The following is a 72,089-nucleotide window of genomic DNA, read 5'->3' on the forward strand; positions in this document are numbered from 1 at the left end:
TTTTAACGTGTGCTGACTACTGGGTGGCCACCCTGCTGGATCCCCGTTACAAAGACAATGTGCCGTCCTTAATTCCCTTACTAGAGCGAGAACGGAAGATGCGCGACTACAGGCGCACGCTGGTAGACGTGCTCCTGAGAGCAGTACCGACTGACGCCGGGAGACAAGTGGAAGCACAAGGCGAAAGCAGGGGGGAGGAAGAAGTCGCCAACGCAGCTGTGTCAGCGCCAGCACCTCAGAAGGCAGGGTTAGCATGGCCGAAATATTGAAAAGCTTTGTCACCTCACCACAACAACCGGCCCCAACTGTTGATATGGAGCGTGTTAGCAGGAGGCAGCATGGTGGAACAGTACCTATGCACACGCCTACATGTACTGACTGATGGCTCTGCCCCATTCAACTTCTGGGTCTCCAAATTGTCCACATGGCCAGAGCTTGCCCTGTATGCCTTGGAGGTGCTGGCCTGCCCTGAAGCCAGTGTACTCTTTGAAGGTGTATTTAGCACGGCAGGAGGCGTCATTGCAGACAAACGCAACCTCCTGTACACAGCCAACGTGGACAAGCTCACGTTCATTAAAATGAACCAGGCCTGGATCCCACAAGACTTTTCTAACAGCCTCAACCATCCATCCTTGTACTCAAGTGCACTTATTCCTTTTTTTTATATATATATATGTCCCAATATTTTGGGGGATGCCCCTATGTAAAAATGCTAAATAACACACATCTGTGCTACCTATTCCTCCTTCGCCGCCGCTTCCACCTAGACTGCCACGTGAGCCTACACGGCCACAGCCACCCATTCACTGCCTCCTCAATTTCTTCCTCCTACATCATTCCTAATTTTTTAATTATGTCTTTTATGTTTTTTTTTTATTCATTTCCCTTTGTTTGCAGAGCATTTGCCATGCTCTTAAGCACATTTTGCTGCCTTTAGCAGCCCTCTAGCTCTTTCCAGGGCTATTTTAGAGCCATTTTAGTGGCCAAAAGTTTGGGTCCCCATTGCCTTCAATGGGGTTCGTTTTTTTTTTCAAGTTTGGCCGAACCCGAACATCCAGGTGTCCGCTCAACTCTAGTCAGGAATGTAGATGCAGCAGGAACTTCTAACGATCTTGTTCGCCCCTCCTTTTTCTGCTGTCAAGGACCAGTTGGTTCTGTAGAGTCATCACTGGAAAAGAGCTCAGTTGTTCCGCCATTCCTTTCACAGCATCACAGGTGTAATTCGCAAATCTCTGTTGATTATAATGGAGATGTTAATACTACTAATCGTGGCAATTAATGACTCAAATCCTGCAGCTATCTGACTTTTAGCTTTAAATTCGTCAGAAACTCTTCTACAGACCCCTATGGTATCCATGTATACATGTGAGTCAAAGGATGTAGGGAGTGACCTCCTTAGTCGTGACCGGACATTGTTTTGCTTACTGATTTGATCCCACTCAGAAGGGGAGAATAGAACAAATGGCATCAATACTTGATATACATTGGCCACTTGATTCTACTTCAAATCTCCACACAATTACCAGATATCTGCAGTTTGATCATTTTGGTTGATAAACCAACTGTCACTACTTGTCTTATTCAGCTGAATTAAGCAAGAACAATATCCTGGAGGGAAAACACCAAAGGGCTTTCCTGTATAAAATCCTGTCTCTTAAGCCAGTTTGTCTTCATATTTTTTAATTGGCCAAATATATTTAATGTAAGGAGGTAGGAGACACGGATGCAACTGAACTTTGAGGTTTTTTTTTTTCCTTCTCAACATTCGCCTAGGGGATCTTTGTCACTTACACATGCTCCTAAAACATATATCCCCGAATCCTGTTGGATATGATTTCTAATGGACAGGAACAGAGGATTATACTCATTATGTTTACAACTGTTTGGTGGTGTTCCCTTCAGGACAGTCATTCTTTGCGACAAACTTTCACCTTTACTGACTCTAGGGGTAGTTTCCACTGGTTCATATTCCAAACACTTCAGACTAGTGTTCCATTCTGTTAATCACCAATATCCACAGTTGGTATGGTCATATCTAAACACAATTACCATAGATTGGGTCAGTTCAAGTCACACAGATGTACTTATCAGACCAAAACCAACTGTCCTATCTGTCATCTGTCTTACGCCTATTTCACACGACCGTATGGCTTTTTCAGTGTTTTGCGGTCCGTTTTTTTGTTTCTGTTCCGTTTTTCCGTATGACATATACAGTATACAGTAATTACATAGAAAACATTGGGCTGGGCATAACATTTTCAATAGATGGTTCATCAAAAACGGAACGGATACGGAAGATATACGGATGCATTTCCGTATGTGTTCAGTTTTTTTTGCTGACCCATTGACTTGAATAGAGCCACAGAACGTGATTTGCGGGCAATAATAGGACATCTTCTATCTTTCAATGGAATCGAAAAACTGAAATACGGAAACGGAATGCATATGGAGTATATTTTTCTGTGGAACCATTGTAATTAATGGTTCCGTATATGGACCGTATACGGAATGCAAAAAACAGCCCGCAAATGAAAAAAAAAACGCTCGTCCACTATACTGCAAACGCCAACTTAGTTGTTCCTGACTCATCTTGATAATAGATAATATGACACCGTTGGAATTTGATTTGACAAACAATATGACATGGAAAAACATTATGGCTCTTATAGTACTGGCACTTGATTGCAATATGATACGTAGATCCAATCAGTCCCTCCGTCCAATTTGACAACAGTGGCGGCGTTTATCAGAACTTGATGTAGATCTTCAAACTGTAGCTCTAGGACTTTCCGCACGTCTTTCGTTTCACCACTACCCAACCTTCTGATTAATAAATAATTAATTGCCTCTATACAGTCTGGATTCTAGAAAATAACTAAAACTTGGAAATACACATTAGACAATCAATTTGTGAAACAGACAACATAATTTTGAAAACTACTATGCTGCATCTGTAGCTGTTGAGGAAATAGAGACCTAATCTAGGGGCATTCCCAAAGAGTACTTCATAAGGACTAGGTGTGTACTGAATGGAGAAAAACACCAGGGGTAGGTACTCTCACCTCACTAAGTATATTTTAGCTGTAGCCTTTGCTCCAGGCAAAATCTCTGAATATCCTGGAAAGAGATCAGTACAGACACAGACATATTCACACTGTTCCACCTTTGTTCTGAATGTAGTCAATCCACAGTCTCTGAAATGGGTAAGATGACCTTGGCATATGCCTTCCTGGAACTCCCATAGTTCTCCCATCATTATTACAGCATTCACCTTCAACTAACCTAGTGGCAGCATTGTTGAACCCAGGAGCCATCCACCACAGAACCCAACCACACCTTCTCTCTCTTGATTTGTCCATGTTCTAAATCCATCCTCTTTAGGTAGATTATAGTGATGAGCGAGTATGCTCGGCCGAATACGTGTTCATCGTGGTACTTGGCTGAGTACCACATGTGCTCGAGCTCCATGCTCGAGTCTCCTCCCCACACGTTTTGCGGCTGAAAAGCAGCCTATAAACGTGCAGGTAAGTACTGCCATCACTGTAATGCCGTAGCCATGTTGGCTACTGGCATTACAGTGATTGGCTGGCCGGAACGCATCATCGGGTGCTATATAGCACCCGATAACGTGGGTTCGGATCATTGTGAGTCAGGGAGAGCTGAGCATAGGAAGGGACAGATAGTGTAGGAAGATTGTGATTGCAATATATTTCAGTGAATAACGTTTCAAAGACCCAAAAGTCCTTTTAAGGACTATTGTGTGTGGTGGCAGTAATTTAATTGTGCAAAGTTATACGAATTTTTTTTTTAAATACTTTTCGAAATAGCGATTATTTTGCTATATAGAAGGTGTCTGCAGTGACTTGTGACATATGTGTAGGAATCAATAAACGAAGGGGGCAGTAACTATTAAAATATTACCGCCGGTCACTCCACCATTGAAGACACCACCACCCTGGGTCTCAGCCTGTTGGTGGTAATTGAGCCATACGCCTGACCGCTGCCACATAATAAACTCAGCCGCTAACTGACTCTAGCTACTGCCCCATGTCCCCTGATGAATCCTGGGGCAAATCTTTTTGAAGAAACGCGTCGGGACACTTAAGTATTCCTCTCACTTTAATCCTATCAGTGGTTAATTTCTGTGGTGGGGTTACGCTTTTTTGATATGTATGTGTGTTCTTGCTCCTCTGGATGATTATCCCTTTCCTGATGTATTAGGGCCTGATAGGGTTACCTACATAGGTTAAGAGTTCCTGTCTGGGCCACCCCTTGCGGGGTTTTTTGGACCCCGTCCTGAGGATTTGTGCTATAGGGTGGACCAGGCCAAGCAGGGAGTGATTAGGGCTAGTCATTGTCATCCGACACTGCCGTGCCTGACCTGCTACCATTGGTCCTGTCCCCCTTTTTTTCACACCATACCATATATTAATTACTGGTCTTCATCTATGTACCAGACTGTGTATGTATTAGTCTTACTTGTTGTCTGTCTGTAGGGGCCGTCTTTTTTACTCCTATGATTTAATAAAAGTAATATTTTAATAGTTACTGCCCCCTTAGTTTATTGATTTTGTTCACTGAGCAGTAATCAGGGAGACACCCTTGTCCTCTCCTGACTGACCTTCTTCTTTTTTCATATGTGTAGGGATACCTTCTGTGTGTCACGGGCAGAGATAGGAAGAATATTTGTGAAAATAATAATTTTTTTCCCATAATCCACATTTTTGCTGTCAACGGTGTAATCTGTGAATTGTGTGATCTGCCCTTCAATACCTTGTGTGGTTGTCAGGCCTAGATATAGGGAAACAATTTTAAATACAGAACTGACCCATAATGTTTATGAGGGTCAGTTCAGCAGCAGGCCCTCGCCCCTAATGTTTTAGAGGGTCAGCTCAGCAGCAGGCCCTTGCCCCTAATGTTTTAGAGGGTCAGCTCAGCTGCAGGCCCTCGCCCCTAATGTTTTAGAGAGTCAGTTCAGCAGCAGGCCCTCGCTCCTAATGTTCTAGAGGGTCAGCTCAGCAGCAGGCCCTCGCATATAATGTTTTAGAGCATCAGCTCACCAGCAGGCCCACACTTAAATTCTTTTACTTGGTCAACTCACTTGCAGGCCCGCAACTAAAATCTTTTGCAGGGTCAGCTCACCTGCAAGCCCAAACCTAAAATCTTTTAGATGTTCAGCTTACCTACAGGCCCGCAACTCAATGTGAATGAGACCCTCCTTTATGTGATATACAGGTTGTATCGGAGTGCCTCTTCCTTAGGCAGCTGAGGAAGGAGACACAAGGGGAACACACAGCAGTTCCAACAAAGGCAGGGCAACACTCTCCAAGGCATGGGACACTTTCATGACACTCCGTCAGCAACCTCACCCTGAAGCGTGGCCAAGGAGGGAAAAGTTTTGGAAGATGGTGAAGGAATACATAGCAGACCGTGTCAGCGTCCTAAATGATCCCTCAGTGCCTTACAACTACTGGGTAACAAAGCTGGACATGTGGCACACACTTGCGCTCTACGCCTTGGAGGTGCTGGCCTTCCCTGCCACCAGCATTTTGTCTGAGCGTGTATTAAGTGCTGCTGGTGGCATCATAACAGATAATCGTATCCGCTTGTCCACTGGCACTGCTGATAGTTTGACTGAGATAAAAATTAACAAGGCCTGGATTGCCCCTGACTTCTCAACTCCACCAGAGGACTGCTGAGCTGATGATAAACATAAAGGCAATTTCAATCTATCATTTATAATGTACTCAATCTACTGCAGTGTATTCCCATGCACCTTTTCCACCACAAAAAAGAGTATATGGTTGAATCTTGCTTCCTCCTCCTCCTCATCCAGATTGTATATATTCCCTCCCAATTTTTTTAATAGAGTCAGCTCAACTGCAGGCCCTCGCCCAAAATGTTTTAGAGGGTCATTTCAGCAGCAGGCCCTTGCCTCTAATGTTTCTAGAGGGTCAGTTCAGCAGTAGGCCCTCGCCCATGTTTTAGAGGGTCAGCTCAGCAGCAGGCCCTCGCCCCAAATGTTTTAGAGGGTCAGTTCAGCAGCAGACCCTCACCCCTAATGTTTTAGAGGGTCAGTTCAGCAGCAGGCCCTCGCATATAATTTTTTAGAGGGTCAGCTCAGCAGCTGGCCCTCACATATAATGTTTTAGAGCGTCAGCTCACCAGCAGGCCTTCGAATATAATGTTTTAGAGCGTCAGCTCACCAGTAGGCACTCGCATATAATGTTTTAGAGCATCAGCTCACCAGCAGGCACTCGCATATAATGTTTTAGAAGGTCAGTTCAGCAGCAGGCCCTAACCCCTAATGTTTTAGAGAGTCAATTCAGCAGCAGGCCCTCGCATATAATGTTTTACAGGGTCAGATCACCAGCAGGTCTTCGCCCTTAATGTTCCAGAGGGTCAGCTCAGCAGCAGGCCCTCGCATATAATGTTTTAGAGCGTTAGCTCACCAACAGGCCCGCATCTAAAATCTTTTACTCGTTCAGCCTCCCTGCAGGCCCGCAACTCAAATCTTTTACAGGGTCAGCTTACCTGCAGGCCCAAACCTAAAATCTTTTACAAGGGGGGCGTGGCCGGAAGCTGATATGTGAGGACGCATGTAGAGGAGCTCCGGACCCAGCTCGCCTAACTTCTACATTATCCTGTTAATTCATCACCGCAAACATTGCAACTAGAACCGGCAGGAGGTCGGGAACGGCCCGTGACCCGAGCATGGCTCGTAATAAAGCGCAGTCTGCTGTGGACAGGCTCCGGGAGTTTGCCCGCGTGGAGGATCAAGATGGCGCATGACCGTGTATGCCGTCAGTGGAGAGGACGACTGAGGCTGCTGTGTCTGAGGAGGTGGGAGCCCCGGCCAGTGAACCCTCTCTGAAGCAAGTGACTGAACAACTATTGCAAGCGATATCTGTCTGTCGCACGTCTATGGTGGGCAAACTGGAGGAGGTAAAGGTGGATATTGGCCTACTCCGCCATGATATGCAGGCCAGCCGAGACCGCGTCAAAGAGACCGAAAACAGGATCTCAGACTTGGAGGACCGCCTACAACCGCTCCCCGATAAGGTACAGGAATTGGAGCAAAAAATAAACTTTTGGCAACAGAAGTGTGACGATTATGAGAATCGTACAAGACGCAACAATTTGCGGATTATCGGCATGCCGGAGAGAGCTGAGGGCAATGATTCATGTATGTTTGTCACTAACTGGCTCCGAGATTCCTTTCCAGATGCGACATTTTCGGCGGCATTTATTATTGAACGAGCACATCGCGTTCCCGCCAAACCTCCTCCACCGGGGGCTCCCCCAAGACCTTTACTTGCAAGGCTACTGAACTCTATGGACAGAGATCATGTACTGCGGCTGGCGCGTACGAAACAGGAGCTTAAATATGAAAACAGCACCGTTATGATCTTCCCGGATTTTTCATCCGAGCTACAGAAGCGCAGAGCCACGTTTAGTGTCGTGAAGATAAGGCTCCGTGAGAAGAATCTGCCATATTCCATGGTATATCCAGCGCGCCTGAGAGTAGCAGATGGAGATGTGAGCCGGTTCTTCAATACTCCTGAGGAAGCCACTAATTGGTTGGATGGAAGAGGAAGAAACGCAAGAGCCCCAAGATAATAGTGGGAACATTCCTCACCATGTTTTTCTTTTCTATCTTTATTGTTTGCGTGCGAAAGAAGGGCCCAGGTGTATGGACACTGGACCAACGGTATCGTCTGGACTGCCTAAGTATAATTTGGACTCCTGGGATATTGTTTGTTATTCACTTGATCCACATACCTGAGGTACTGGGAGGACTATGGTCAGGAGGGGTGGAGTGAATGGCGCATATGTCCCCTAGTTTATTGAGAGCGTCCATACTGACCCGATGGTTAGATTTTTGTCCTGGGATCCCATTAGAGGTTAGGGACTGGGTCCCGGTCGGTATATTTAGATTTGCTTTTGTATTAGCTTCAAGATCTTTGGTGCTGCCGGTTAAATGCCATAAGCACACCCCGTTAACTTGAAGTGCCACACAACGAACGAGGTTAATTGTTTTTGTCTTCATATGTCAAGAGTGATGCGAATGGTTACGTGTTACACCATGCAGGCACTCACAGTATATGTCAGGACAAGCCTGACAGTTAACATGTTATGTTATATGTGCTGTATTAGTTATAATGCAAAGTGGTGGGGGGCGTGGAAAGTGTCAGCGGTCCATTGTAAAACATCATTATGGCAGAATTACGCATAATGTCATGGAATGTCAGGGGATTGGGGGCCGCTAGGAAAAGAGCTATGGTGTTCTCGGCAGTCAGGAGATTTAATCCACATGTTCTCTGTCTGCAGGAGACTCATTTAACGGTGGATAATACAAGGCGCATACAAAAGCCTTGGGTCCAATGGGCGCAACACTCATGTTACACGAATATGTCTAGGGGCGTGTCTCTCATGGTGCACAAGTCTCTTAGATGGGAGGTGGAAACGTGCCAGGTTGACACGGCAGGTAGATTTGTGTTTGTAGCTGCTTACATAAACTGTATACTATATGTTATCATAGGCGTATATGTTCCTCCGCCCTTCTCCATGCAGGTGGTTCAGCAGGCGGTGAGTTTTGCAGCCTCTTATCCATCGGCTCGTGTAGTCAGCATGGGTGATTTTAATATGACCTTAGATAGGGACCTGGATAGGCACCAACCGGCGGAGGCTGCTGATAGCCATTGTAACAACAAGACATCTCTAGCCGAGTTGATGGAGGAGGTAGGGTGGACGGATATGTGGAGGCTGAAACATCCAGATACTAGGAGGTACTCATGCTTCTCCGCTAGTCATGGTACGTTGTCACGCATTGATTATGTTCTGGGTAACTCGAGTACGAGCTCCTTGGTGTATAGCGTAGAATATGGATCTAGGGGCATATCTGATCACACTCCGGTGCAACTGACATTTGAGCTGGGTGGGGATGTGACCAGACGCTCGGCTCGGATTAATCCTTTTTGGTTGACCTTGTTCGGACCGTCTGATCGTATCCCTGACCAATTAAGGGTATTCTTGGAGGGACATGAGGAAGAGTCGAATAATGCACTATTGTGGGAAACCATGAAAGCATATCTTAGAGGTTGCCTCAGATCTACCATATCATATATCAAGAAGTCGGCGGCTAGGCAGGAGGAGGGCCTGGCAGCAGATTGTTCTAGATTAGAGGCAGACTATGTCGCTGACCCCAATGATGTGAACAAGGAGGCGTGGTTATCTAAAGGGAGACAATACTTGACTCTGCTTAAGGAAAAAGCTCAAAGGAAATTGTTTTTTCCAAACAGACATATTTTGAGTTGGGTAACCAGTCCAGCAAACTGTTAGCCCACATTGTTAGGCAGAGTCAGGCTTCCCCTGCTATATTACGCATCAAAGCAGCAGATGGGCAGATACTCTTGGATCCGGCCGCTATAGCAGCTAGATTCCAGGAATATTATAGGGACTTATACGATTCTAGGGTGAACTATGCGATGGAGGATGTTTTGCGCTATCTTGAGGACTTGGAATTTCCAACTTTGACGCAGGAAGCATTAGACAGTTTGGAAGCGCCCATAACTACCTTAGAGGTACAGGAGGCCATCTCACAACTGGCAAGAGGTAAGGCCTCCGGGCCTGATGGAATACCTTTAGAGGTGTATGTTAAATATTCCGCTCACATCATCCCCCTTTTGCTTAAAATGTATAATGACGCCTTTAGGGATGGTAGTTTCCCACCAACAATGTATGATGCAACCATTATAGTGCTTCTGAAGCCTGGCAAGGAACCGGATGAATGCGGGTCATACCGTCCGATATCCTTGCTAAATTTAGATTATAAGGTTATAGCAAAAATATTGGCTGGGCGGCTGGGTAAAGTGGCCACCGCACTGGTACATCCGGATCAATCTGGATTTATGCCGGGTAGGTCAACTACTGACAATATCAGGAGAGTGCAGGTAGTGACACAGATTGGTGTTCAGAGGCAGGAGAAATGGGCTCTAGCTTCATTGGACACAGCGAAGGCATTCGATTCGGTTGAATGGCCATACTTGTTCCAGGTCCTGAGAAAATTCGGATTTGGTCCTAAATTCAGAAGATGGGTGGAGTTGTTATATAAAAGCCCCAGAGCAGGGATATTAGTGAATGGGATACTGTCAGACAACTTTAATCTAAAGAGAGGGACCAGACAGGGTTGCCCTCTATCGCCATTACTGTTCGCTTTGGCCATAGAGCCGTTGGCCATGCGCATAAGATCTGACCCGCACTATCATGGCATTCAAATAGGCGAACATGAAGATAGAGTTGGGCTATACGCCGATGATATGGTGCTCTTCATGTCGCAAGCAGAGACCACACTCCCCAGGGTAATCACCACAATCGAATCGTTTAGCCAATTCTCGGGACTACGGATAAATTGGTCGAAATCGACTCTCTGTCCTTTATACCAACTGGAGGATTCCTTTGACTCAGGAGAACTGCCCATTGTGCATAGTTATAAATATCTGGGTGTGCATATCACCAAAGATGCCATGTCCTTCCATGTCCTAAATATTCAACCTTTGCTGACGTATTGTAAAGAGAAGTTTAGGGTATGGCAGAACTTGCCTTTATCTGCACCGGGGAGAATCAATCTGATAAAATTGATTGTCCTGCCGAAGTGCTTATATATTTTACAGCATGCACCTTATGCAGTTCCGAAGAAGTTCTTTCAAAATCTCACCTCGTTGATGTCGCCATTTATTTGGGGCGCTAATAGGCCCAAGCTGTCGATAGTTAACTTGTCTCGTTTTAAGAAGGAGGGAGGCATGTCTTTGCCTGATGTTTACTTATATTATTTAGCTGGACAATTAAGGAATATTAAGTCTTGGTTGTCGCCGGGAGATGAACTGTGCAGACAGGAGAGACACCTAGCTACATATTTGGATGTCTCTGGCTTGTGGTCGGTACTGGAGCAGCCTGGTATATTCTCACGTAGGTTACTGCCAATTCATAGGGTGGCCATTCAGGTTTGGAAGGCTAGCAAAGGTCTGCATAGAATAGGAAAGGATTTGCGGGAGACCCCGATTTGGGATAACCCCATGTTCCCTGATTTATTGGCAATGCAAGAGAAGGTATTCTGGAAGGAACATGGGGTTGTCACATTGGGCCATCTTTACAGCAATAATACTTTCAATGATCACGAGTCCATGAGCCAGAGACACGAACTTCCTAGGCAGGCCTTCTATAGATTTCTGCAGTTGAGACACGCCTTGCAAGCTCATTATAGGGATACCCCAATCTCGCTGTCCAATTTCCCAATGATTGGAGTTATCCGCTCACAGGGACCGCGGGGCTTCATTTCCACGTTATATACCAACTTGTTGGATGCTAAGCTGAAGGGCACCCCGATTCAGGCACTGAATAAATGGAAGGCTAGAATCCCAGATTTAACCAGCGAAGAGGAGGCAGACATTTTAGAATCCCCCACACTGGTGTCACCTGCCGTGAATAATAAGTTTATTCAAGTTTGCATAATTCACCAGAGCTACTTGTCCCCACTGAGGCTAAATAGAATGGGTAGGCTTACCCACTCTGAGTGTCATAGGTGTGCGGCTACAGATGCTGACTTTTGGCACCTTATTTGGGAATGCCCTTATGTACAAGCGTTCTGGGAAAGGGTAGTTCAATTACTCAAGGATTTATTGGGATGTGCAGTGCCATTGCAGCCGAAGTTTTGTCTCTTTGGGATAATGGAAGAGAATGTGTACTCACATCATATTAGGATATTCCTTAGGGAAGTATTGTTCTTGGCGCGGAAGGCGATAGCCATGAGATGGATGGGTGATAGACCGCCCTCCTTGACACAATGGAAACAACTTGTCAACGCCATAATACCTTATGAAAACATTGTATTCAAGAATAGGGGGTACATCGTAATTTCAAAAGGTATGGGGGACCTGGTGCTCTTCCCCGAGCACAGCTTACTCCGCACACAGAATAACTGAGGCCTTAAGGGCAGAACAGGGCGAACAGCAGTGATATTGTGGGGTAGAAGGGAATAGACGGTAATGGAATGAATGAGATGGGATGAATATGCCTTGGTCAGGTGTTTTCTGCTTGTCCTGGGGTGGTGGAACCTTCGGCTACGGGTACTGAGGCGAAGTAACAATACAGCACGGTAGTTTCTTGTTAAATGTTATTTTATTATTTTGTCCTTTCTTTAGCATTATAATGCACATGTCATATGTACACTCCTACAAGACACTGTTGTACAATTGATGCTAGACTTTGTACTGAGACTGTCATTATTGATTGCTGTGTGTGTTCAATAAAACGAATATAAAAAAAAAAAAAATATTTTACAAGTTCAGCTCACCTGCAGGCCCGCAACTCAATGTGAATGAGACCCTCCTTTATGTGATATACAGGTTATATCGGAGTGCCTCTTCCTTGTAATTTTTGACAGCACTTGCACTTTATATACAAGTAATTATAAATGAAAGAAGGTTTTTAATAAATTTTTCCTATAAAATCAATTTTTTACTTTGGTTTTGTGCGTAAAACCTTAATTAGATTGTGGGCCTGCTGATTACTTTAAGTTCTTTTAAGCTGCATAAGCAGAAGCATGGTGATAAAAATGAGTGGCAAGGTGACAAGTTGTGGCGATGGCAGCATGAGGAGGCCACTTAGTGGCACAATGACTGTGTCTGGATAAAAGACTAAGGCCACAGATTGCTTAGAAAGATGCAGATGGAAACAATCTGTGGAGCTGTATCACGGTCATCTGCAGATTAATGCAGACCAGGGCCGTAGCTATAGGGGAAGCAGGGGAAGCTGCAGCTTTGGGGCCCTGATCCAGATGGGGTCCTTCCAGTAGGAGGAGGACTAAAGGATTTGGTCATGGCCCCCTCAACAGTATTACACAATTAAATTATATACAGTGACAGTATAGACAGTATATAAAACTGATGGAACAGCTGCCGGCCCTGTTCTGAGAGAGCGATCTTTACTAGTCACAGGAATGGGGGCGGCATGAAAGGAAAGGGTCGCTAAAAAATTACTGTGGGATGGAGCCCCATTCAAAAAATTTCTGTGGCACCCAGTCAATTTTAGCTACGCCACTGATGCAGCCCACAATAGCAAGTTGGGTTTATCGATTACAAAACCTTAATTAAATTGTGGGCCTGGTGATCAGTTTAAGGCCTTTTAAGCAGCATCAGCAGCAGCATGGTGATAAAAATGAGTGGCAAGGTGACATGGTAGGGAGATGGCAGCATGAGGAGGCCACATAGTGGCACAATGACTGAGTCTGGATAAAAGACTAAAGCCACAGATTGCTTAGAAAGATGCAGATGGAAACAATCTGTGGAGCTGCATCAATGTCACCTGCAGATTAATGCAGCCATCAAATTCAAGTTGGGTTTGTCAGTTCCACCTCAGCTCACCAGCAGGTCAGCACCTAAAATATTTTACTGGTTCAGCTCACCTGCAGGCCCCCAACTCAAATCTTTTACTGGGTCAGCTCACATGCAGGCCCCCGACTTAAATCTTTTAGAGGGTAAGCTCACATGCAGACCATCGCATAAAATGTTTTACAGGGTGAGCTTACCCGCAGGCCCGAACCTAAAATCTTTTACAGGGTCAGCTCACCTTCAGGCCCAAAACTCAAATCTTTTACACGGTCAGCTCACCTGCAGGCTCGCAACTCATGCTTTGAAGTAGTAGCCGTAGCCATTTATCAGGCTCCCTTTCTGAAATCGAACAATGATTCCCCTTTACCGGTGGTCACCATGTTAGGCGCATAAAAGAACATCGAAAGTTGATAGGGAAGATATCCAAATGGATCGTGGACGTCACAGGGATGTGCAATCAGGCAGAAGTTATCTAGAGTCAACAAAGCGGCTGCAGGGCCTCTCCCCTAAGGTTTTAGATATCCAAATAGATTGTGGACATCACAGGGGCGTACTATCAGGCAGAAGTTATCTAGAGTCAACAAAGCGGCAGCAGGGCCTCTCCTGTATAACGTTTCCTCATCCAAAATACCGCAGTGACATTCCCTGTAATTTTTTTCTATTACTCATTCCAATAACAGCATCTTAAGAGTCCTATATTGTTTATATCGTCACTACCTCACCGAGCCGGGAGTGGGTATCTGCCGCGCGCCTGTGGCCTTCCTTGGATGGTTCTGCTTTAATAATTTGACCCACCCTCTCCACCCAATCAGACTTCAGCCATTGACCTCCCTTGGATGTGGTATCCCTTTCTCAAGCACCCTCTCTTGCATCGAACCCTGATTTCCCGTTACCCATGATGACCATGGTAGGTGCAGAAAAGTACATCGAAAGTTGATAGGGCACACATCCGAATGGATCGTCGCTGTCACGGGGACGTGCAATCGCCCAGAGGTTATTTAGAGTCACCAATGCGGCAGCAGGCCCTCGCCCCTAAGGTTTTAGATGTCAGATCAGCAGGCCCTTGTTCCAAATGTTTTTGAGGGTCACCAGCAGGCCATGAATCATAATTTTTCACGGGTGTGTATGATGCCCTGCTTTATGTGTAACAAAGGGTGTTTTGGAGTGCCGGATCCTTGTAATTTTTGGCAGCCCTTTCACTTAGTGCATAGGCTTTAGGAGTCCCACTACCTGAACAATTGTACTACAATGTGAATGAGGCCCCCTTTTATGTGATATACAGGCTGTTTCGGAGTGGCTCTTGCTGGTAATTCTATTGCAGCACTTGCACTTTATATACAATTGAATATACAGGAAAGAATGTTTCCTAACAATTTTTCCTTTAAGATTAATTTTTTGGGGGTTTTTGTGCGCATTTTTGTCAGTCTGTAAAAGTGTCGTACAACTCGGACAACATGGTTTCCAGCAGCGACCTGGGAATCCAAGATGCATCCAGACATCGTCCCCATGGTGATCCGATCCATTTTGGTGCTGTTTGTCTCCCTTTCTGACCTTTTCCAATGGACCAGGCACCCTCCCCTCTTCAGAGCAGGGGGTGCCTGGTTGTCTCCCATTGACTTCTATCATACTCGGGTGCTTGGCCGAGCACTCGAATATAGCAATATGTTCGGGCCGAACACCGAAATACTTTGGTTCTCGATCATCACTAGTAGAGTACCCTCTGAAGAAAGAGTTTCTTACCAACCCTCCAGAGTCCATTCTCAATCATCACTTCTACTTTTGTCCTTTGATGTTTCCTTCCAGCCTCTGTAGCCTGTATCTGAAAAAGACAAACTTTTTGGAAGTCCACTGGCCCTTAGCCATTCCATATCACACAGATTTCCACTTAAAGGGGTTGTCCGGTTTCAGAGCTGAACCCAGACATACCCTTGTTTTCACCTTTTCATGCTCCGATGTGCTCACTTGCCCTGCGCTTAATCGCGCAGGGCACAGGCTCTTTTGTTTATCATAACAAACTGTCGGGCGGTAACTTCCACCCAGCAGTGTGTTCGGTGACGTCACCGGCTCTGATGGGCGGGCTTTAGCGCTGCCCTAGCCGTTTTACTGGCTAGGGCAGAGCTAAATCCCGCCCATCAGTGCCGGTGACATCACCGGGCTTCCTGGCAGCCCCATGGAGAGCCCCGGTACGTCACCGGATCTCCAAAAAATGCCTTTGCCCTGCACGATTTAGCACAGGGTAAAGGAGAGCATCGGAGCATGAACTGCTCCGATGCTCAAGTCAGGGGTCTGCCGGGGAGAAAAAGGAGGTATGTCTGGGTTCAGCTCTGAACCCAGACAACCCCTTTAATGTAGACTTCAGGTAATAGCTTGGCCTTTACCTTCTCAGGCAGCATCAGGGCATCAAACATCTTCAATACACTCAGCATTCATTATTGATGGGCTTACCCATGGATCAAACAAAATCTCTGCCTCACCAGATTAGACCATAATAATTAGTGATACCGAAGGAATACCTGGAGCAGACTTACTCTCAGCCATCTTACAAACCTCAGCGAGTGTCTTCAGCTCTTTCTCCTGCCCTAACATTGCTGGAGGGAGTGGTTCTTTCTTGACAACATCAGATTAAGTAGAAACAGCATATCCTGTCTGAGATGATCCATCTTCCAAGAACCTGAAATTATCTACCAGAAACAAAAAAAATGGTTATTAATTGGAATTATATATATTTTTTAACTTTTTAGAGGTTGGAAGGAACTACTACTCCCTCTCCCCTCCAGAGGCAGCATAGTAGTTGGATCTAAATTTGTACACCCTTAAGGCGGTGATTAGTTGGTGGGAGGAGTTGGAATTGCATTACTATCTACTCCTACACATGTGATACTACCCTTAGCCATGAGAGATCATGGAACATATTTGCTATGAAGCAATGGATTCTGGAATGTTAATTCCCTATGAGAGTTGCAGTTGAAGAGCTGAACATTTGTAGCTCCTCCCATGGGCGAGGAAGTGGGCCAGTACATACAAAGTCTTCCTCCCCCCCTCTAGTGGGGAGGACTGATAGCCCGCCTTAGGCCTTTGTTCAATTCAATTTCAACAAAATGGAGGGAAAAAATGAAGGGCTATAGTGAACTTCACTCAAGCCTAGCTAATATTAGACCTTTTCAAATGAGCCTTAAGACCACCCGCAAAGGCAGCACTTAAGATGTTTTCATGCATATCTAAGGTAAGCTCAAAAACCCAAATCCACCCAACTTTCCTGGAGTCTAGTGAAACCTTTCTCCTGTCCTGATGCATATTCAATGTGACTGACTGATTATTTAAACGCTTTCTCCCCCACCCAAGCTATAATCTTGAGAGGAAGAATCCCCAGTGCTACATTGGACTAAGCCTTCTAAATCTTATCCATAGGCCTCATTTACACGACAGTATTTTTTTGCGGTCCGCAAAAAGGGGTTCCGTTGTTCCGTGATCCGTTTCCATGTGTCTTCCTTTATTTTTGGAGGATCTCCAGACATGAAGGAAAGTAAAAAAAAAATCTAAGTCAAGTTTGCCATGCAAATGATATGAAAAAAACAGATGCGGACACGGATGACAATCTTGTGTGCCTCTGTGTTTTTTCACGGACCCATTGATTTGAATGGGTCCGCAAACCGTTTTCCGTGAAAAAAATAGGACAGGTTATATTTTTTGGACAGACTGAAACAACGGATAACGGACGCAGATGACAAACGGTGCATTAGCTGAGTTTTCAATGGACCGATTGAAAGTCAATGGGTCCGCAGAAAATCACGAAAAACTGAACAACGGACACGGAATGAAACAATGGTCGTGTGTATGAGGCCATAACATGAGAAAGCTTTCCATATTTGTGTTAATTCTCTACAAAACAGCATAAGTCCTCTGGATTAGACATTCTACTCATCATGGCATCTCATTAGGGGACCAAGGACAATATATTGGTTCATCAGGGTCATTATTTGGACCTCTGGGAAGAGCAACTTCAGGGGTTAAATAACTAGGTGTACGATGGGGTAGAATTGGTTGAGGTAGGGAAGAGGGTATGGATGTTACTACTGAGGGTGGTAGATGTCATACATCATACAGTGATGCAGATATCCCTACACTTTTCTCTGACTGCAACCCAAATGAGTCTGAATAAGGACTAGATTTATAGGATTGGACATTTTCAATTGGCATCATGGGGCAATCACTGCGGGAACTTTCTTAAACTAATGAAACATACAATTGGGAAATGTTAATTGCAGACATTATTTGATTTAATCCAATACTGGAGCCCTGTTTGGAACACACGTTAGTATCTTTACAGTCTGTAGATGCATTACCAATTACCAGCCCCCACCATAAGGGGGGTTGGATTCCTGTAGGGCAGACTTTACTAGAGCACAATAAAGGGATGGAAAGGAAGGAATAAAAGGAGCAGAATGCACAGTGGGAGGTGTTCCTGTTGGGAAGGAGCACATTCCAAAGCAAAGTGCAGAGGAAGGGCTGACAGAAGGATTAGGATTTTAAATGTGGAACTACAAGACACAGATTAACCAACATGGGTTTCAGCAGATTTTGAGAAAGGGGGATGGGACGCCACATGGTTTTTTCTTTGTTCTCTCTAGGATTCAAATCCTCTATCTTGCAATAGAAATACTGACCATTTCATTTCTCCAACTTACTTCAACTTCTATCAATCACTTTCATAGACAATTTTCACCAAAACTCAGCTTGCACCAGCCTATTACCCTTTGTGGCAAAACCAACCTCGCCACTGGGTTTTTAGAGGCCTGTTTACCAGCCTCTTGCCTCAGGATTATGGCCCATACTAACTTTAAAAGATAAGACAGACCGGCCACACAGCTTAAATCTGTCTTTGGAATTGTATTTTATGTTATTATGCGTTCAGTTAAATTGTATGTTATGTGAGGGTACCCAGATAGCTAATATTATTGTATTCGTGTATTCTGAGTGCCATTCACCTAATGATATGCACTCAGACTTGAGCTATCTGGGGATATGTTAAATGTCTGTGTTTGCTGTGGGGGTGTGACATTGTGTGTTTGGGTGGTGATTCCTGTCCTGTTGTCTCCACATGTGTATTGGCGATTTCCCTTTGTCCTGAGAGATAATTGGATTGCTCCTCGGGTGTCGCCAGGGCAGAGAGGAGGAAACCATGATGCATTGTGGGGATGTGTTGTGTCTGTGTATCCTGAATTGCTGCATATCTGTCCTGTGTCACAGTCTCCCTTCTGGTCCCCTAGGGGCGTGGCCACCAGATGGGGACCTGCATAAATACGGGCGAGTAGCCCTCAATAAAGTGTTCCTGTTTTATCCTTCATCATGTTGAGACTGGTGTTTGGATAACTGATCAAAACTGGGGGATTGCTATACGCTGAAGATTTGCTATACTCCCCTGGCATAACTACTAGCTCTTGTAAGAGCTGTTCCTGCTCTCGGGTTTTAGGAGAGGTTCACCCACTGGAGCCTGGAGCCTTGCCGTAGGTCCAGGGTGGGTAGGAGACGGTGAGACCTCAACCAAGCTTCGGCGGTTCGTGGGGTCTGCAGTGCGTACGGTGTCAAGTGGAGTGCTTGGAGTCCTCGGAAAGCACTAGGAGCATCTATCGACGGAGGTACCCTAACTAAAACTTTCCCTTCTTATGCAGTTTCGATATGCACCCTCTAGGGGGAACTTTTACACAATACTGCATATATCCAGATAATACCGGATATTTCTGCTACACAGTATCACAAAATGCTTTTAACTTTTTATTTTTTTATTTTATTTTTTTCTTGCATTAGCTGAGCCGCTTGTAAACATCTCCTCATTATATCTTGTAACATTAGAATTGCCCCGTTTTGTGGTTACTCACAGATCAAACGGTATCTGATTACTATATCTAACCACTACCGAACCCACAATTCCTTTGGTGAAGACCCTTGGTCCTATTCACCTCTGTAGGGATACAAAATCTTAATAACTGCCCGAATCGGCATTAATCCTACACAATTCCCATCATGAGGACCCTTGGTCACTACTCATGAATCTCAAAAACTCTTGTCAGAGCTTGGCTTAGGTCCAATTCTATCTCACGGATATCCGACTCAGTTATCTATAAATTCTCACTTAGTTCCAGCATGTCCTACCACACAAAGAAGGAATATTCAGATGGGTTCTTTCATTCTAAAGGAAAGGTCAGCTATAATTTGAACCCTTCTATCTCGATAACACCAATTCAATTCTTGAGAATCTACTTGGGCAAAAGACTCAGATAAGGTATTGTAAGAATAAAACTTCTTACCTTTGCTGCAGCTTGTGACCTCGTCTGATGGTTTTGCGCAAGTACTCTCGTGACGTTTGAATTGGAAGTTATGCAAGCTGTCTGTCCACCCAGGGACGCCAAAATGTGTACTACAAAATGTTCACATTATATATAGAGAGAAATAAAACCTCTCTCTCACAATGGCACCATCACACGTCCATCCCCCAAAGATTCACACACCTTGAGCATCCCAGACATTTTTGGTAACTTATAAATCCCAGACAGAAAATATTTTTAGTCCCCATAAAGAGGACAGGTCCTGGAAAAAGAGGACTTAACAACATGCATTCAAACGGTTAAACACTGTGAAAAACTATGGGTTCTTTTAGAGCATACAAGAACTAAACGTGTTAAACTTATGCTTATTATGTATTAAGCTATAATATCAAAAGGTACAATGCTTAGATAAGTAAAAAAGAGACAAAATAAAATAGCATAAAAAAATAAGTGCTTATGAATTAAAGAGGATAAAATAACATAAGACCTAACACAACCTATTGTCTCTGCTGCTTTCTTGAAGGGGTGGGGCCATCTGGAACATTGATGGCATATCACTACGATAGGTGTCAGATAGGTGTGGTTCCTACCTCTGGGACCTGCTCCTATCTAGAGAACAGGACCCTCGAAGTGAAGGAGAGCAAGCAACACATTCATCAATATGGGTGTTCCAAAAATAGCTGAGCAAGGCGCTCGGCTATTTTTGGGAGTCTCTTAGGGATGAATAGAGAGTGCACTGCACAAGCTTGGCCACCTCTCCATTTACCACTATAGGACTGTCGGAAATAGCTAAGCTAGTGCTCGGCTATTTTTGTAACTCCCATAGAAGTGAACGGAGGGTGGCTTCTCTGTGTTCACTTCAGGGGCCCTACTCTGGAGATATGAGCTGGTCCCGCTTTACTGTTTTGAATATATCTTGTACATTACTTTCATCCCTTGGGTGATGTTTCAGAATCACCCAAAATTTTTGGCAAATGCATGGTTGATTACTGAACAGTAGGTAATACGGGGAAGGACCTGGCATATTAATGGGTAATCCCTCCTATTATCAAATGTTTAGTTTAGAAAAATTGATGTCCATTTGTCATTCTTTGAAGCATGTGCAAATCAGGCGTAGGTGTCAGGTCTCAGACTTTCTGTTCTCCAAGAGACATTTCTTCAATATTGAATGACTTTGTGGCCAGTAAGATTCCTCCTTTCATTTCTGCTGTTGAGGGACCTCCTGCCAGATGTTGGTTGAGGTGCCCTTGATGGTAACAGGGTTTTAGGTGCAGGGAAGTCAGGGTCCCTGAGTTTTATGACGCCAGCACTCATGGGTGCAAATGAGGTGTGGAAATAAAGAGGACTCCGTATGTATAAATAACTGGAACATTTACTGGTAATCAGTTGCTTTGAGGTAGATATACAGTTTCCATAGGCTGGGTAACACTCTCATCTCCACTAGTCTCTTTGTATACTCTCTCACACTGGGTCTCTGTTCAAGCTTACCCTTGGTCTGCACACAACTCAGAGGGGTATCTAAATGTCAGCTCACTTCAGGTTCAGCAGGTTCAGCCCTAGCTTTGGTCATCCACTTCCTTAATCTGTCCCTTCAGTCTGGCTTAGCTGTCTAACTTCTTGGGTCTGATACTGGAGGTAGCTTTCCTTGGCTAAGAACCAAACTCATGCTGCCCTTGCTGCACTGCTTTCACTTCATAACTTCATCTGGTTTCAATTGGCTTTTATCATCTGCCTCACACTTCCTATATCCTGTTCTATAGATATACCGTTAGCACCAGCACCACCTAGTGGTGACTGATGTGAAGTGGTGGTTTATCAGCCTGTTATAAGGAATTACAGCAATATACATACACAGCCTAGAATGAGATTCTGCAAATATCCTTAAATATACAGGGCCCCACTACTGATACGGAGTGGGAAACTGCAGATGGATAACCTCTTATCTTAAGAAAACTAACCTTGTCATTTACAAGTCTCCAATGGCAAAACAATATGGTTGTCCTAAGAAAATCAGGACATATGGGACCTTGAGATATGAATCAAATAATCTCCTAAATTACTACTGGTGAGAGATTCTCTTACTAAGATAAGGTTTCAAGAACACAATGATATTTATTTCCACGCCAGGTGATTTGAGGGCAAATTGTCATAGTAACCTAGAGACATCCAAGCTTTGTTTTACTCATTTCATGTATTTGATTAAATCATATTCGTATGTTTTTACTGCATCGCTATTATTCAAGTTACATGCTGTGTAATAATAGTTGTCTGCCGTGTATTTTAACCACTCTATTTCAAATGCTGTCCTTAGGCCATGGCTGGAAGATGATGGAAAATTGGGGTTATTGTTGTCTCACTTATTGTCATTCGCTCCTATTTCATCAGGAAATTTTAGGGCAACTCTAATGACACAAATAGTTGCATAGTAAATTTGGGACACAAACCCCAATATGATGGTGCATTTTGACAACAGATTATGGATTTTCCCACTGCTGAGTGCAGTCATCAGATACTGTATGTATCCTGTAACCATGGGAAATATGGGCTAAGTTTTGTTAGTGGTATAAAACCCCCTTAAGACCCTTTATCCTGGTCAGTTCTACTAAAATACAGCATTACTCAATACTAGAGATCAGCTAATTGCCCAAAATTCTGTCTGATTCCGCCAAATCGGTCAGCCGTTTCGATTCAGGTCCGAGTTCATTCTGCCCAAATGAAAGTGCTCCAAGTGACCTGAAAATTTGTGTAGAACACTCTAAGGTCTTCTAGGACTCCTATTTTTTTCTTGTCTCTCACTTTATAAAAATGTTTTAATTAATTTTCTCTCTCACCAAAATTTGCCCAAATGGAAACACCAAAAATTCAGATTCAGATCAACCAGAGATTTTTTCAAAATTTGTGTAAAATCCAATTCATTTAGAATACATTTTCTTATCTCTACTTAATAGGATGGAACGATTAACGTTATTGAAATGCTTGATAGCTAAGTCATAAGGCGGCCCACATTTGTTCAATATTACACAGTTACGAGAAGAGGTTAAATATTTTTTTTATGGATGCCATATCAAATTGCTCTGTTGCAGTCATTGATTTTAGGGTTCTTTGGTGACGTCAATGATTTTAGAACATTGAGCACAGGAAAGAGGAATTTCCGGCATCACTGCTGTGCCTGCTGTGTAATGCTAGGTTCAGTGAATTGCAATAGCAGACTAGGCAGATATAAATGATTGAGTTCTATGACTGGTGCATTAATGATGTACATTCCTCAAACTTTGGCAGTTTTATAATACTGCTATTGGATGCACTTTATCATCATGGCTGCGAGAATCAGTTAAAGCATGTACAAAGGACCAGACATTTTACATTACCATACACAGCAAGGTGCTCTTAAAACAAGAAATTGTAATGCTTTACTCCCATCACATAGGATACAAGAGAGTAGAGCTTCATCCAAGGAGAATGAACAGAGAGTGCAAATAGTTACTTTCAAGTGGTGGTAAAAGAGCATAACGGCTATCTGCAGGTTGTGTGTGGTATTGCAGCTTGGCTGTATTTATTTTAATGGTGCTTACCTGTAATAATAGACACCACCGTGGACAGGTATGGAGTTGCTTCTGGAAGGAAGCAGCTATGTTTTTCTAAATCTATTTAGAAACAGGCCAAGAAGTCGTAATTTGTTGATACCTTTTTATGGCTAATTAAAAAGAGTGCGCATGCGCCGGGAGCCTCGCCAGTGGTTAGGGTAGGGAAAAATGATGGGCCAGTGCGCAGGCGCGGTGATCGGATGGATGTTCTCAGCTGGACACCGGACGATACTGCACATGCGCTGGGAGCCTCACCAGTGGGTACGGTAGGGAGAAAGCACTGGCCCGTAACTAATTGGAGAGGCTCCCAGCGCCAGCGTTGGCCAGTGTATAGCTGAGAACATCTATCCAATCACTGCGTCTGCGCACTGGCCCATCAATTTTTCCTACCCTAACCGCCGCCGAGGCTCCCAGTGCATGCGCACTCTGCGGGGAAAATTTCCCTAACCCGTCGTTGTGCGCCTGCGTGGCGCTACACACCTCCTTACGTCATGTCCGGTGCGACCGGAAGTGACGCGGGTAGGGAAATCTCGCAAAGTAGGGAAGTATAACGTTACAGGGGAACAATGTGGGAATATTACTGGGGAACACAGCTGGGCATATTACTGGGGCACAGCTGGGCATATTACTGGGGGCAAAGCTGGGCATATTACTGGGGACACAATGTAGGTATATTACTGTGGGCACAGCTGGGTATATTACTGGGGGCACAATATTGGCATATTACTGGGGGCACAGCTGGGCATATTACTGGGGGCACATAACTGGGAATATTACTGGGAGCACATAACTAGGCATATTACTGGGGGCACAGCTGGGCATAATTCTGCAAAGGAGGCACAATGTGGGTATAAATACTGTGCGGTGGCATGAAAGGGGAATACTTACTATGTGGGGCATTAAGGGGACTGGGTGGGATTAGGGCTCTTTCACACTTGCGTTCTTTTGTTCCGGCATAGAGTTCCGTCGTCGGGGCTCTATGCCGGAAGAATCCTGATCAGGATTATCCCCATGCATTCTGAATGGAGAGAAATCCGTTCAGGATGCATCAGGATGTCTTCAGTTAAGGACCGGAACGTTTTTTGGCCGGAGAAAATACCGCAGCATGCTGCGCTTTTTGCTCCGGCCAAAAATCCTGAAGACTTGCCGCAAGGCCGGATCCGGAATTAATGCCCATTGAAAGGCATTAATCCGGATCTGGCCTTAAGCTAAACGTCGTTTCGGCGCATTACCGGATCCGACGTTTAGCTTTTTCTGAATGGTTACCATGGCTGCCGGGACGCTAAAGTCCTGGCACCCATGGTAAAGTGTAGTGGGGAGCAGTATACTTACCATCCGTGCGGCTCCCGAGGCGCTTCAGAGTGACGTCAGGGCGCCCCACGCGCATGGATGACGTGATCGCATGGACATGTCATCCATGCGCATGGGGCTCTCTGACGTCATTCTGGAGCGCCCCGGGAGCCGCACGGACGGTAAGTATACTGCTCCCCCGCTCCCCACTACTACTATGGCAACCAGGACTTTAATAGCGTCCTGGCTGCCATAGTAACACTGAAAGCATTTTAAAGACGGATCCGTCTTCAAATGCTTTCAGTTCACTTGCGTTTTTCCGGATCCAGCGTGTAATTTTCAGCAAATGGAGTACACGCCGGATCCTGACAACGCAAGTGTGAAAGAGGCCTTAGGTGTATAGTTATGTTTTGGGTGGAGTTAGAGGCGTGGCCTAGTGCAGAAAAAATTTGTCCCATGTTACAATGTGTCCCTCTTTGTTCGTTTACAAAGTTGGGAGGTATAGATCCAGCATCAGGGGCGTTGCTAGGGTCTCAAAAGATCCGGGGCCCAAGCCCCAATGCATATTCTCAAAGTATCTGCCCTGACCCACACACACACCCTAGGACTAAACATACATTATATTTTACTTGCTGCATGGACACTATCAAACATACATAATACGGCACCACATACCTATTACATCCAGTGCTTCACAGACGACGTCTCCTCTGATGTAGCATTTTTCTTTCCTCATCTTCTTCCCTTGGCCCATGATGACTTCTTTCAGCAGCATCTTGTCTCTTCAGAGTTTACCAAACAGACATCTTAGGTTCCTCATTTTTCTATTATCTTCATCCTTCCACCCTGCTGCCCCAACAATATTATCTTGCTGATGCCCCCAGTACTGTGCCTGCTGTGCTCCCCAAATACTATACCACAAAAAGTATATTGCCATACAGGTTAGTCCCTCCATAGTCATATAAAAGTCCTACCAATAGCAATGATTCTTTCTCATTGTGCCCTTATTAGCAATAGTGCCCCCTAAAATGCTCCCAATAATGATACCGCTCCCCAAGAGTGCCCCTGTTAGTGAGAGTGCCCTCCATATTGTGCCCCATAATAACAACCACCATAGTGCACCTATCAGTAATAAGGCTCTCGGGGGGCGGAGCTAGCTGCTGAGCTTACCAGTAGCAGCTTATAGGAGCTCTGAAGAAAGTGTGGATTTAAACTGCTATAACTTGTCTAATCCAGGCTCAATTCCGCCTAAAACATCAGATCCTATCTCAGGACATCGTCCGGAACAACTGGATATAATTATTCACTAGATCTGAGACGGCGTGGAGCAGCGACCTACAAATCACTGGTGAGCACCGGGCTTTATTTGAGCGTCCTTTCGGGCCGCAGAAGCCGTGCCCCTCCGCTCACGTACCACCTGCTACCGGATTTAATTGAGTCGCTCAGCGTACAAGTGTTCTGCTTTTTGCGGTGTAACCCAGCAGGCAAGATAACCTGTGGATCGTAATCGTTGCTGGAAGCGAATCTGTCCGAGCCTGGGACCGGCAAAAGTAGATCCGGCCGTACATCGCAACCGGTCTGATTACAAGAAGCCACCATAAGATCGTTCTGGACATCCCTGCTCAAGCGGGCATAGGAGCGGTAAGTGCCCTGCGCCTTCCCTATCGTAGCGGCAGTTAAATATAAGAACTCTGTAGATCTCTTACCTGCTCCATAATCGCCATTGACACTGAATAGTCAGGGCCTGGCAGCCGCATCACTGGACAGATCACTCCGCCGGCCCTGTGTAAAGCGCAGAATTCAAACTGCCTGCACTGTTTATGTTCATAACAGGGCTCAGCTGTGGCCAGAAGAAACTACCGGTACTATTATCTGGAGGCACATTTACTGTCACAGTTTTAAGCTGTGCTGCAAGGAGGACTGAAACACTGAATATTGCAGCTAATTAAAGAGAGACTGCAAAAAAAAAAAAGGCTAACTGTGCTTCAGAAACTCCTCTTGTTTATAACTCATATCTCCCGGGGAGCGGAGTCTGTACCGGTGCCGAATGGCTATGTGAAGTGCTAGCAGATCCCTCATAGCTCTTTATTATTAGCGAACTGGACTACAAGATGGTCAAGATCGGTGGCCAAAAATCCGCTGACCAAACAGGTCCCAACAGATCGCTGAGTCAAACTGGTGAAATGGAGAAACTCATTAAGAAAGCGGCGGCTGCAGCAGTGAGCAAAGAACCTAAAATGGCGCCAGGGACACCTCGCTCCAGCCACAAGCAAGCAGCAGCTGTAAACGCCGATAGATTAGAAGATGACTCCGGTGACATAGATTGTCTGCCCATCTCCAGGGCTTTCCTTAAAGAAGCCCTAGCTGACGCCTTAGGGCCCCTCAGCTTGGATCTCTCTTCTATTAAAGAAGATGTACGCCACATAGGCCGCAGAGTGGAAGTATTAGAAGACACCCAGGCCACAGTTTTGCAACATCAGAGCGAAATGACCTCCAACCTGTCCCTTGCCCAGAGCCACATTAACACCTTATATACCGCTATCGAAGATCAGGAGAACAGGGGCAGGCGGAACAATCTCCGCTTTAGAGGCATTCCGGAATCTATTTCTGCATTGGATATTACAGAAACTGTTATCCAGATCTGTCTTAAACTTCTGGGCCCAGATTCTGCGCACAAGGTTTTAAAAGAAAGAGCTCACAGAGCACTTCGCCGCAAGCCAGTGAACCCCCCAGAGACGTGATCTGCAGATTTCTGCACTTTCCGGTGAAAGAAGCAATTCTGGCTGGTTCTAGGAACTCTGACTCGTTGGAATGGGAGGGCAATCCCATTACTATTTATCAGGATTTAGCCCAAGCCACCCTGAAGAAACGGAAAATGATGAAACCACTCACTGACCTGCTGCGTCACCACAAGATTCTATATAGATGGACATTCCCATTTGGACTCTCCTTTCTCCACGATGGGCGCCGCGTCCACATTGCCTCCTACAGCGACCTGCATAAAGCCTACGATCTTCTTCAGATATCGCCGTTGCCGATAGAAAATTGGGACATGGCCCAGAACTTGACCGCCTTGCCGAACCTACCTACGACAACTCCATGGGAACCTCTCCGCACCCCCAAATCCCAAAGATCCAGAAGGGGAAATGTTGCACCTACTCCTAAGCGCCTAACTTTAGCTGATAAGTAATAAGGCTCTCTATAGTATTAATAAGGATGTCTGTGGTACCTCCAGTAGGGATGAGCGAACCTGAACTGTATAGTTCGGGTTTGTACCGAATTTTGGGGTGTCCGTGACACGGACCCGAACCGGACATTTTCGTAAAAGTCCGGGTTCGGGTTCGGTGTTCGTCGCTTTTTGAAAGGCTGCAAAGCAACAAGCGTCATACTACTTGTCCCAAGAGGCCGTCACAGCCATGCCTACTATTAGCATGGCTGTGATTGGCCAGAGCACCATGTGACCCAGCCTCTATTTAAGCTGGAGTCACATAGCGCCGCCCATCACTCTGCTCTGATCAGCATAGGGAGAGGTTGCAGCTGCGACGTTAGGGCGAGATTAGGCAGTGATTAACTCCTCCAAAAGACTTCATTCAGAGATCGATCTGCAGCTGTGGATGATTGAACTGCTAATATTGAATTGCTCACTGTTTTTAGGCTGCCCAGAGCGTTTTTCAGTCACTTTTTTCTGGGGTGATCGGCGGCCATTTTGTGTCTGGGGCAAGCTGTCACCAAGTGCATTTAACCCTCAATGGTGTGGTTGTTTTTTGGCTAAATCCTACATCAGGGTCAAGCTGTCACACCAAGTGCATTTAACCAGCAATAGTGTGGTTATTTTTTGGCCATATACTACATCAGGGGCAAGCTGTCATCAAGTGCATTTAACCCTCAATGGTGTGGTTGTTTTTTGGCTAAATCCTACATCAGGGTCAAGCTGTCACACCAAGTGCATTTAACCATCAATAGTGTGGTTATTTATTGGCCATATACTACATCAGGGGCAAGCTGTCACCAAGTGCATTTAACCCTCAATGGTGTGGTTGTTTTTTGGCTAAATCCTACATCAGGGTCAAGCTGTCACACCAAGTGCATTTAACCATCAATAGTCTGGTTATTTTTTGGCCATATACTACATCAGGGGCAAGCTGTCACCAAGTGCATTTAACCCTCAATGGTGTGGTTGTTTTTTGGCTAAATCCTACATCAGGGTCAAGCTGTCACACCAAGTGCATTTAACCATCAATAGTCTGGTTATTTTTTGGTCATATACTACATCAGGGGCAAGCTGAGCCTGTCACCAAGTGCATTTAACCCTCAATAGTGTGGTTGGTCAAGCTGTCACACCAAATGCATTTAACCATCAATAGTGTAGTTATTTTTTGGCCATATCCCAGTCTAATTCTGTCAGTAAACGTATACCTGTCACCCAGTGCCTAAATAATAGGCCTCAAATTTATATCCAGCTAAATCTGTCGTTACTGCTGTGGCTGGTCAAGTTATTTAGTGTCCGTCAAAGCACAGTTTTTGTTCTGGGTTGAAATACAATTCCCAATTTAGCAATTCTCTAAATTAGTGGTTTCTGCTGTATCAGGCCTACTTTAAATTTATCCCTAAAAGGGTATATTAGATTCAAGGTGCACATAGGGTCATTCTCAGTAACTTCACACACCCGCTACTGTGCATTTCCAAGTCTAATTCTGTCAGTAAACCTATATCTGTCACCCAGCGCCTAAATACTAGGCCTCAAATTTATATCCAGCTAAATCTGTCGTTACTGCTGTGGCTGGTCAAGTTATTTAGTGTCCGTCAAAGCACAGTTTTTGTTCTGGGTTGAAATACAATTCCCAATTTAGCAATTTCCTAATTTAGTGGTTTCTGCTGTATCAGAGCTATTTTAAATCTATCCCTAAAAGGGTATATAAGATTCAAGGTGCACATAGGGTTATTCTGAATAACTTCACACACACGCTACTGTGCATTTCCAAGTCTAATTCTGTCAGTAAACCTATACCGGTCACCCAGCGCCTAAATACTAGGCCTCAAATTTATATCCAGCTAAATCTGTCGTTACTGCTGTGGCTGGTCAAGTTATTTAGTGTCCGTCAAAGCACAGTTTTTGTTCTGGGTTGAAATACAATTCCCAATTTAGCAATTTCCTAATTTAGTGGTTTCTGCTGTATCAGAGCTATTTTAAATCTATCCCTAAAAGGGTATATAAGATTCAAGGTGCACATAGGGTCATTCTGAATAACTTCACACACACGCTACTGTGCATTTCCAGTCTAATTCTGTCAGTAAACCTATACCTGTCACCCAGCGCCTAAATACTAGGCCTCAAATTTATATCCAGCTAAATCTGTTGTTACTGCTGTGGCTGGTCAAGTTATTTAGTGTCCATCAAAGCACAGTTTTTGTTCTGGGTTGAAATACAATTCCCAATTTAGCAATTCTCTAAATTAGTGGTTTCTGCTGTATCAGGCCTACTTTAAATTTATCCCTAAAAGGGTATATTAGATTCAAGGTGCACATAGGGTCATTCTCAATAACTTCACACACATGCTACTGTGCATTTCCAAGTCTAATTCTGTCAGTAAACCTATACCTGTCACCCAGCGCCTAAATACCAGGCCTCAAATTTATATCCAGCTAAATCTGTCGTTACTGCTGTGGCTGGTCAAGTTATTTAGTGTCCGTCAAAGCACAGTTTTTGTTCTGGGTTGAAATACAATTCCCAATTTAGCAATTTCCTAATTTAGTGGTTTCTGCTGTATCAGAGCTATTTTAAATCTATCCCTAAAAGGGTATATTAGATTCAAGGTGCACATAGGATCATTCTCAATAACTTCACACACACGCTACTGTGCATATCCCAGTCTAATTCTGTCTGTAAACGTATACCTGTCACCCAGCGCCTAAATAATAGGCCTCAAATTTATAGTCAGCTAAATCTGTGGTTACTGCTGTGCCTGTATTAGTGTAATACGGTACCTAAATAGATAGCCAGATAGTGTTAGGTGTCTTTAAAAAAAGGCCTGAATTTGAATTGAATACATTGGGCCAAATAAGATTTTTGTTGTTGTGGTCTACGATAACAATGAGGAAAACATCTAGTAAAGGACGCGGACGCGGACATGGTCATGGTGGTGTTAGTGGACCCTCTGGTGCTGGGAGAGGACGTGGCCGTTCTGCCACAGCCACAAGTCCTAGTGTACCAACTACCTCAGGTCCCAGTAGCCGCCAGAATTTACAGCGATATTTGGTGGGGCCCAATGCCGTTCTAAGGATGGTAAGGCCTGAGCAGGTACAGGCATTAGTCAATTGGGTGGCCGACAGTGGATCCAGCACGTTCACATTATCTCCCACCCAGTCTTCTGCAGAAAGCGCACAGATGGCGCCTGAAAACCAAGCCCATCAGTCTGTCACATCACCCCCATGCATACCAGGGAAACTGTCTGAGCCTCAAGTTATGCAGCAGTCTCTTATGCTGTTTGAAGACTCCGCTGGCAGGGTTTCCCAAGGGCATCCACCCAGCCCTTCCCCAGCGGTGGAAGACATAGAATGCACTGACGCACAACCACTTATGTTTCCTGATGATGAGGACATGGGAATACCACCTCAGCATGTCTCTGATGATGAGGAAACACAGGTGCCAGCTGCTGCGTCTTTCTGCAGTGTGCAGACTGAACAGGAGGTCAGGGATCAAGACTGGGTGGAAGACGATGCAGGGGACGATGAGGTCTTAGACCCCACATGGAATGAAGGTCGTGCCACTGACTTTCACAGTTCGGAGGAAGAGGCAGTGGTGAGACCGAGCCAACAGCGTAGCAAAAGAGGGAGCAGAGGGCAAAAGCAGAACACCCGCCGCCAAGAGACTCGACCTGCTACTGACCGCCGCCATCTGGGACCGAGCACCCCAAAGGCAGCTTCAAGGAGTTCCCTGGCATGGCACTTCTTCAAACAATGTGCTGACGACAAGACCCGAGTGGTTTGCACGCTGTGCCATCAGAGCCTGAAGCGAGGCATTAACGTTCTGAACCTTAGCACAACCTGCATGACCAGGCACCTGCATGCAAAGCATGAACTGCAGTGGAGTAAACACCTTAAAGCCAAGGAAGTCATTCAGGCTCCCCCTGCTACCTCTTCTGCTGCTGCCGCCTCGGCCTCTTCTGCTGCTGCCGCCTCAGCCTCTTCTGCTGCTGCCGCCTCGGCCTCTTCCTCCGCCTCTGGAGGAACGTTGGCACCTGCCACCCAGCAAACAGGGGATGTACCACCAACACCACCACCTCCGTCACCAAGCATCTCAACCATGTCACACGGCAGCGTTCAGCTCTCCATCTCACAAACATTTGAGAGAAAACGTAAATTTCCACCTAGCCACCCTCGATCCCTGGCCCTGAATGCCAGCATTTCTAAACTACTGGCCTATGAAATGCTGTTATTTAGGCTGGTGGACACAGACAGCTTCAAACAGCTCATGTCGCTTGCTGTCCCACAGTATGTTGTTCCTAGCCAGCACTACTTCTCCAAGAGAGCCGTGCCTTCCCTGCACAACCAAGTATCGGATAAAATCAAGTGTGCACTGCGCAACGCCATCTGTGGCAAGGTCCACCTAACCACAGATACGTGGACCAGTAAGCACGGCCAGGGACGCTATATCTCCCTAACTGCACACTGGGTAAATGTAGTGGCAGCTGGGCCCCAGGTGGAGAGCTGTTTGGCGCACGTCCTTCCGCCGCCAAGGATCGCAGGGCAACATTCTTTGCCTCCTGTTGCCACCTCCTCCTACTCAGCTTCCTCCTCCTCTTCTTCCACCTGCTCATCCAGTCAGCCACACACCTTCACCACCAACTTCAGCACAGCCCGGGGAAAACGTCAGCAGGCCATTCTGAAACTCATATGTTTGGGGGACAGGCCCCACACCGCACAGGAGTTGTGGTGGGGTATAGAACAACAGACCGACGAGTGGTTGCTGCCGGTGAGCCTCAAGCCCGGCCTGGTGGTGTGCGATAATGGGCGAAATCTCGTTGCAGCTCTGGGACTAGCCGGTTTGATGCACATCCCTTGCTTGGCGCATGTGCTGAATTTGGTGGTGCAGAAGTTCATTCACAACTACCCCGACATGTCAGAGCTGCTGCATAAAGTGCGGGCCGTTTGTTCGCGCTTCCGGCGTTCACATCCTGCCGCTGCTCACCTGTCTGCGCTACAGCGTAACTTCGACCTTCCCGCTCACCGCCTCATATGCGACGTGCCCACCAGGTGGAACTCCACCTTGCACATGCTGGACAGACTGTGCGAGCAGCAGCAGGCCATAGTGGAGTTTCAGCTGCAGCACGCACGGGTCAGTCGCACTACAGAACAGCACCACTTCACCACCAATGACTGGGCCTCCATGCGAGACCTGTGTGCCCTGTTGCGCTGTTTCGAGTACTCCACCAACATGGCCAGTGGCGATGATGCCGTTATCAGCGTAACAATACCACTTCTATGTCTCCTTGAGAAAACACTTAGGGCGATGATGGAAGAGGAGGTGGCCCAGGAGGAGGAGGAAGAGGGGTCATTTTTAGCACTTTCAGGCCAGTCTCTTCGAAGTGACTCAGAGGGAGTTTTTTTGCAACAGCAGAGGCCAGGTACAAATGTGGCCAGCCAGGGCCCACGACTGGCGGACGAGGAGGACGAGGATGAGGAGGAGGTGGAGGAGGATGAGGATGAAGCATGTTCACAGCGGGGTGGCACCCAACGCAGCTCGGGCCCGTCACTGGTGCGTGGCTGGGGGGAAAGGCAGGACGATGATGATACGCCTCCCACAGAGGACAGCTTGTCCTTACCTCTGGGCAGCCTGGCACACATGAGCGACTACATGCTGCAATGCCTGCGCAACGACAGCAGAGTTGCCCACATTTTAACGTGTGCGGACTACTGGGTTGCCACCCTGCTGGATCCATGCTACAAAGACAATGTGCCCACCTTACTTCCTGCACTGGAGCGTGATAGGAAGATGCGCGAGTACAAGCGCACGTTGGTAAACGCGCTACTGAGAGCATTCCCAAATGTCACAGGGGAACAAGTGGAAGCCCAAGGGCAAGGCAGAGGAGGAGCAAGAGGTCGCCAAGGCAGCTGTGTCACGGCCAGCTCCTCTGAGGGCAGGGTTAGCATGGCAGAGATGTGGAAAACTTTTGTCAACACGCCACAGCTAACTGCACCACCACCTGATACGCAACGTGTTAGCAGGAGGCAACATTTCACTAACATGTGGAACAGTACGTGTGCACACCCCTCCACGTACTGACTGATGGTTCGGCCCCATTCAACTTCTGGGTCTCTAAATTGTCCACGTGGCCAGAGCTAGCCTTTTATGCCTTGGAGGTGCTGGCCTGCCCGGCGGCCAGCGTTTTGTCTGAACGTGTATTCAGCACGGCAGGAGGCGTCATTACAGACAAACGCAGCCGCCTGTCTACAGCCAATGTGGACAAGCTGACGTTCATAAAAATGAACCAGGCATGGATCCCACAGGACCCGTCCATCCCTTGTGCAGATTAGACATTAACTACCTCCCCTTAACCATATATTATTGTATTCCAGGGCACTTCCTCATTCAATCCTCTTTTTATTTTCATTTTACCATTATATTGCGGGGCAACCCAAAGTTGAATGAACATCTCCTCTGTCTGGGTGCCGGGGCCTAAATATATGACAATGGACTGTTCCAATGTTGGGTGACGTGAAGCCTGATTCTCTGCTATGACATGCAGACTGATTCTCTGCTGACATGAAGCCAGATTCTCTGTTACGGGACCTCTCTCCTCTGCCTGGGTGCCTGGGCCTAAATATATGACAATGGACTGTTACAGTGGTGGCTGACGTGAAGCCTGATTCTCTTCTATGACATGCAGACTGATTCTCTGCTGACATGAAGCCAGATTCTCTGTTACGGGACCTCTCTCCTCTGCCTGGGTGCCTGGGCCTAAATATATGACAATGGACTGTTACAGTGGTGGCTGACGTGAAGCCTGATTCTCTTCTATGACATGCAGACTGATTCTCTGCTGAAATGAAGCCAGATTCTCTGTTACGGGACCTCTCTCCTCTGCCTGGGTGCCTGGGCCTAAATATATGCCAATGGACTGTTCCAATGTTGGGTGACGTGAAGCCTGATTCTCTGCTATGACATGCAGACTGATTCTCTGCTGACATGAAGCCAGATTCTCTGTTACGGGACTTCTCTCCTCTGCCTGGGTGCCTGGGCCTAAATATATGACAATGGACTGTTACAGTGGTGGCTGACGTGAAGCCTGATTCTCTTCTATGACTTGCAGACTGATTCTCTGCTGACATGAAGCCAGATTCTCTGTTACGGGACCTCTCTCCTCTGCCTGGGTGCCTGGGCCTAAATATATGACAATGGACTGTTACAGTGGTGGCTGACGTGAAGCCTGATTCTCTTCTATGACATGCAGACTGATTCTCTGCTGACATGAAGCCAGATTCTCTGTTACGGGACCTCTCTCCTCTGCCTGGGTGCCTGGGCCTAAATATATGCCAATGGACTGTTCCAATGTTGGGTGACGTGAAGCCTGATTCTCTGCTATGACATGCAGACTGATTCTCTGCTGACATGAAGCCAGATTCTCTGTTACGGGACCTCTCTCCTCTGGCTGGGTGCCTGGGCCTAAATATATGACAATGGACTGTTGCACTGGTGGCTGACGTGAAGCCTGATTCTCTGCTATGACATGCAGACTGATTCTCTGCTGACATGAAGCCAGATTCTCTGTTACGGGACCTCTCTCCTCTGGCTGGGTGCCTGGGCCTAAATATATGACAATGGACTGTTACAGTGGTGGCTGACGTGAAGCCTGATTCTCTTCTATGACATGCAGACTGATTCTCTGCTGACATGAAGCCAGATTCTCTGTTACGGGACCTCTCTCCTCTGGCTGGGTACCTGGGCCTAAATATATGACAATGGACTGTTACAGTGGTAGGTGACGTGAAGCCTGATTCTCTTCTATGACATGCAGACTGATTCTCTGCTGACATGAAGCCAGATTCTCTGTTACGGGACTTCTCTCCTCTGCCTGGGTGCCTGGGCCTAAATATATGACAATGGACTGTTACAGTGGTGGCTGACGTGAAGCCTGATTCTCTTCTATGACATGCAGACTGATTCTCTGCTGACATGAAGCCAGATTCTCTGTTACGGGACCTCTCTCCTCTGCCTGGGTGCCTGGGCCTAAATATATGACAATGGACTGTTACAGTGGTGGCTGACGTGAAGCCTGATTCTCTTCTATGACATGCAGACTGATTCTCTGCTGACATGAAGCCAGATTCTCTGTTACGGGACCTCTCTCCTCTGCCTGGGTGCCTGGGCCTAAATATATGCCAATGGACTGTTCCAATGTTGGGTGACGTGAAGCCTGATTCTCTGCTATGACATGCAGACTGATTCTCTGCTGACATGAAGCCAGATTCTCTGTTACGGGACCTCTCTCCTCTGGCTGGGTGCCTGGGCCTAAATATATGACAATGGACTGTTGCACTGGTGGCTGACGTGAAGCCTGATTCTCTGCTATGACATGCAGACTGATTCTCTGCTGACATGAAGCCAGATTCTCTGTTACGGGACCTCTCTCCTCTGGCTGGGTGCCTGGGCCTAAATATATGACAATGGACTGTTACAGTGGTGGCTGACGTGAAGCCTGATTCTCTTCTATGACATGCAGACTGATTCTCTGCTGACATGAAGCCAGATTCTCTGTTACGGGACCTCTCTCCTCTGGCTGGGTACCTGGGCCTAAATATATGACAATGGACTGTTACAGTGGTAGGTGACGTGAAGCCTGATTCTCTGCTATGACATGCAGACTGATTCTCTGCTGACATGAAGCCAGATTCTCTGTTACGGGACCTCTCTCCTCTGCCTGGGTGCCTGGGCATAAATATCTGACAATGGACTGTTACAGTGGTGGGTGACGTGAAGCCAGATTCTCTGCTATGAGACCTCTCTCCAATTGATATTGGTTAATTTTTATTTATTTTATTTTTATTCATTTCCCTATCCACATTTGTTTGCAGGGGATTTACCTACATGTTGCTGCCTTTTGCAGCCTTCTAGCTCTTTCCTGGGCTGTTTTACAGCCTTTTTAGTGCCAAAAAGTTCGGGTCCCCATTGACTTCAATGGGGTTCGGGTTCGGGGCGAAGTTCGGGTCTGGTTCGGATCCCGAATCCGAACATTTCCGGGAAGTTCGGCCGAACTTCTCGAACCCGAACATCCAGGTGTCCGCTCAACTCTAACCTCCAGTATTATTTATCCACCTTTATAGTGTCCCCAGTAGTTATTGTTTCCCCTATAGGACCACCAGTGGTTACTGTCTAATGTATCCCTATAGTGCCCCTGCAGTTATAAGGCCCCCTGTATGTCCCCTACAGTGTGCTAGTATTTAAAATATCTCCTTATAGTGGACCCAGCAATAGCAATGCCCCGGTTAGGCTATCAGTATTAATAATGCCACTGAGACCCGGACAGTGCCTTCACTAATAGTAATGCCCTCCATAATTTGCCTAGTATAAAGGCCAGTATAGTACCAGCTATTTTCCCCAGTAATGATAATGCCCATATAGTGCCCCCAGTAATAAAAATGACTCCATGGTGCCCCAGTATTTTAAATGCACCCTTAGTGACCCTGATAATAAAAATAACCCCTGTGGTGCTCGATTAATAATAATGCTTCCCCAGTGTTCTGAGTTATCATACCACCTATTGTGCCCTAGTAATATTAATGCCCCCTATTGTGTCTCTGGTAATAATAATGTCCCCACAGTGGCGCCCAGTAATATTCCCCCACTGCTCCCAGTAATGTCTTTATAACGCACACAGTAATGACCCCCAACTGCCCCCGGTAATGTTCATGCCCCCAGTAATGTCCCTATAGTGTCAACAGTAATTTCCCTCCACTGCCCCCAGTATTGTCCCTCCAATGCACCCACAGGCTGTCATCAGAGGGTTACTAGCACTGGCGGCAGGCCCTGTCACTTACATGAAGCCCGTCCCGCGGTCACCAGCAGCCTCTTGCTGAAGCTCCCAGGCGGCTCGCCTTCAGCACTCATAGTTATGAGGTAAGAACTACCACAGGGCCGGAGTAGAAGGACATGCTGCTGCGTCTCGTCTAATGACCGCCAGATGATTGGACACGCGCGTGACGTCACAGCCCGTCCCGTTGCCTCTGCAGATGCGGCAACTGGAGCTGCGAATGTCGCAAGGCAGGGTATAGGAGGAGATGCTGTTGCTGCTGCTGACTTTGATGTCGCGAGATTCGGGGCAGTGGTAGTTTGATTCGGGGTGTCCAGTCACAAAACGAAATCCTGCTGGAATGGAAGACATCCTGATTTCCATTCAGAATGCATGAGGACTAAACTGAAAAGTTTTTTTCCGGTATTGAGATTCTCTGCTGGAACTCAATGCCGGAAAACAACAATGCAAGCATGAAAGTAGCCTAATGCAGTGTTAGGATATTTTACCTTATGGTCATTTTTTCAACTAGAACCACGAGTTTATAGCACGTTCAGTGCCTGATAAAGTTTTCCTTCTATTTTTTGCATTATCAATATACAGTAAGACAAAAACTTGAAAGCAATGATTATTTGATTTATTAAATAATTTTCAACAGCAACTAATTCTCCACATCCATCTGCATCAAAGAACTAGTAAGTACCTAATAGATCCTGTGCTGCCTCTCTGGTTCTACTATGTGGCTGGAGCAGTGACTTCACATTAACGACAAGGCCAGTCATTGGCTACAGTAGTCATATATCTGACGTCATCACTAAAGGCAGGTAAAAATTTCTGGGAGAACCAGAGTGGTGGTATGGGATCTGTTAGGTAAGTACTTACTGCTTCTTTACTGCAAGTGAATCCTCAGGGTTGTCTGTTTTCCTCCTCAAACCTGATTCCTTTAAAGAGAACCTGTCCCCTCGTCAGACATGTCTGTTCTACAAAATACTCGTATTTCCCATGATATTACAATTATACAGCATCCGTAAACATGGGTCTTGTGTATACAAAGCAATTTCTAAGTGTACCAAGGAAGAACCTTGCCTATATGTTCAGTTTCTAAGATCTTGCCCGCTTTTCCTGCACTAGTTTCCTTGTTCCTTTTAGTATTACTTGCCCTAACCTTATATGTCCAATCAAATTAAACTGTATACTGAATTACATGAGCACTGAGAGCAATAGCCATAAACCAGTAATTACGCAGAGTTGTAGTTTTATGACTGCTAATTTGCTGTGATAGCTATTGTTAAATCATGGACCCAAGACCTCATTCTTTACAATATGACGTCAAAGATGGTTATAATGACTTTTTCTATTAAAGCTTTAGCCACGGTTGTAAACGGGAACTCCGGAAAGGGAAGGTCTTGTTAAAATGATAAAATTTGCAACCTTTTATAAAACTAAGTGCACATTTCCTATTCATTCTATGTTATTATGGGTTTGTTCATCAGGGAAAATACTACTGGTTTGTTCATGGTGAATGGTTTGCAAATATTGTACCATACTATTATCTAGGAATAGAAAGTCAAATCATATATATTTTAAGGATGCCTAAAAGAAATTGTAGAGTATAGCAGCTACAAGATATTGCTTATAAGCAACCTCTTATTTATGTCTTAGATTTCATTGTTAACTTATGTCCTGTAAGTATCCAGTACATTTATACAAAATAAGTTTTTGCTAAGCACATTTCTATGTTTTCTTATATTCAGTTTAAAGGGATTTTCTAGGATAGGTCATCAATATCTGGTGGGGGTCCAAAGCTGTTAGAAGAGTGCTGCAGCCTCCTCACGTCTTATCAAACACAGCGCCATACATTATATAGTGGCTGTGCTTGGTATTGCAGCACAGGCTAATCGGATTGAATTGAAGTGTGCTGCACATAGGCCATGTGACCAATAAACATAACGTCTTTGGCCTAGGAAGAGGCTGTACCTCTCAGTGAGGCACCAAGGCCTCTTCAAATAGCTAATCATGGGGGTGCTGGGTGCACGGAAAACTCTGTAAGTTTCATTATTTAGATGTAAATCTGTAGAGGAGAAATAATGGTGGGACACTAAGACTTCTATTTGGCCAGTACAATATAAGTGCAAAATTGCAGCCATACAACCTGCCTCCGTATTCCTTACTATTACCAGAGAATTACAATTAAAATCATCGCCTATTGAATGCATTTGAATTTCTACATTGCACTTAGTAAAAGAGACTTTTATATGTAATACTACATTTCCACTGCACCGATTCTCAGGGAGCACACCATGACACGGGACCTCATCAAGGCCACCACCACTCACATCCTCTGCACAAGGTCAACTAAGCCCGGCAGTTGCATTACTTACGCTGTAAAACTGGAGTACACTACTAAAGGAAACTATGCAGATTCCTAGCTGGCAGAGATTTCAGTTTCTGACACATGGAGCTCTCAAGATGCACCAAAATTAATCCATCTCATTCCACAAACCAGAGGGTGCAAACCCACTGCACCACGTGTCCTACCTCCTCTAAGGGCGTTGTCTAAGTGAACCCCTCAATTCTTCACAGTCCCCTGATGGTGGGGATAGACTTTCCCAGGTCGCTACCTCTTGAGGAGGATAGGCACACAAGGCAGCTGATCCAGGCAGACCAGGAGGCACCTGAGAAAGATACTAGAAGTACAGGCGTAGTCAGGCAGGCGGAGTCATAACCAGAAGCAAAAGTGCAGGACTGAAGGATGAGGAAGAGGCGTAGTCAGACAGGCAAAAGGTCAAGACAAGCAGGCAGGGATCACACAGGTAGGAGAATCCAAGAGCACAAGTACAAGTCAGGAAAACAGGAACACAAGTGAATATCAGGAACCTAGCAGAACACAAGGACCTTGACACTGAAGCATCTGGGAAGGGGGCTGAGCCACTTATATACAGGTCCTTCTAAAAATTTGCATATTGTGATAAAGTTCATTATTTTCTGTAATGTACTGATAAACATTAGACTTTCATATATTTTAGATTCATTACACACCAACTGAAGTAGTTCAAGCCTTTTATTGTTTTAATATTGATGATTTTGGCATACAGCTCATGAAAACCCCAAATTCCTATCTAAAAAAATTAGCATATCATGAAAAGGTTCTCTAAACAAGCTATTAACCTAATCATCTGAATCAACTAATTAACTCTAAACACCTGCAAAAGATTCCTGAGGCTTTTAAAAACTCCAAGCCTGGTTCATTACTCAAAACCGCAATCATGGGTAAGACTGCCGACCTGACTGCTGTCCAGAAGGCCATCATTGACACTCTCAAGCAAGAGGGTAAGACACAGAAATACATTTCTGAATGAATAGGCTGTTCCCAGAGTGCTGTATCAAGGCACCTCAGTGGGAAGTCAGTGGGAAGGAAAAAGTGTGGCAGAAAACGCTGCACAACGAGAAGAGGTGACCGGACCCTGAGGAAGATTGTGGAGAAGGACCGATTCTAGACCTTGGGGGACCTGCGGAAGCAGTGGACTGAGTCTGGAGTAGAAACATCCAGAGCCACCGTGTACAGGCGTGTGCAGGAAATGGGCTACAGGTGCCGCATTCCCCAGGTCAAGCCACTTTTGAACCAGAAACAGCGGCAGAAGCACCTGACCTGGGCTACAGAGAAGCAGCACTGGACTGTTGCTCAGTGGTCCAAAGTACTTTTTTCGGATGAAAGCAAATTTTGCATGTCATTCGGAAATCAAGGTGCCAGAGTCTGGAGGAAGACTGGGGAGAGGGAAATGCCAAAATGCCTGAAGTCCAGTGTCAAGTACCCACAGTCAGTGATGGTCTGGGTGCCATGTCAGCTGCTGGTGTTGGTCCACTGTGTTTTATCAAGGGCAGGGTCAATGCAGCTAGCTATCAGGAGATTTTGGAGCACTTCATGCTTCCATCTGCTGAAAAGCTTTATGGAGATGAAGATTTCATTTTTCAGCACAACCTGGCACCTGCTCACAGTGCCAAAACCACTGGTAAATGGTTTACTGACCATGGTATTACTGTGCTCAATTGGCCTGCCAACTCTCCTAACCTGAACCCCATAGAGAATCTGTGGGATATTGGGAAGAGAAAGTTGAGAGACACAAGACCCAACACTCTGGATGAGCTTAAGGCCGCTATCAAAGCATCCTGGGCCTCCATAACACCTCAGCAGTGCCACAGGCTGATTGCCTCCATGCCACGCCGCATCAAAGCAGTCATTTCTGCAAAAGGATTCCCGACCAAGTATTGAGTGCATAACTGAACATAATTATTTGAAGGTTGACTTTTTTTGTATTAAAAACACTTTTCTTTTATTGGTCGGATGAAATATGCAATTTTTTTTAGATAGGAAATTTGGGTTTTCATGAGCTGTATGCCAAAATCATCAATATTAAAACAATAAAAGGCTTGAACTACTTCAGTTCGTGTGTAATGAATCTAAAATATATGAAAGTCTAATGTTTATCAGTACATTACAGAAAATAATAAACTTTATCACAATATGCAATTTTTTTTAGAAGGACCTGTATGTGCAGGAGGGCTAGGATTGGTCAGCGAGGTCACATGACCTAATCCATAAAGCCCAGGAAGTGACGAGCGCCAGCCCTTAAGGAAGTTCTGCAAGAAACAAGCATGCTATGGCCAGGGCTTAGAGGAAACTGTGGAGATGATCCCAGAGCAACAGCACCTACACAGACAGAGCCCAGGACTGCAGCAGTGAATGGGAAGCACTGGCCACAGATCACCACTGAGCACTGCGCCTGGGACCGCGGTGGTAAGCAGAGGAACAGCGGCGCACACCAGCTGCTGTTACAGTCAGTCTTGGGAAATTTGTCCAATATGTATTAACTTTTTCTTTTTTTTGAAGCTATAGCTATTTTTGTTAAAAAATGCCCATGGGGCTGCCATATTAGAGGGATACACTCCCTATCTGAATTGTCAGTATAGACATTACAGCAAAGTGTGTGCGCTCTTTGTCGTAGCTGCAACAAATAGGAGACATCAGAGTATTGTCAATAGACTAACAAAGTATCTAGGAAGAGATTGGGTACAGATTTCTGGGGAAATATATAGAGAGCTTTTTCGAGTGTGTGTGTAAGTTTTGTGTGTCGCCCTTGTCTCTGACAAGTATTCCCAAATGAGGATTGCACAGTAATTCAGGTAGGTTACAGTCACAAATGGGCATCTACCTTGGAGGTTACAAATAATGGTAGATGTTACCAGCCGTGGGCATATTTGGAGGCCAGCACCTCCAAGGCGTAAAGGGCAAGCTCAGGCCATGTGCCCAATTTGGAGACCCAGAAGTTGAAGGTGGCAGACCCATCATTCAGTACGTGTAGGCGTGTGCACACATACTGCTCCACCATGTTGGCGAAATGCTGCCTCATGCTAAGACGTTCCATATCAGCTGGTGGTGCAGGTTGTTGTGACGTGCTGACAAAGCTTTTCCACATTTCGGCCATGCTAACCCTGCCTTCTTAAGGTGCTGGCAGTGCCCCAGCTGCGTTGGCGACCTCTTCCTCATCCTCTGCCTTGTGCTTCCACTGTGCCCCTGCTGTCAGTTGGGAATGCCACCAGCAGCGTGTCTACCAGCGTGCGCTTGTACTCACGCATCTTACGATCACAATCCAGTGAGGGAATTAAGGACGGTACGTTGTCCTTGTAACATAAAATCCAACTGCATGGCCACCCAATAATTAGCACAAGTTAGAATGTGGGCAACTCAGCGGTCGTTGCGGAGACACTGCACATTTAATTGCTCATGTGTGCCAGGCTGACCAGAGACAAGCTGTCCTCTGTGGGAGGTGTATCGTCTGTGTCCTCTGTATCCCCCCTATCCATGCACCAGTGATGGCCATGAGCTGGTCTGGGTCCCACCCTGCTGTGAACATGGTTCCTCCTCCTCCATTTCCTCCTCCTCATCCTCCACCTCGTCATCCTCCAGAACTGTGCCCTGGCTGGACAATTGTGTACCTTGGGTTTGTGGGTGCAGAAACCCACCCTCGGAGCCACCTGGGAATGACTGGACGGAAACCCTATGAAATGATCCCTCTTCCTCCTCCTCCTCCTGTGCCACATCCTCTTTCATCATCGCCAGGAGCATTTTTTTTAATGAGGCATAGAAGTGGGATAGTAACGCTGCGAACGGCTTTATCGGCACTGGCCATGTTGGTGGAGTACTCGAAACAGCTCAACAAGGAACACAGGTCTCGCATTGAGGTCCCGTCATTGGTGGTAAAGTGGTGCTGTTCCGCCGAGTGACTCACCTGTGCGTGCTGCAGCTGAAACTCCACTATCGCCTGCTGCTGCTTGCACAGTCTGGCCAGCATGCGCAAGGTAGAGTTCCACTTTGTGGGCACGTCGCATATGAGGCTGTGAGCGGGAAGGCCGAAGTTACGCTGCAGCGCTGACAGACGAGCAGCAGCAGAGTGAGAACACCGAAAAGCGCACACAGACGGCCCGCACTTTATGCAGCAGCTCTGACATATCGGGGTAATTTTGAAGGAATTTCTGCACCACCAAATTTAGCACATGCGCAAGGCAAGGGATGTGCGTCAAACCGGCAAGTCCCAGAGCTGCTACGAGATTTCGCCCATTATCGCACACCACCAGGCCGGGCTTGAGGCTAACTGGCACAAACCACTCATCGGTCTGTTTAAGGCACGTCCACAGCTCCTCCGAGGTGTGGGGTTTGTCCCCCAAACAGATACGCTTTAAAACTGCCTGCTGTCGTTTACCCCTGGCTGTGCTGAAGTTGGTGGTGAAGGTGTTACGCTGACCGGATGAGGAGCTGGTAGAGGATGAGGAAGCAGAGTAGGAGGAGGAAGCAACAGGAGGCAAACTGAAGCGCCCTGCAATCCTCGGTGGTGGAAGGACATGTGCCAAAATGCTATCTGCCTCAGGCCCAGCCGCCACTGCATTTACCCAGTGTGCTGTTATGGAGATATAACATCCCTGACTGTGCTTACTGGTCCACGTATCCGTAGTCAGGTGCACCTTGCCACATATGGTGTTGCGCAGTGCACATCTGATTTTGTCCCCTACTTGGTTGTGCAGGGAAGGGATGGCTCGCCTGGAAAAGTAGTGGCGGATGGGCACGACGTACTGGGGGACAGCCACTGCCATAAGGCCTTTAAAACTATCCATTTCCACCAGACGGAATGACAGCATTTCAAAGGTCAGTAATTTAGAAATGCTGGCATTCAGGGCTAGGGATCGTGGGTGGGTAGCAGGGATACTTCCTCTTCCTTTCCAGCGTTTGGGAGATAGAGAGTTGAACGCTTCCGTGGGACATTGTGGAGATGCTTGGTGACCCAGGTGGTGGTGTTGCTGGCAGATTCTCTGTTTGCGGGGTGCCAGGTGGCACTGTTACTCCAGAACTGGATGAAGAGGCTGAGACTGCAGCAGAAGCGGAAGCAGGAGGAGCCAGAGACCTTTCTTGGTTTTTGAGGTGTCTACTCCACTGCAGCTCGTGTTTTGCACTTAAATGCCTGGTCATGCAGGTTGTGCTCAGGTTGAGAATGTTTATGTCTCACTTCAGGCTCTGATTGCACAGCGTGCAAACCACTCGTGTCTTGTCGTCAGCACATTGTCTGAAGAACTGCCACACCAGGGAACTCCTTGGAGCTGGCTTTGGTGTGCTGGGTCCCTTGCTACGGTGGGCAGTAGCAGGCATACTGTCTAGAGGATGGCCGCTCTGAGCGACCACCGCCTCTTCCTCCGAACTACATAGGTCACTCGCATGACCTTGATTCCATGTGGGGTCAAGGACCTTATCGTCCTCCACATCATCTTCCACCCAGTCTTCACGCCTGCCTTACTTGTCGGTCTGCACACTTTCAAAAGCCCCAGCAGTTGGCACCTGTGTTTCATCATCATCCGAGACGTGCTGCGATGGTCCTCCCATGTACTCATCTTGAAAAATAAGTGGTTGGGCATCGGTGCACTCAATCTCTTCCACTTCTGGGGCAGGGCTAGGTGGATGGCCCTGGGAAACCCTGCTAACAGAGTCATCAAAAAGCAGAAGAGACTGCTGCATGACTTGGGGCTCAGACTGCTTGGCTGATTTGCAAGGGGGTGAGGTGAAAGACTGATACATCGGCTGCAGGTGCCAACTGTGGTCTTTCAGCAGAAGACTGGGTGGGAGACAATGTGAAGGAACTGGATCCACTGTCAGCAACCCAATCTACTATCGCCTGTACTTGTTCAGTCCTCACCATTCGTAGAGCCGCATTAGGCCCGATCAAATACCGCTGCAGGTTCTGTCGCCTACTCGCACCTGAGGAAGGGGTTTCACTTGTGTGTGTAGCTGGCACAGATCGACCACGTCCTCTCCCTGCAAAAAGAGCTCCACCATCAGCACCACGACCTGTGCCACGTCCCTTATTTGACGCTCTCCTCATATTTTTTTCAAATTTAGGATCTTGTCCTAAATGGGTGTTTAATAGTAGAATAGAACAACAGTATGTAAAGGGTGTATCTCACACGGCCTGAACCAGACTAGGCCTCAATTAAAGATTTCTTTGGCCAAAATGGCTGTATTTCAAATCACTGAATCAAACCCCTGTATGTAAAGGGTGTATCTCACACTGCCTGAACCACTGTAGGCCTGAATTAAATATTGGTGCACCAAATGGCGGTATTTCAAATCTCTGAATCTAACCCAAATGTATTATGGGTGTATCTCACAATGACATCTGCATCAAAGGCTGCCAACAATTTTTTTTTTGCCCAAACGAGTGTTTGTTTAACAACTGAATTTGACAACAGTATATAAGCCGGTAATTTCACACGTGCTGATGCTGCAAGGCCTGAAAATTGTGTTTTTTGGCAAAAAGTGTGTTTTTAAAACCCCAGAAAATAATGGGTGTATTTCTAGCTTAAATTGCACACTGACTAATCCAGATGTTGTATATTGCCCAAAAAATTTGGATTTTCAATGTCCCCAAAGCTCAGATGCAGTGCTAGTGCACTGAGCTTGCTGCCACCTAACTGACTTATTCAAGTTATTTTATTTTCGGTCACTGGGCTTAGGGCAGGATAAAAAAAAATTGGCCTGCACCCACAAAACACAATGTATGTAGATCGCTGAGTTAGATTCAGATTTTGAGCAAAGAGTCTCTCCTATTCTCTCCCTGAAATCACCAGCAGCATCCTCTCCCTACACTAAGCACAACAGAGTGACGTGCAGCGCTACGTGACTTCAGCTTATATAGAGTCAGTCTGGGTCACATGCTACACTGGCCAATCACAGCCATGCCATTAGTAGACATGGCTGTGATGGCTTCTAAGGTCAGACAGTTAACCTCTTGTTGATTGCCTTTCAAAAAGCGCCAAGAAAGCGCCGAACACCGAAACCAAACTTTTACTGAAATGTTCGGGTTCGAGGTCCAAAAATCCTAAAGTTGGGGTTCGCTAAACCATAGCCATAAACAATTTCATGATGATCCAATTGGACACGAGTACTCCCCTATGTAACTTCTATGTCAGCCAGTGGCAGCTCATGCATGACACCTGCCATTTGCTCAGGCCCATTGAGGAGGCCACGTTATTTGTCAGTAGCCCGGACTACGGGATGAACAACATCATTCCACTGCTTCATGTCCAGGAACAGATGCTGATAAATTTGGCTTGTCAGGGGACTAGAGATGTGGCACCTCGATCTCATGGCCACCTGAGTCCTGTGGGGGCTGAACTGGAGGAGGAGGAGGACATTGTAGCACAAGCAATGTGTATCGAAATGGGTGGTTTTTATACACAGGGGACAGGAGAGGAGGAGTAGGAGAAGCCAGAGGAGCTACAGGGCGATGAAGAAGACGAGGCAGAGGACCCAGTCACACCGTGGCAGTATGCAGTGGAGATGGAGGCAGGGAGTCCCTCTGAGTCACTTGCACAAATGCCCCGATGCATGCTCACTTGCTTGCTTAGTGACAGCCGAAATGTCACCATTCGGCAGAGGGATGACTTCTGGCTCTCCACCTTGTTGGACCCTCGCTACCAGTCCAAAATGGGGGCCTTTTTTACACCTGCTGAGAGGGAGCTGCCTATCTGAGCCATCGTCCATCCTGTCAGAGGTATGACTGGGGGGCCCTCTGCGCTCATGTCCCTCTGCCATGGCTGCTGTGGCGGGGTGGGGGGTTGGAGCAGTTCCAGCTCCATCATCAGCAACTTGAGTCTAGAGTCGCTGATGAGCAGCTTTCTTCACCTGCCTAGTGCAGAAACTACTCACTAGCAGCAGCTAGACCTGGAGCAGGACCTGAACCAGCAGGTGGTGGCATAATTAGACAGCACCCTGCCACCCCACATTGAAGATCAATTGGACTACTGGGTAGCCAAACTGAATTTGTGACCGCAACTAGCAGAGTTTGCCCTGGAAAAGCTGTCCTGCCCGGCCAGTGGTGTGGCATCAGAGCGAGTGTTTAGTGTGGTGAGTTACCCCAAGGAGAACTCGCCTGTCCACCAAAAATTGGGAGAGACTGATCTTTGTCAGGATGAATCAGGCGTGGATCAGCCATGATTTCCAACCAACAATTCCTGATGCATCAGACTAGATCATCCATGGTGCCACACCAACACTTTGATACAAGAGACCAGTTTCTTTTGACTATCAGCCTCAGCTACTACTTTGATGCTGCAAACCACCTGATGCCACACATCTGATGCCAAGTTCTCCTTATTTCACCCACCTTCGTCAGCGTGTACTAGTTTTGCCACCCACCGCCCCACTCTGTTATCGGGTCACTTTCTGGCCTACTGATGCAGCTGCTGCTGCCATCTCCAAGCTATGTCACCTTGCCGCTCTGTGGTCTTCTCCTGCTGCTTCCACCATCTCCAAACTATGTCACCTTGCCATTCTGTGGTCTCCTCCCGCTGCTGCCGCCATTTCCAGATTATGTCACCTTGCCACTCTACGGTATCCTCCTGATGCTGCTGCCATCTCCACACTCTGTCACCTTGCCACTCTGTGGTCTCCTCCTGCTGCTGCCATCTCCACACTATGTCACCTTGCCACTCTGTGGGATCCTGCTGCTGCTTCCATCTCCACACTATGTCACCTTTCCACTCTGTGTTCTCCTGCTACTGCTGCTGCCATCTCTACACTATGTCAACTTGCCACACTATGTCAACTTGCCACTCTGTGGTCTCCTCATGCTGTTGCTGCTACTACCATATCCACACTATGTCACCTTGCCACTCTGTGGGATCCTGCTGCTGCTATCTCCACACTATGTCACCTTCTCGCTCTGTATTATCCTGCTGCTGCTGCCATCTCCACACTCTGTCACCTTGCCACTCTGTGGTCTCCTCATGCTGCTGCCATATCCACACTATGTCACCTTGCCACACGGTAGCCTCATCATACCGCTGCCATCTACAGACTCTGTCATTGTGCCACTCGGTGGCATTTTCATTAGGCTGCTGCATCCACCATCTCCAGACTTGGTCATTGTGCCCCTCAGTGGCTTTCTCCTGATGCTGCCACCTCCAGACTCAGTCATTGTGCCACTTGACGGCCTCCTCATACTGCTGGCAACTCCAGACCCTGTCATTGGGCAACTCTGTGGTCTCCTCATGTTGCTTACACCTCACAACTATGTCATAGGTCCACTCTGTGGACTTCTCATGCTGTTCCCACCCTCCCCACTTCATGACTGGTCCATTATTTTGTCTTTCGGCCTGGCTGACATCATGATTTATTTGACCTTTCTTCTGATCTGTCAGAAGGAAGGAAAAATGAGACGCACAGCGGATCCTGTCTGTGTAGCAGCTGTAAGGCCTGTATGGTCCCATCAGAATTGGCTTATGATTTGGTAGCCAAAAGCAGGAGTGGGTACAAAACACAGAAGACATGCAAATATTCCATTCACGTGTCAGCTCTGTTTTGGATCCACTCATGTTTTTTTGGGGGCATTAGTAATACTGATGGATTATTGAGCAAATGCTGACCAAGTGAAGGCGTATGCTCCACAGACAGGATCAATTTTTTGTGGGTTATTGTTCTGATGGATCATAGGGAGGGCAAATTAATCAGTGATGTCAACACAAACGTATTGCTAACACCCTCTCCACTCTGTCAGGGTTCTATGGACATCTGTGTGGAATCAGCTGACGAGAGTGTAAAAGGAGTGTGCTTCTTTTTGACACTAACATGGACCTGTAAGGTTGAGTTCTTACTTGAGTTATTTGGTCAGGTTTGGCGAATTTAAGTATACTTTATTATAATTTAATCAAATTTTGGTTTAATTTAATATTAAATATTTAATGAATTTACTAATAAAATTTAAATTTTGTCTACGACAGGAGAGAATCGACCAGTCTTCGGTTTATTCAACAACGTGGTGTTGCGATGGAGAAAGCTTGCCAATAAAACAATTCCTCTCCACCTGGAGATGAATCCTGTCAAGATTGCTGCAAGTGCGGTATTGGCTGCTCATCGACCAAGATACTTCTAGGGGAAACCTGCCTGGCATGAACAGGCCTCCAGTAGCTACAGACAATGAGAAGACAAAGCTTCAAGATAGCTTGGAGCCCGGAAGAGTCGCAAAGTTAGTCAAGATTCAAACCAACCAGGCTCTGGTCTCTTTGTCTGGTGAAAACATCACAGGTTCCCAGTCATCATGGAAATGAAAAGGAGGGCATCCTGTGGTGCACAGAGATGGAGAGGGCCCTCAGATTCTCTCTGCACTATACGGACGTCTCAGAAATGAACCGCTGTTCCCGACAGCAGCTCCTTGGAAGGTCATGGAGCATCCCAGTTATCCAGCATCTATTTGCCCCGCTGAATAATTATTTTGAAAGTGTGTAGAAACCACACAGGGCCCTCATGCTGAAGATTTATCATTGCTTTAGCAATACTGATGGATTATTGAGCAAATGCTGACCAAATGAAGGTGGATACTCCACACAGGATCAGTTTTTTGTGGTTTATTGTTCTGACGGATCAGAGGAGGGGCAAAATAATCAGTGACGTCAACACAAACTTACTGCTGACACCCTCTCCACTCTGTCGGGGGGGGGGGGGGGGCTCTACTTGTATAAGCGTTTAATAGAACAGGTTCTGTAGACATCTATGTGGAATCAGCTGGTGACGGTGTAAAAGGAGTGTGCTTCTTCTTTACACTAACATCGACCTGTAAGGCTGAGTCATTTGGTCGGTTTTGGCCCTGTGACTGCCCAAATAAGTGAAGTGTGCAGTGTAATTCTAATAGCGAAGTCTGTCATCTGCATGTCATACTGACTGACAGTATTATTTTACTACCCCAGCACACTCCCTATGCATGTTACTGCAAGGCACAGTGTTCTACACCCATATAAAGGCTCTATGCAGCCCACAAATAACAGTTTTTAATGCCATTCGTCACTAATTAATTCGGATCGAATCACATTTTTCCAGAAGATTCGGCAAACCAGTCGAATCGAATTTTTGATAAATTCGCTCATCTCTATATATGATGTCTGATTTTCATTTCTTTTTTTACATTAACCATGGGATAAGTTAAAATCTGACAGTGCAGTGCATTTTTAACCACTTGCTGCAATCTGTTTGTCCATAGCCACATACAGTATATGTCCCTGTCACTTTGACATTACTAATGCCCTCTTTGTGGTAAAGAGCTTGAAAGGGATTCATACAGTCCTAGGAGACCCCAGAGTATCATAAATGGCTTTTTATCACTATTGGGGCACTTTTGTTTCGGAACAAATTTATTTGGATCGACCAGAAATTTCAAGAAATTTGCGCATCTTTAGTTATGCAGACATGCTTTTCTGGAAAGAACACATTTTCCCTATGGAGAGCCTACACATGCATAGTACAATCTAAAACCATATATTAATTAATTTTGAGATCTTTTTAAACACAATTTGTGCAAAATAATATGCGCAGGTGGCATTTCCACCTTTACCAATGTGTGGTGAGGGCGGGAGATGGTGGGGCCACATTAATCTTTTTTCTATCTTCAATTTTTTTAAATATTTTCTTTTTCTAGACCTTTCTAGCCAGGTTCTGGCATACGTACTGTTTATAGAGTATATATAGTGGCTCACCCTTCTCAATTCCAGGTCAGGTGCTCTCACTAATGAGTGGTTCACCCTAACCATAATTGTAAAGTTACAAATTTGTAGAGTATATAGTGGGCACTCAGTAACTGGCGCTACACATCTATATACCTGAAGTGTAGCGCCAGATACTGAGTGCCCACTATATACTCTACAAATACGTACTGTTTAGGCACATGGGATTGTTGGTGAGGCGAATCATTTTATTTTTATTTAAGGTGTTCATCTTGTCATAAATTAGGTGCAGATCCAGTCGCACTTGGGGTTATCATAGACCAGCGCACGTCACCGGTATATGAAAAATCAGACTCATAGTTTATATAATGGGGAAAATTTATCATGAGGGGAATATTTGAAGTCAGTTTTGCATGAGTCTGTGTTGGCGTACTTTGTCACATTTCTCAAATGTCATATGTTGTTCGATAAATTAGTCTCATCCTTAAACCTAACACTTTTGTCTAGAGAAGCTCCTCCAGTTTTCCTTCTCCATCCTCCTCCTGGAATGAGATTTCTATGTTAACCCCTTAAGCACTGAGCCTATTTTCACTTTGACATTTTGGATTTTTCCTCCCCACGTTCCAATGGTCATAACTTTTTTATTTTTCCATTCACATAGCCACATTTGGGATTTTTTTTTTGCAGGACAAGATGCATTTTTAATGCCACCATTTAATTTACCATGTCTTGTATTGGAAAATAAAAAACTGAATTCAGCCAAGGTTTTTGGGGTTTTGACATCACAGTGTTCACTATGCACTAAAGATGACCTGATGTTCTTATTCTGAGGCTCCATACAAATGCGTCGATAACAAACTTGAATCATTTTTGTTTTTGTTTTACTACTTAAAAAAAATAAAAACCTTTGGAAAAATCTAAATTTTCTTTGAATCATAACTTTTTTATATTTCAGTCTACAGAGCTGTATGAGGGCTTGTTTTCTGCGTAACAAACTGTAGTTTTTATTGGTAACATTTTTGTAGCATGTACGACTTCTTGAATACTATTATTCAATTATTTGAGGGGACACAATGACAAAAAATACGGATGATGTCCGTGTGCATTCCATATTTTGTGGAACGGAACAGCTGGCCCCTAATAGAACAGTCCTATCCTTGTCCGTAATGCGGACAATAATAGGACATGCTCTAATTTTTTTGCGGAATTGAAATACAGACATACGAAAACTGACTGCACACGGAGTAACTACCGTTTTTTTTGCGGACCCTTGAAATGAATGGTTCTGCATATGGTCCGCTAAAAAATGGGACAGAAAACTGAAAGAAAATTTGTTTGTGTGCATGAGCCCTAATAGAGATATATTAGGGTGAATTGGATTTTTACTCCCTCAATTCAGAGCTATGCCTCATGCATAGCCCACTATGGAGATTACCATAGCAGGTCTGGAATGCTTCAGCAGTGTCCAGGCTGCCATGGCAACTGATCGGAGCTCCGCAATTTCACTGACACAGGTGCTGCGATCAGAACTGATCATGGCACCTGAGGGGTTAAAGGGAACATGTCATCAACTAAATGCATGTAAAACCGCCAGCAGTACCTCAGGGTAGCCCGCAGTGTGATACTAATCATACTTTTCATCCTGCACTCTTGCCTTTGAGTGACAGCCCACAATTCGGCTTCGCTTTCCAAAGTCAGGGCATGGGATCGCGCAGTAAAACAAAGGGCACCGAACTGCAGGCTGTCACTCAAAGGCATAAGGGGATGTGGTTACCTTGACTTGAGGCCGCTGCCCCCTTGACTTCTAGCTGATATGCAAATTAGCACGGGCGGAGGATAAAAGATCGTTTTCTGACCTTATGCAGCATCGGACTGCAGGATGAAAAGTATGATTAGTATCACACTGCGGGCTACCCTGAGGTACTGCTGACGGGTTTACATGCATTTAAGAGGTGACAAGTTCACTTTAAATGATGGGGGGGAGCGATCACTGCTCTCTGTCAGTGAGTGCCAGCTGCAGAGGCCCGCTCCATACACCCCAGGGCGCATAATGCCATACATGTACGGCAATCTGGGTTAAGGGGTTAAACATTTCTTAGTGATAAATCTGGGGTGAAACTCATTAACATAGGTAACCACTTGCTCACCTATATTTCATAACTGTACCGAGTGGTTTTAAAAATTCAAAAAGTTGCTAAATTTCTAATATAAAAGTATAGTGCATCTTATATATATATATATATACAGTGGGATGCAAAAGTTTGGGCAACCTTGTTAATCGTCATGATTTTCCTGTATAAATCGTTGGTTGTTACAATAAAAAATGTCAGTTAAATATATCATATAGGAGACACACACAGTGATATTTGAGAAGTGAAATGAAGTTTATTGGATTTATAGAAAGTGTGCTATAAATTAAACAAAATGAGGCAGGTGCATACATTTGGGCACTGTTGTCATTTTATTTATTCCAAAACCTTTAGAACTAATTATTGGAACTCAAATTGGCTTGGTAAGCTCAGTGACCCCTGACCTACATACACAGGTGAATCCAATTATGAGAAAGAGTATTTAAGGGGGTCAATTGTAAGTTTCCCTCCTCTTTTAATTTTCTCTGAAGAGTAGCAACATGGGGGTCTCAAAACAACTCTCAAATGACCTGAAGACAAAGATTGTTCACCATCATGGTTTAGGGGAAGGATACAGAAAGCTGTCTCAGAGATTTCAGCTGTCTGTCTCCACAGTTAGGAACATATTGAGGAAATGGAAGACCACAGGCTCAGTTCAAGTTAAGGCTTGAAGTGGCAGACCAAGAAAAATCTCGGATAGACAGAAGCGACGAATGGTGAGAACAGTCACAGTCAACCCACAGACCAGCACCAAAGACCTACAACATCATCTTGCTGCAGATGGAGTCACTGTGCATCGTCCAACCATTCTGCGCACTTTACACAAAGAGATGCTGTATGCGAGACTGATGCAGAGGAAGCCTTTTCTCTGCCCACAGCACAAAAAGTGCCGCTTGAGGTGGGCTAAAGCACATTTGGACAAGCCAGCTTCATTTTGGAATAAGAGGCTGTGGACTAATGAAACTAAAATTTTGTTATTTGGCCATAACAAGGGGCGTTATGCATGGAGGAAAAAGAACACAGCATTCCAAGAAAAACACCTGCTACCTACAGTAAAATATGGTGGTGGTTCCATCATGCTGTGAAGCTGTGTGGCCAGTGCAGGGACTGGGAATCTTGTCAAAGTTGAGGGACACATGGATTCCACTGAATATCAGCAGATTCTGGAGACCAATGTCCAGGAATCAGTGACAAAGCTGAAGCTACGACGGGGCTGGATCTTTCAACAAGACAACGACCCTAAACACTGCTCAAAATCCACTAAGGCATTTTGGCAGAGGAACAAGTACAACGTTCTGGAATGGCCATCTCGGTTCCCAGACCTGAATATAATTGAAAATCTGTGGTGTGACTTAGGCTACTTTCACACTTGCGCTTGATCGGATCCGTTCTGAACGGATCCGATCATATTAATGCAGACGGAGGCTCCGTTCAGTACGGATCCGTCTGCATTAATAACTTAGAAAATTTTCTAAGTGCGCAAGATGCCTGAGCGGATCCGTTCAGACTTTCAATGTAAAGTCAATGGGGGACGGATCCGCTTGAAGATTGAGCCATATGGTGTCATCTTCAAGCGGATCCGTTCCCATTGACTTACATTGTAAGTCTGAACGGATCCGCTCGCCTCCGCACGGCCAGGCGGACAGCTGAACGCTGCAAGCAGTGATGCAGTCTGAGCGGAGCCGCTCCATTCAGACTGCATCAGGGCTGGACGGAGGCGTTCGGGTCCGCTCGTGAGCTCCTTCAAACGGAGCTCACGAGCGGACCGACGAACGCTAGTGTGAAAGGAGCCTTAAAGAGAGCTGTCCATGCTCGGAAGCCATCAAACCTGAATGAACTAAAGATATTTTGTAAAGAGGAATGGTCCAAAATACCTTCAACCAGAATCCAGACTCTCATTGGAACCTACAGGAAGCGTTTAGAGGCTGTCATTTCTGCAAAAAGGAGGATCTACTAAATATTGATTTCATTTCTTTTTTGTGGTGCCCAAATTTATGCACCTGCCTAATTTTGTTTAAACAATTATAGCACACTTTCTGTAAATCCAATAAACTTCATTTCACGCCTCAAATATCACTGTGTGTGTCTCCTATATGATATATTTAACTGACATTTTTTATTGTAACAACCAACGATTTATACAGGAAAATCATGACGATTAACAAGGTTGCCCAAACTTTCGCATCCCACTGTATATATATATATATTAAGGCTGTTCACAGCCTGTAATTGTGGGAGGGGCGGAGGCTTATAAATCCTCCGAGCCTCCCCCCTCTCATTGCGGGCTCTTGTGGTGCACATCGTTCTTCCGCCCGTCCTGCGTCGTCACTTCCGGTTCCGGGTAAGTCTCCGTGCCACCACCTCCCTACCTGACCGCAGGTCCACGCGCTCCCCGGCATCCCAGCCACCGTCACCGTTGCGCGCTCCTCACCCTCCGGGACTCCCGCCCACCAACCATCACCAGGACAGGTACCCGCCGGCTCCACTTCGGCCGGCCACTCTCTGCATCCCGTGGGATCCGTCCTGCTCACTGCGCACCGCCCCCCCCATACCCCTCCTGGTGCGGCTGCTGCACTCCAGGAACACTCGCAGGGTTCCTCCACCACCTTCCCTTCCTCCTCCTGCCCCAGGCCCCATGCACGGCGATTCATCTGGGCCAGAGATTCCTTCTCCGGCAGAAGGAGGAGAGGCCAGAGGAGCATGGTTCTTCACTTTCATTATCCTCTTCACTCATATGTAATTGTTCTTCCACTCCAGTCATTGGTCGCAAGTCCTCCAAACCGCCACTGGATTTCAGCCTTTCACAAAAAAAAAAAAAAAAAACATCTGCTTGAAGCCTGAAAATCGCCACTCCAGGTCCGTATTTGAGTCAGTCAGCATTTGTCTTACATCACGCGCAGAATTCTGAGGAGGGGGAGGGCAAGAGATGGAAAGAGGAAAAAATAAAAAAAAACAGGGGGGGGGGGGTTGTTTTTGTTTATTTCATCTTCTTGGTTGTCTTTCATAACTCTCCAGGTAATCAGGTTATTCAGCGCCTCCGGTACCCAGCGGCGGTACCCACGCTATCATCTTCTTCGTCGATTTCTCCATCAGCCACGGTAAGTCGCTCATCTCTGATTCTCAGCATCATCATACGTGTTTCATTTTCGTACAGCGTTTGTCTTACGTAGGCCTTCGGTCCGCGTTCTGTTTACGTCACCTTCCAGTCCGTGTCATACATCATCCTGTCTTCATCTCAGCTACTATATCAATCTCATCTCACCCCTGTCCAGCTGTCAGGTCCCCTGGAACTTCCGCGTTCCATCTCGTCTCTCTGCCTTCTAGTCCATTTCCAGGTCTGTCCCCATCTTCACGCTCTCTTTCTTATGTTCCACGCAGACTTACTCCCCTCTGTCCCCTTCCTCCTCCTCATTCCTTTCGCTCTTTTCACGCCTGTTCACGTCCCTTAGGCCTCCCTCTTACACAGGTTCCTACACTTGTTCACGCCATCCACGCCTGACCACGTTCCCAGGTGCCTCTTTTATACTTGTTCCACGCCCGTTCACGCTACTCAGGCCTCCTGTCCACATGTCTCATGCCATTCACGCTACCAGGTCTCCTTCTTGCACACGCTTCATGCCTGTTACGTCACTCTGCCCTGTTCGCGCACGTCTTACACCGTTTTTCGTCTCTCAGGTTTCCTTTTCGTTTAGGCCTGTTTACGTTACTCAGGCCTCCCTTCATTAACGTCTTTCGCGTCTGTTTACTCTACTCAGGCTTCCTTTTCCACGTTTCACGCCTGTTTACGTCACTCAGGCCTCCTTTCGTACGTGTTTTCACGCCTGTTTACGTTACCCAGGCCTCCTTTTCGTATATGTTTCACGCCTGTTTATGTTACTCAGGCCTCCATTTCGTATATGTCTCACACCTGTCCACGTTACCCAGGCCTCCTTTTCGTACGTGTTTCACGCCTGTTTACGTTACTCAGGCCTCTTTCTCGTTCATATTTAGCGCCTGTTTACGTTACTCAGGCCTCCATTTCGTTTACGTCTCACGCCTGTTTACGTTACTCAGGCCTCCATTTCGAATATGTCTCACGCCTGTCTACGTTACCAAGGCCTCCTTTTCGTACATGTTTCACGCCTGTTTAAGTTACTCAGGCCTCCGTCTCCTTCATGTTTCACGCCTGTTTGCGTTACTCAGGCCTCCTTTTCGTACATGTCTCACGCCTGTTTACGTCACTCAGGTCTCCTCCTTGCCTCAGAGCACGCCAGCGTCACTTCTCTCAGAAACTGGAAAATCCCTAAACTGATCGCCGAGCTCAATAGAAGAGGGATACCTTACCCGGCCTCCGCCATAAAGGCGGAATTATTCAGACTTTTGATGTCCGGTTCATCATCCCCACCTAGGGAGATTGTGTCAATGTCTACCATACAACTGTCATTGACTCAATTACATGCCACTATCAACAGCCTGTCCTCTTTGGTCCTGGACATCCAAAATAGACTGTCAGCAGTGGAATCCAGGCACCTGGCAGTCGACCCTCCAGAGCGTCCTTCCGTTCCTGCTCCCCCACCTCAGTCTACCTCCCCGGGTAGGGTTTCCAACCTGTCTGAGATAGCTCCAGCTCACTTCATCACAGACAGCATCACAAAAGACATTCTGGAGGGCAAAGATGTTAACTTAGCCGCCATCTTGATAGCCACCCATGATACCGTAGAAAACAAGACAATTGCGTGCGAAAACATTTCAATTGTCCTAAAATCCAGGGACGCTCGGCTGAACAAAAAACTCACCGTTCCCAATTTTCTCCTGGCTTTTAGCCTCTTCAGGGACATAGTTTGCACCGCCCACCCCGAAAGAAGAGAGGAGTTGGACTTGTACATGTATAGAGTCACCGATCTGGGGTATAAATATGGTGGATTCGCATTTTACGACTACCACCGCTCCTTCTCAGCCAAAGCTGCCACAGCGCTGGCTCAGTTCCAGCGGGTCACCAACTGGGCGTGTCTGGACATGGAGCTTTTCTGCCGGCACTTCGCCGGTTTAAGAGCTCCAGCCTGCAGCTCCTGCCAGTCCATCCTCCACACCTCCGATTGGTGTCGCTCCGTCGGCCAACCAATGGCTCCCAGCAGACCCACGCCCGGCCCCTCCGGCACCCAAGTGAGACACAGCAACACCGACAAATTGGGCCACCCCATCATTTTCTTAGTCAATAGCCAAATCTGCAATAACTACAACCTAGCCTCCTGCAACTATAACCAGTGCAGGGCATTACATGTCTGCTCCTCCTGCTTCCGGGCTCACCCCATCTCAGTATGCCCACAAAGAACGGACAAGCACAAATGACTAAGCGGGGTCAACGTGGAGCTTCTGGGCAGGCTGCTCCAGGATCACCACAGCCCTGACCTGGTCGAATTTCTGCTTTCAGGTTTCAGTAAGGGTTTCCACACGGGTCTCATCGCCCCCTTCCCCAGTCCACCTGGGAGGGTCCCAATTTACTGTCCGCAGTTCAGGATGCCGACGCGGTGGATTCCCTCATCCAGTCGGAAGTAGAGAAGGGTTTCCTTATCGGCCCCTTCCCTCACGTTCCTTTCGACTCCTGGAGGATTAACCCCGTCGGCATTGATACCAAGAAATTCTCCAATAAAAAACGACTGATTTACGACCTGTCCATGCCTCATGGTTCATACATTCCCAGCCTAAACTCCCTGATTCCATCGGTAGAATTCTCTATGAAATATTCCTCACTCCAGGAAGCCATTTCCCTCATTCTGTTAGCAGGCAAAGGAGCTTGGTTGTCTAAAGCAGACATAGCCGATGCGTTCAAACTGTTGCCCATTGATCCCCAGCTCTGGAAATTCCACGGCGTCAAATGGCAGGACAGTTACTATTTTGCTACCCGTTTAACTTTTGGTTCAAAAATAAGTCCCTGGCTATTTGACCGGTTTGCCCAAGCCCTCCACTGGATCTTGGTCAATCGCTGCAAATGTCCAATGGCACTACACTACCTAGACGATTTCCTCCTGATCGAACCTCCCAGCGTTAAACCATGCAAACTTAATAACTTCCTGTGCATTCTCAAAGATCTCCAGGTTCCGGTAGCCCCGTCCAAAATCGAGGGACCCGCCGCGGTAGTCACCTTTCTCTGTGTCGTGCTCGACACAGAGAAAATGGAAGCTAGACTACCAGCCGACAAGCTTCTCAAAATCAGGTCAATCATCACACAGTTCACGGGCTCCCACGTCCTCACCAAACAAGAGCTGCAGTCACTCCTCGGCATGTTAAACTTCGCCACAAGGATCATGCCCCAAGGGAAAGCTTTCAAGTCCGGGCTTCTAGATCTATTACCATCAGCTCCTGAGCAGGACTCCACGTTGTTCTTGGATGCCCAGGCAATGGCTGATTTGACCATGTGGAATTCCTTCATTACCCACTGGAATGGGGTCTCTGTTTATTCTCCAATGGAGTCCCGATTTCCCCCATGGTCTTTTTAGATGCCGCAGCATCCAGAGGTTTTGCCGCCATTTACAACACGCAGTGGTTCGCCGCACCGTGGCCCGCCGCAATTTCCTCCTTACCCGAGTTCCTTAGATCTTCTCCTCTGCTTGAGATTTATCCTATTGTGGCGGCTGCTCAGGTATGGGGCAACCAATGGGCAGATTCCCCAGTTGCTTTTATCACAGATAACCAATCAGTGGTGGATATCCTCAGTAAAGGGCGCTCCAAATGTCCTCACATCATGTCCTTCGTTCGCAGGCTAGTAGGGCTATCCTTACGTCACAATTTCCACATTTCAGCCAGGCACATCCCGGGCATTCGTTATACTGCCGCTGATGCATTGTCCCGTTTTAACCTTGATCATTTCTTCCAGATCATGCCAGAGGCGGAACCAATGAGTCTTTCACCTCCGGATTACCACACCCTTCGCATGGATTAGGACATTTCATTTCCACTGCCAAGTCCCTCATGCTCAGCTCTCTTTCCGCCAACACGGCCAGGAACTACAGGACCGGTTGGAACATCTACAAACTATTTTCCCGTCTCCATCCTAGAACCAACACAGATAAGTCCACATATTTAATAGCCTTTCTCGCATATTGTCACACGCACCTCAAGCTATCCTACAACTCCATTGAGCTGTATTTGTCAGGGGTTCAGCACCACTCCATGCTGAGGGACCCAGGTAGCAAGTTAGCCTTCACTTCCCCAGGAGTCAAAGCCACCCTCAGGGGCATCCTCAAGAACAGCCGGAGCAGCACGCCCAGCAGGCAACCAGTGTCAGGGAACTGTTCAGAAAGTTCTCTGATTCATTAGACGGTAGTCCTTTTGGCCTTCTTCCTTCCATGGTCATTAAAGCCGCCATGTATCTGAGCTTTTATGGCTTCTTGCGCCCAGGAGAATTCACTGTAGTGTCATCCAAAACTAAAGGTTTAACCAAAAGCCAGTTAATCTGTCACCCAGATCACCACGTACTAAACCTGCCATCCACCAAAACATCGCAATCCGGGTCGCTTGTCCAAATCAAATACTTCCGAACCTTCAACAAGTGGTGCCCGGTCCAGGTTCTCAACAAGCTATTGGCCCTGCTGGCTCATTCCTCCAAGAACAAACCACTTCTACTGTTCAAAGCAACATTTCTCACCACGGCCCTTTTCATCCACCACATTCGCATCCTGGCCAAGGGGTTGGGCCACGATCCCAAAACTACATCGGGTCACTCCTTCCGCATAGGTGCCGCTTCAGCAGCTTCAAAACACAACGTCCCGTGCCACATCATCCGAAAAATGGGCCGCTGGCAGTCCTCCTGCTTCACCCGTTACATTCCCAATCCGCACAAGGAAATCTCTGACGCTAACCTCGTGTTGTAACCTCAAATAACACAATAAAACATTAAATTCAACCTAAACGTCTCTTTTGCCCCCTTATAGGCCTACCCTCGGGCATGGCTTCGGGCACACCTCAGGCCAGTTATGTCAGGTCACCGGTGGCCACGCAGCCACCACTCGTTCTCTCAATATCCGTAGCCTCGACCACAAATATTATGGCTGTTCACAGCCTGTAATTGTGGGAGGGACGGAGGCTTATAAATCCTCCGAGCCTCCCCCCTCTCATTGCGGGCTCTTGCGGTGCCCCACCCTCTTCCCTCCCTTCTCCTTTCAGTTTCACCTGGGTAGGCCCCCTTATAGGCCTACCCTCGGACATGGCTTCGGGCACACCTCAGGCCAGTTATGTCAGGTCACCCGTGGCCACGCAGCCACCACTCGTTCTCTCAATATCCGTAGCCTCGACCACAAATATATATATATATATATATATATATATATATGTATTTTCAAGTATAAAATTCCTTTGTGATTCAAATGTTTTTATTTTTTTTTCACATCACAATTGTATAGTTAGTATTATCCACTTTGATGCTGATACTGAATTTTTTTCACTTAATTTACTGAAATGCTTCAAAACAGCCAAAAAATCCCACACAAAGCAAGGAATAATCTCATGAAATGACTGATAATGCGTTGACTAGATAAGATTGTGGGAGGACTAAACTTACATTTCCAAGAAATACAGCTTGTGAGAAATGTTACAAAGGCAAAGTAGAATGTAGCCATTACTCTTCAGCTTTCGCTTAATGTGCTTTGTGAAATTATTTGTACAGTATATTGCATTAAAAAAATCATCTTTATCAATTGTCATTTAATTTAAAAGAAATCTGCATCCACGATTCAGGTTTATAAATCAGAACTTGACAAGGGCTGCAATAACAATTTGGTTCCTACCAAGTAGGCACACATGAAACGATAAACTATACAAAACAATAAGGGGGTGTGAGAGTGAATTATACAAAACAATAAGGGGGTGGCAGAGGCAAAATGAAATAAAAAGTTCATAGCAAAATAACTTTATTTTCTCATTCCACTGAGAATAATGTTAATAACATATCACCACAAAGGTGGTAGGAGGATGAGGAAGTTGGACATGACTAGAATCATGTTTTTTTTTTTGCCAAGTCAGAAGGAACAAGAATGTCTCTGATAGACCCCAATTAGATGCACAAGCCAGTCATTATAGGGTTTTGCAGGGACATTGTGAACAAGATATATTTAGTTAGGTCGATTGAATTACTAGGTAGAAAGTCAGGTTTTATCATTAGCGACAGGATAGGGGCAGTTAGTGTACTGTGTGTGTTACAGTCAGGGCTGGAGTTGATCCGCTGTGTTCCTGTCCACCAGGACTGGGGCTTCAATACGTATCTCTGTGGTCCGCATGTGTCCCGCTGGCCAGGGGTTTTGCGTCCCTGCTTTAGTGCATCAATAGCAGTGTATATTTTGGTCACACTGAAGGGATGTCCTATTGAGCCTTTTGCTGTTTCCAAAAAAGCTGTTGCAGTTTTTCACCATTTACAATTGTGCAAATAAACGTATTTCAGTGTTTCAATAGCAGTGTATATTTTTCTCACAATAAATTGGGCCTTTCGCTGTTTCGCAAAAAGCTCTTGCAATTTTTTTTTTACTGTTTATACAGTACATGTGGAAATAAACTTAGTTTAGGCTACTTTCACACTAGCATTAACATTTTCTGGTATTGAGATCTGTTATAGGGTCTCAATACCGGAAAAAAGCACTTCTGTTTTGTCCCTATTCATTGTCAATGGGGACAAAATGTAACTGAACAGAACAGAATGCTCCAAAATGCATTCTGTTCCGTTTTCAGACCTGAGCGCCAGCTGTGGTTTTCTTTCCGTCATCGGATGCGGAGCGGACCCACAATGCAAGTCAATGAGGACCGATCAGTTTTCTCTGACACAATAGAAAACGGATCCGTCCCCCATTGACTTTCAATGGCGTTCATGATGGATCTGTCTTGGTGATGTTAAAAATAATACAACTGGATCCATTCATCAATGCAGATGGTTGTATTATCAGTATCGGAAGAGTTTTTGCTGAACCCTGCCAGATCCAGCAAAAACACTAGTGTGACAGTAGCCTAGCAGTGTAGTTATTTTGATCCCAGCCAATTGTTACATTGTGCCTATTTAGACTGCTGTACTGAACAAGCCACTGTTTTTTAAGAGACAACTGAATATTTTTTAATTAAAAAAAATAACATAACAAATCCTACAGGGCAGTGTGTTTAAAAAAAGGCTGCTTGTTAACACCATAAACCATGTGTTTACCAACAGCTATATATACTATAGCTGTCTTTATATTAAAGAGCTTGAAAAGGGAGAGACAGAGAGTAGGGTTCAGCGAACCTGAACTGTAAAGTTTGGGTTCATACTAAACTTTAGGATTTTTGGACCCCGAACCTGAAACCCGAACATTTCAGTAAAAGATAGGGTTCGGGTTCGATGTTCGGCGAGTTAATGGCGCGTTTTAAAAGGCTGCAGAGCAGCCAATCAACAAGCGTTTGACTCGGGTGCCCTTAGAAGCCATCACAGCCATGCCTACTAATGGCATGGCTGTGATTGGCCAGTGCAGCATGTTACCCAGCCTCTATACAAGCTGGAGTCACGTAGCGCTGCACGTCTGCACCTCTGCTCTGATAAGTGTAGGGATAGGATGCTGCTGCTGTAAGGGAGAGAATAGGAAATAATCTATCTGACATCAGAACTTGTTATTAACTCTGCGATCTACAGCAATATTATTTTTGTGGGTGCAGTGCAAAATGTTTGCATGTGATTGGACCATGTGATGAGCACAGTGACATCATCACAGGTCCTGTAGAAAGAACAGGAGACCGGCAGCTGCGCGATCAATTGGAGGAAGCAAGTAAATTTATTTATTTTTTTTTAACCCTCAATTGACATTCTACTAAGCATTCTATATTAAAGAATGCTATTTTTTTCCCTTATAACCATGTTATAAGGGAAAATATAAAAAAATCTACACTACAACTAACCCAAACCCGAACTTCATTGAAGAAGTTAGGGTCTGGGTACCACATTCAGTTTTTTCTCACATGCGTGCCAAACAGATTGCACTCGCACGGAAAAAACTGAACCACGCAACGCAATCGCAGTCAAAACTGACTGAAATTGTGTGCTCACTCGCACAATTTTCTCGCCACACACTCGCATCATATCCGACCCCAATCCATAACACCTTTGTGAAAGAGGCCTTAGTCAGTGTGCAATTTAAGCTAGAAAAGCAGCAATAATTTTCTGGGTTTTAAAAAAACACCCTTTTTGGGCAAAATACTCTATTTTACAGCCCTTACTGCATCTGTCAGTGTGAAATTCAAGCGTTATATACTGCTATCATATTCTGTTAGTAAAAAAATTACTTTTTGGGCAAAATACTTAATTTGCGGCTTTGTCTGCATCTGTCAGTGTGGAATTTAAGCGTTATATACTGCTGTCATATTCTGTTATTTAAAAAAAAAACAGCCTCTTTGGGCAAAATAATAAATTTTACAGCCCTTGCAGCATCTGTCATTGTAAAAAATCAAGTGTTATATACTGCTGTCATGTTCTGTTATTTAAAAAAAACACACCCATTTTGGGCAAAAAACTAAATTTGTGGACTTGTCTGCATCTGTCAGTGTGAGATACAATCTTGAAATTAGGGCTGCAACGATTAATCGATGTAATCGATTATATTCGATAACTGGATTCGTTGTCGACGAATCCAATTATCGAATAATCGCCGATTCGTTGCTATTCGGGCGGTCGCTGCATCTTTATTTTACCTTTTTACAATGACGCTCCTGTAACAGCCAGGCAGAGCGGACGGCGGCGTAACGTCACTCACTCACGTGACACGCCTGCTCCGCCTCCTTCATTCATGAAGTGGGCGGAGCAGGTGTGTCACGTGATTGAGTGACGTTACGCCGCCGTCCGCTCTGCCTGGCTGTTACAGGAGCGTCATAGTAAAAAGGTAAAATAAAGATGCAAGCATTGGGGCCGGGGCTGTTATGGGGAGGGGGGGAGGATCTGTCTATGGCACTGCTTTGGGGAGGGGGGTCTGTGTATAGCACTGCTATGGGGAGGGGGGAGGATCTGTCTATGGCACTGCTATGGGGAGGGGGGTCTGTGTATAGCACTGCTATGGGGAGGAGGGGGGTCTGTGTATGGCACTGCTATGGGAAGGGGGATCTGTGCACTGTTATGAGGAAAGGGATCTGTGCACTGTTATGCCCATAACAGTGCACATATCCCCCTCTCCATAACTGCGCCACCCACAGATCCCCCTCTCCATAACTGCGCCACCCACAGATCCCCCTCTCCATAACTGCGCCGCCCACAGATCCCCCTCTCCATAACTGCGCCGCCCACAGATCCCCCTCTCCATAACTGCGCCGCCCACAGATCCCCCTCTCCATAACTGCGCCGCCCACAGATCCCCCTCTCCATAACTGCGCCACCAACAGATCCCCCTCTCCATAACAGCGCCACCAACAGATCCCCCTCTCCATAACAGCGCCACCAACAGATCCCCCTCTCCATAACTGTGCCACCCAAAGATCCCCCTCTCCATAACTACGCCATCCACAGATCCCCCTCTCCATAACTACGCCGTCCACAGATCCCCCTCTCCATAACTACGCCGTCCACAGATCCCCCTCTCCATAACTACGCCGTCCACAGATCCCCCTCTCCATAACTACGCCGTCCACAGATCCCCCTCTCCATAACTACGCCGTCCACAGATCCCCCTCTCCATAACTACGCCGTCCACAGATCCCCCTCTCCATAACTGCGCCGTCCACAGATCCCCCTCTCCATAACTGCGCCGTCCACAGATCCCCCTCTCCATAACTGCGCCGTCCACAGATCCCCCATAATAGTGTCGTCCACAGATCCCCCATAAGTGTCGTCCACAGATTCCCCCATAAGTGTCGTCCACAGATTCCCCCATAATAGTGTCGTCCACAATTTGTTTTAATATGGCCTTTGAACATAATTTTTCAAGTAAGATCATATAAACCTCTCTGTTTTGTAATTTTGTCGTTTTTCCCGATTAATCGATTAATCGTAGAAATTAATCGGCAACTAATCGATTATTCAAATAATCGTTAGCTGCAGCCCTACTTGAAATACAGCAATGATATTCTGGTTTAAAAAAAAACCACTAATTTTGTGCAAAGTACTTAATATTTAAGCCCTTGCTGCATTTGTCATTGTGAGATACACGCGTTAGATGCTAGTGTTCTATTCTGTTATTAAAAAAACACCCATTTTTGGCAAGAAACTACATTTGCGGCCTTGTCTGCATCTGTCAGAGTGAGATAGATACACCCTTTAGATACTGTTGTTCTATTCTGCTATAAAAAAACACCTATTTTGGGCAAAAAAAATAATTTTGCAGCCTTTGCTGCATCTGTCATTGTGAGATACACCCTTTAGATACTGTTGCACTATTCTGTTATTAAAAAAACACCCATTTTGGGCAACATCCTACATTTGAAAAATATGAGGAGAGCGTCAAATAAAGGACATGGCACAGGTCGTGGTGCTGCTGGTGGAGCTCCTGTTGCAGGGAGAGGACGTAGTCGATCTGTGCCAGCTACACGCACAAGTGAAACACCTTCCTCAGGTGCGAGTAGACGACAGAACATTCAGCACTATTTGGTCGGGCCTACGAATAGTGAGGCCAGAACAAGTACAGGCGATAGTAGATTGGGTTGCTGACAGTGCCTCCAGTTCCTTTACATTGTCTCCCACCCAGTCTCCTGCTGAAAGACCAGAGTTGGCACCTGCAGCCAATGTCCATCAGTCTTTCACCTCATCCCCTTGCAAATCAGCCAAGCAGTCTGAGCCCCAAGTCATGCAGCAGTCTCTTCTGCTTTTTGATGACTCGGCTAGCAGGGTTTCTCAGGGCCATCCACCTAGCCCTGCCCCAGAAGTGGAAGAGATGCCCAACCACTTATGTTTCAAGATGAGTACATGGGAGGACCACCACAGCACGTCTCAGATGACGATGAAACACAGGTGCCAACTGCTGTGGCTTTCGAAAGTGCGCAGACCGAAAAGGAGGGGAGGGGTGAAGACTGGGTGGAAGATGATGGGGAGGATGAAAAGGTCCTCAATCCCACATGGAATCAAGGTCATGCGAGTGACCTGTGTAGTTCGGAGGAAGAGGCGGTGGTCGCACAGAGCCACCAGCACAGCAGAAGAGGGAGCAGGGTGCAAAAAACACCTCCAAAGAGTTTCCTGGTGTGGCAGTTTTTCAGACAATGTGCTGACGACAAGACATGAGTGGTTTGCACGCTGTGCAATCAGAGCCTGAAGCGAGGCATAAACATTCTTAACCTGAGCACAATCTGCATGAACAGGCATCTAAGTGAAAAGCACGAGCTGCAGTGGAGTAGACACCTCAAAAACCAAGAAAGGTCTCTGGCTCCTCCTGCTTCCTCTTCTGTTGCAGTCGCGGCCTCTTCATCCACCTCTGGAGTGACAGTGACACCTGCCACCCCGCAAACAGAGGATCTGCCAGCAACACCACCACCTGGGTCACCAAGCATCTCCACAATGTCCCATGAAAGCGTTCAGCTCTCCATCTCCCAAACACTGAAGAGGAAGAGGAAGTACCCCGCCTACCCACCCACGATCCCTGTCCCTGAATGCCAGCATTTCAAATTTACTGTCCTTTGAAATGCTGTCATTCCGTCTGGTGCAGACGGAGTGTTTTAAAGGCCTTATGGCGGTGGCTGTCCCACAGTACGTCATGCCCAGCCGCCACTACTTTTCCAGGCGTGCCATCCCTTCTCTGCACAACCAGGTGGGGGACAAAATCAGGTGTGCACTGCGCAACGCCATCTGTGGCAAGTTCCACCTAACTACGGATACGTGGACCAGTAAGCACGGTCAGGGATGTTATATCTCCATAACAGCACACTAGGTAAATGCAGTGGCAGCTGGGCCTGAGGCAGATAGCAGTTTGGCGCATGTCCTTCCACCACCGAGGATTGCAGGGCGCTTTAGTTTGCTTCCTGTTGCTTCCTCCTCCTACATTGCTTCCTCATCCTCTACAGTCTCCTCATTCGGTCAGCGTAACACCTTCACCACCAACTTCAGCACAGCCAGGGGTAAACGACAGCAGGCAGTTTTAAAACTTATCTGTTTGGGGGACAAACCCCACACCATGCAGGAGCTGTGGACAGGCCTTGAACAACAAACCGATGAGTGATTGCTGCCAGTGAGCCTCAAGCCCGGCCTGGTGGTGTGCGATAATCGACGAAATCTCGTAGCAGCTCTGGGACTAGCCGATTTGACGCACATCCCTTGCCTGGCACATGTGCTGAATTTGGTGGTGCAGAGATTCCTTAAAAATTACCCCGATATTTCAGAGCTGCTGCATAAAGTGCAGGCCGTTTGTGAGCGCTTTCACTGTTCTCACCCTGCTTCTGCTCGCCTGTCAGCGCTGCAGCGTAACTTTGGCCTTCCACTCACCGCCTCATATGCGACATGCCCACAAGGTGGAACTCCACCTTGCACATGCTGGCTAGACTGTGCGAGCAGCAGCAGGCAATAGTGGAGTTTCAGCTGCAGCACACACGGGTGAGTCGCTCTGCTGAACAGCACCACTTCACCACCAATGATTTGGCCTTTATGCGAGACCTGTGTTCCTTGCTGTTTCGAGTACTCCACCAACATGGCCAGTGCCGATAACTCCATTCTCAGCGTTACTATAACACTTCGATGCCCCCTTTAAAAAAACGCTGCTGGCGATGATGGAAGAGGATGTGGCACAGGAGGAGGAGGAGGAAGTGGGATCATTTCATAGGGTTTCCAGCCAGTCATTTACCAGTAGCTCCGACGGTGGGTTCATGCACCCACAAACGCCCGGTACACAATTGTCAAGCCAGGGCACAGTTCTGGAGGATGACAGGGTGGAGGATGAGGAGATGGAGGAGGAGGAACCGTGTTCACAGCAGGGTGGCACCCAAACCAGCTCATGGCCATCACTGGTACGTGAATGGGGGGATACAGAGGACACAGATGATACACCTCCCACAGAGGACAGCTTTTCGTTGCCTTTGGGCAGCCTGGCACACATGAGCAATTACATGCTGCAGTGTCTCCGCAACGACTGCCGAGTTGCCCACATTCTAACTTGTGCTGATTACTGGGTGGCCATGCTGCTGGATCCCCGTTACAAGGACAACGTATCGGCCTTAATTCCGTCGCTGGAGCGTAATCGTAAGATGCGCAAGTACAAGCGCACACTGGTAGACGCGCTGCTGGTTCCCACCTGACAGAGGAGGAGGAAAAGGTTGCCAACGGAGCTGGGGCACCACCGGCACCCCAGAAGGCAGGGTTAGCATGGCTGAAATGTGGAAAAGCTTTGTCAGCACGCCACAACTAGTGATAAGCGGCAGGGGTCATATTCGAATTCGCGATATTTCGCGAATATTTTGTAGAATATTCATCGAATATTCACAAATTCGAAAATTCTCGATTTTATTTTTTACTCGAAAAATCGGCAGGGTAATGATTGTGTAATATTCACATTTTCGGATTCAAATTTTTTATTGCGAATTTTTCAACTTACAACTATTAGACAAAGAAGATTATAGCACTATATTAGCTAAATTGCTCTATATTCGATTTTTTTGAATATTCGCTATATTGCTATAACTTCGTTTTTCGAATATTCGTAATATTCTAAAACAAGAATATATAGCAATATAGCGAATATTCAAAAAAAAAACAAATAGAGCAATTTAGCTAATATAGTGCTATAATCTTCTTTGTCTAATAGTTGTAATTTTTTTCTCATCTGAAGTTCAGATTGGAAAAAATTACAACTATAAATAAAAAGATTATACCACAATATTAGCTAAATTGCTCTATATTAGATTTTTTTTCGAATATTCGCTATATTGCTATAACTTTGTTTTTTCGAATATTCGTAATATTCTAAAACAAGAATATATAGCAATATAGCGAATATTCGAAAAATAAAAATTCGAAATTCGAATATTCGTGATCAACACTAGCCACAACAACCAGCACCACCAGCTGATATGGAACGTCTTAGCAGGAGGTAGCTTTTCACCAACATTGTGGAGCACTATGTGTGCACACGCCTACACGTACAGAATGACGGGTCTGCCCCCTGCAACTTCTGGGTCTCCAAATTGGGCACATGGCCTGAGCTTGCCCTTTACACCTTGGAGGTGCTGGCCTGTCCTGCAACCAGTGTATTGTCTGAACGTTTGTTTAGCACCACTGGAGGGGGTTATCACAGGTTATATTTCTCAATGCTTTGGGTAGTACCCTAATTTAAAAAATAAAATTTAAAACCAATAAACCAGTGTAGGCTACCTCCTCCTCCTCCACTGTCACTTCCACCTACACCGCCACATCCACTGCCTCCTCAACCTCCTACTCCATATGGACCTCGTTCTCCTAGATCAACATTATTATTTTTTATTTTTACGTATTTTATGTTATTTGAAGTCATTTCCCTATCCACATTTGTTTGCAGAGCACTTGCCATGCTCTTAACCACATTTTGCTGGCATTTTCAGCCCTCTAGCCCTTTCCATGACATTTTTACAGCCATTTTAGTGCTCAAAAGTTCGAGTCCCCATTGACTTCAATGGGGTTCGGGTTCAGGGTCAAGTTCGGGTCCCAAACTCAAACTTTTTTGCGAAGTTTGGCCGAACCCGTCGAACCTGAACATCCAGGTGTCCGCTCAACTCTAACAGAAAGAGAGAGAGAGAGAAAAAAAAGAGAGAAAAAATTCCCGACTTTTCAGGCCAATTGGAGCACATTCATATTGATTTGGACCCAATTTTTTTTGCCTCCATGAATTGGTTTTGTCCACTTTTTACTATTGATTACCTATCCTCAGGATAGGTCATAAATATCAGATCATCGCGGTCTGACACCCAGCACCTCCACCGATCAGCTGTTTGAAGAGCTCATATGAGTGCTGCCTTCTCTGCTCTGTTTACCTGCTTACCACAGCAATTGGTGAGCCACACCTACCCACGTGGCCTGCTGAGATAGCAGCATCTCAACCAGGGAGAAAAAGAGACTTCACAAACTGAATAGAAGGACCAGCTTTGTCCTGTTGTCCTGGGGAGCTCCCTAAAACCAGTGCAGGTGATAGGTCAGAAAAGGATGCTATCCAAGTTGATCTCCATGCCGTACAATAACTCCCACCACATGCATGAGACCATGATAGCCAGGGCAATCTTTAACAAGGGGTCCAGTTGCTCCTGGGGGGCCCAAGGCAGCTGCCTCTTGATCCCCGCTATGGCCCTTGTGACAAGTGGGGGGTAGCGGCGCGGCACACGGAGATGATTGCTTCCATTGTGGAAGCGCTCATCTCCATAGTCATCTGTATCTCCGTCCTCAGAACAGCGATACAGATAGATGGGCTGCGGCAGGGCAGGG

Source organism: Bufo gargarizans, chromosome 1, assembly GCF_014858855.1.
Source record: "Bufo gargarizans isolate SCDJY-AF-19 chromosome 1, ASM1485885v1, whole genome shotgun sequence".
Lineage (NCBI taxonomy): Eukaryota > Metazoa > Chordata > Amphibia > Anura > Bufonidae > Bufo > Bufo gargarizans.